This window comes from Culex pipiens, chromosome 2, assembly GCF_016801865.2.
Source record: "Culex pipiens pallens isolate TS chromosome 2, TS_CPP_V2, whole genome shotgun sequence".
Lineage (NCBI taxonomy): Eukaryota > Metazoa > Arthropoda > Insecta > Diptera > Culicidae > Culex > Culex pipiens.
In genome coordinates, this window is record NC_068938.1 from 16,899,359 (window position 1) to 16,961,451 (window position 62,093).

Sequence of the window (62,093 nt, forward strand, 5' to 3'; positions counted from 1 at the left end):
TTTTTCAAGGTCGTTCGCGAAACTATCGAGTATCGAGAGCGCAACAATGTGCAGCGAAACGACTTCATGAACCTGTTGATTCAGCTCAAAGATAACGGCGAGCTGGACGGGTCGGATGAGAGTGTTGGTAGTTTGAGCTTCAATGAAGTGGTGGCGCAGGCGTTCGTGTTTTTCCTCGGGGGTTTCGAGACTTCGAGTACGACGATGTCGTACTGTTTGTACGAGCTGTCGCTGAACACGGAGATTCAGGAAAGGGCAAGACAGTGCGTGAGGGATGCTGTGAAGAAGCATGGAGGGTTGAACTACGAAGCAGCTATAGACATGGACTACATCGAGCAGTGTATCAACGGTAAGATCTGCTTCAAGTTTCAAAACAAAATTCAACGCCTAATTCACTCTCCGTAGAATCACTCCGCAAGTACCCCCCAGGGGCCAACCTGATCCGCAGCGTCACCAAGGACTACGCCGTCCCCGACTCCGACCTCGTCTTCCACAAGGGCATGAACGTGATGATCCCGGTCTACGCCATCCACCACGATCCGGAGTACTGGCCCGACCCGGAACAGTTCAACCCGGACCGGTTCGCCCCGGAGGAAACGGCCAAACGCAGACCGTTCACGTTCATGCCGTTCGGAGAGGGGCCGAGGATCTGCATCGCGGCGCGGTTCGGAATTCTCGAGACGAAGATTGGCCTGGCGACCCTGCTGATGAACTTTAGGTTTTCACGGTGCTCCAAGTCGGTGGTGCCGCTGGTGATTTCGCCGCGGCATGCGGTGCTGACGCCGGAGGGTGGGCTTTGGTTGAAGGTCGAGAAGTTGGGGGAATGATGTGATAAATCAGTGATTTTATTAGGAGAAATTGTAACCTTATTTTAAACTTAAATGGAATAAAACACCGAAGTTTTTATTTTTTCTAAATTCGAAAACAACATGATTTCAAAATTTATTTTTGGAGTTTTCATTTGTAATTTTCATTTCATCTAAATTGAAAGATTTTAACCTTTTTAATGAAATAAATAAATAAATTAGGAAATAAGTAATTATTCTGTGGATGCAAGTGTAGACAAGCTCGACTTCATTGGAATATTTCGACGCCGTCGTGCTACCTTGTCGTATGTCGATTTTTGACGTTCCGAGATAAACGCATTTCCAAAGATTTTTTTGAAATGGTCCTATAAACTATTGTCTTCATATGTTTATAGGACCTATTCAAAAAAAACTCTAGATTTAAATGTTTGGCATGAAATAAACAAAAACGAGAGCATGCAATGTAAACAATAACAAACACGTTTTGTTTGGTTGACCATTCTGTGCATTGTTCCGAAGTTTGGTTGAATTTGGTTACCGGAGTCCCGAAATAAAATTGAAAATGTTTACGGTAGTCAAGCTCGTATCTATGTCAAACGCGTTCTGACCTGAAATCCCTTTGGCCAATTGTCGCACTTACATCAATTTTTAGGCTGTGTCAAGATAGCACGACAAGATTGAAACTTCTTCTATATGAAAGGTGACAAAAATGCACGGAGTTTTTTCGGTTTTTATTGAATATCTCAGGGTTGAAATCGAATTTTGGGTATCTGTGAAAGTCAAAAGGTGAGGCATTGTGAGCTGCACAAAATGGCGTTCTTAACTATTTTTTTCCAAAATGCACGTACGATAAGTTAGCACGACAGCGACGATTTGAAAATATTGTGATCTGTTGAATGGGATGTTTTGAGAAGTCCGAAAGCGAATTGAACTCACTCCAGCTCACTCTCTTTTCAAATTTCTCTCGTGAGGGACTTTATCTGAGAAAAGTTAGAGTAAGCAAGAATGAATATTAATATTCGCGTTATTTACAAACCAACCACCATTCAGTTGTCGAACGTGCGACTGTGAACATTCCTTCGAGTGATTTGAAATTGCCGGCTTCGACTGGGACGCAAGGTGAGATAAGTGAGTTGTTATTTTTCCAATTCGAGCAATATGTATTGTGTATTGATACCAAAAACCCTGATAAGGGGAAAATTGAATGTCATCCAAAAAAATGCACAAACGAGAAAAAATTTAAAAGTCATTGAATAAGATTCTAATCTCAGATGACACATCTCAGCTAAAAATAACTCAAGACACAATTGATTGATGCCTCGAATTTGCGTTCCAGACTATGATCTACCTCGCCCTCATAGCGGTAGCGACGCTGCTGGTGCTGTTCGTCCGCCAGCGCTACAACTACTGGAAGGTGCGTGGCGTGCCGTACCTGGATCCAGTGTTCCCAGCTGGGAACGTGTGGGGACTCGGAACGCGTCTTCACCTGTCCGAGGTGCTTCAAAAGTGCTACGAAAAACTCAAGGGAAAGGGTCCCTTCGGTGGGGTGTTCTTCTTCTTAGGACCAACAGTGCTTGCCACCGATTTGGACTTTATCAAAACGATTCTGGTGAAGGATTTCCAGTACTTTCACGATCGATCGTTTTACTATAACGAAAAGGACGACCCGTTGACGGGACATCTGTTCACGATCGAGGGGCAGCGGTGGAAGAATTTGCGCGCCAAGTTGACTCCAACGTTCACCTCTGGAAAGATGAAGCTGATGTTTCCGATCGTGGCGGATGTCGCAGCGGAGTTGAAAAAGTGTCTGGTTACGGAAAAAGATGAAGGTGGTGAGGTTGAGCTGAAGGATGTTCTCGCCCGATACACGACGGACGTCATTGGAAAGTGTGCCTTTGGGTTGGACTGCAACAGTTTGGAAAATCCTAACGCAGAGTTTCGAGAAATGGGTCGAAAGATCTTCACGACTACACCGCTTTCCATTATTAAGCTGTTTTTCGTCCAGCAGATAAAGCCCTTGGCTAGGAAACTTGGAGTTACCGTGTTAAACCAAGAAGTTACCAAATACTTCCTGAAGGCCGTGAAGGATACCGTTGAGTATCGTGAAAGCAACAATGTCGAACGAAATGACTTTATGAACTTGCTGATCAAGCTGAAGAATGCAGAACCCGTTGATGAAGGATCGTCACGATCCATGGAGAAACTATCCCTCAATGAGATATCAGCTCAAGCGTTTGTATTTTTCTTCGCTGGATTCGAGACGTCCTCAACCCTTATGTCATTCTGCTTGTACGAGCTAGCGATGAACCAAGAACTTCAAGATCGCGCCAGACAAAACGTACGTTATGCTCTGAACCAGCACGGATCGTTGACGTACGAAGCGATTCATGACATGAAATACCTGGAAAATTGCATCTTCGGTACGACTTAAATCAACACTCCATTTCAACTCCTAAACCACCCTCCCTTTCAGAAACCCTCCGAATCTACCCACCGGCATCAATTCTCTTCCGCATCGCCACCCAAGACTACCGCGTCCCGGACACCGACTTCACAATCGAAAAGGGAACCGCCACCAACATTACAGTGCTAGCGATCCACCGTGATCCGGAGATCTACCCGGACCCGATGAAATTCGACCCGGAGCGGTTCAACCCGGACCAGGTGGCCAAACGGCACCCGTTTGCGTTTCTCCCGTTCGGGGAGGGTCCACGTGTTTGCATTGGGATGCGCTTTGCGCTGATGCAAACCCGAGTGGGGCTGGCAACACTGCTGCAGAACTTCCGCTTTACGGTGTCGCCGCGGACGAGGATTCCGGCGAAAATTAATCCCGCCAGTGGGATTATTATGGCTGAGGGAGGGTTGTACTTGCAGGTGGATCGAATTGGTAATTGATCAAATGAGATTAAATGATGAAAATCGGATTGATTTTTCCGCTGATTTTTGTCTGTCAAAAGCAAACTTAATTGGCATGATATATTCAGTTATACTTTATAAATGAAAACTTAATAGATTTCCTTTGTTTATATTCTAAAAATAAGAAAAAAAAACCTTGGAGGAAATGAGTTAATATAGCTTTGGCTGAAATCAGCAAAGAGAAACGAAAATTTTTCATTTAGAATGTGCATTTTTTAAGGGGTTACATACATGTTAGAAATCACAAAATTACATATTACAGAAAATTTATCGAATCCACTGAAAAAATGATTATCAATCACTCCTGGAAGTTTCATGAAGATATTTCATGATTAACTGAGTAAGAGATGATTTTAGCTCAAAGTTTTGCCACGCGCAAAGCGGACTGTTTAACTTTTTGAGCGCTTTTCTCTAAACTCCGAGTTGATTTACGGGTGCCACGATATCTCAAGATTTGATCGACAAAATTGGCTGAAATTTGGGGCGAAGACACTCAAGACATATCCCGTGTGCATGACGAAACTCGACTTTGAAGTTTTGTTTTAAAAAACAAAAATCAAAAACTGTCAATTTTTGTATGAAAAACATAAAAATATATTTATCTTTTTAAAAAAATAAACTTTTTGAAAATCGGCATTCGTCATGCACACGGGACCTGTTAAACAAGTCTCCACTAAAATTTTGAGCCGATTTGGCCATAGCATTGAGATATCGTGGCAACCGTTTTTTGAAACTTCTAACCTCAAATAGCTATATCTCGGCAATCATACAACCAAATGTTATCAAATATGTTTTGTTAACAGATGAAAATGTTTTTTTTAATACACTGTGAACAGATTTAAAAAAAAATAATGTGTGCTCATACCAACCTCTGATTTTTTTGCCGATTCACATGTATGTTTCCCCTTTATGCATTTTTTATATGTGTCCAGAATTATTTCTTCTTAATTTTCATTTTTTCTGGTATTCTCTATGCAAAGTCAAGCCATTGTGCATCAGTTGTTTTTGTTCAAATACAAAATTCAAAAATCTGTATCTTGAGAAGGGATTTCTGATCGATTTAGTGTTTTTGACAAAGTTAAAGAATATGGGTCATTCCTTCCCAAGTGACCACGCGTCCAACATCGACCTTCACCAAATCTGCTCATATTTGGCATGGGGGTTGTTTTTGCTCCAAAAACAAAGAATCCCAAGTTTGGTGACATTTGGTCCAACCCCGCGCCCGTGGCACCCCCCTCTTTTTCTGTGATTTTTGAAAAACCTCATTTTTGAAATGCATTTTTCTAAGAGAAAAGTTTACAAAAAGTCAACTTTTGGGTATGTAAATTTGAAGATTTTTTGACGTAGAATCGAATGGCGTACTCAAAATTTACGTACAGTGTTGCCAGATATGAAAATTTTGCGATTTAAGTTTTAAAATGCATTTTTAACCCTTTGTACGAGCACTTACGGGAAAACTGACAATTGCAATCGATTGCTGAGAATTTTTTACATTAAATTCAATCAAAAACTCAGGGTAAATTGGATATTTCTTGAGATATCACATTTTTAAGTTGGAAAGCCCTGTATTGCACAGCAAATGTTTTACTTAACCATCAATTTTCAACAGTACATTGCGTTAGAGCATAGTAGGCCTTGAAATTTGAAGATTTTTTAAAATTTCGTAGCGGAAGTAAGTGAATGTGAAATTAAATGAAATTGAATTCATGTATGTAGCTAACCTGTAAATATGACCTCAATTGGTTAAGGTTTAGCGGGTCCTTTTTTTTGTAACTTCAATCTATTTAGTATGAGGAATTTTCACTTTTTACATCTTCTTCGACAAAGTTTCCCAAAACGCTATCAAAGTTTCTTAAAGATTTTCCGGGGAATAACTTTGTATAGAACATCGCAAAGCGCTAGGAATGGATCCCTGAAAGATACAGGTTAATTTTTTGGGCATGTTTTTAAATTTTGCCAAAAATTCTCCAAAAATTCATCAGGTCAAAATTTGACTCACTAATTCAGGTTTAAAACCTTAACCAAATGACCTCATATTTACAGGATAGCTTCTGAGGCCATAATACTTGGCAATTCCGGTTGATGCGCTCAAAATTAAATCTTTTGTCATTTTCATTTATCCGTGAACCACGCCAAGTCTTGCCAAGACGGGGGTTCAAATACATACATACAATACATACATACATACAGACATGAATTCAATTTCATTTAATTTCACATTCACTTACTTCCGCTACGAAATTTTAAAAAATCTTCAAATTTCAAGGCCTACTATGCTCTAACGCAATGTACTGTTGAAAATTGATGGTTAAGTAAAACATTTGCTGTGCAATACAGGGCTTTCCAACTTAAAAATGTGATATCTCAAGAAATATCCAATTTACCCTGAGTTTTTGATTGAATTTAATGTAAAAAATTCTCAGCAATCGATTGCAATTGTCAGTTTTCCCGTAAGTGCTCGTCCAAAGGGTTAAAAATGCATTTTAAAACTTAAATCGCAAAATTTTCATATCTGGCAACACTGTACGTAAATTTTGAGTACGCCAACCGATTCTACGTCAAAAAATCTTCAAATTTGCATACCCAAAAGTTGACTTTTTGAAAACTTTTCTCTTAGAAAAATGCATTTCAAAAATGAGGTTTTTCAAAAATCACAGAAAAAGAGGGGGGTGCCACGGGCGCGGGGGTGGACCAAATGTCACCAAACTTGGGATTCTTTGTTTTTGGGGCAAAAACAACCCCCATGCCAAATATGAGCAGATTTGGTGAAGGTCGATGTTGGACGCGTGGTCACTTGGGAAGGAATGACCCATAAACATATGAAAGACAATGGCTTATAGGATCTTTTCTTCTTTTTGTCTGCCTGTGTGGATTTGTTTTTGCCCACCTTGACTAGAGCTGAGGGACAAAAACTTAAAGAAAATTACCGGCCTTAAAATCGCCAAAATATTTATAATTTCATGCCATTCAATCATATTTAAAAAAAATTGCGGGATTTATTTGAATCAAATTTTAAAATTATTATATTTCAATGTTTACAAATGGTTTGAAAGCACTTTTTTCTTAAAATGCACTTTTCTTTCCTTTTTTTAAATAAATAAAATAACTCAAAACATAAGCCAAATAAAATAAATTAAAGAATAACAAAGAACCACCTTTTTGGTGTGTTATTCTAGTTCTACAAGAAATTTAAAGTAAATATCATGAAAAAAGGTTTACACCTTCCAAAAAATAAAAAAATTAAACTTTGTTGGACAAAAAATATTTAAAAAACTGCAATTGCTTAAGTTTAAAAGAATGCTAAATTTCTCTTAAAATTGATGACCATATTGTTACGTAATTTTTCAAAAGAACTGTTTACGTTTGGAAGGATGTAATAACCAAATTAAATTATTGTTTCATGCGCCATTCTTAAATCAGTAAATTGCCAGTTTTGGAATAAATGCAAAAAACTTAAAACTAACTCTAAACAGGATTTTGCAAGGTTGGTTCACAGTTCTTTTTACAGAATTGTCATTGAAATACTCTTTTTTTTCTACTCATTTTCATCAAGTTGTTTTTTTATATCTGCACAGTGTGATTTCCAAAAACGTACCATGGGATTTAAACACTTTGTTCGTGGTTCCCATTTTCATGAACGCTTGTTCACGATTTTGGGAGCTCTTTTTTCTCCGTGTGTATTTTACAAAACGGCCTGCGTAAAACTACTTTTGGTGCAATATTCCCATAAAGAAACATGTGCACTGCATAAAAAAGTTGCTAATAAATACTTAAAATAAGTGTCAGTACACAGCAGAGACCGGTCCGTGGCTTAATGGCTACGGCTCCCGCCTCATAAGCGGAAGGTTCCAGGTTCGATTCCCGACCGGTCTCCTTGAAATTATTCGACTATAATTGAACATTAAATATGAACAAAAAACGCATGGAATCAGGTGGGATTCGAACTCACACCTTTGGATTGGTAGTCAGATGCTCTAGCCACTCGGCCACCGGGGGGTTGACACCCCTTGAGTGAATTAATCCGTAGTGGTGAAATAATGTCACAAGGTCATTTTACTATATAATACAACAATCCCTTTCCCAACGATTCCCCTACACACACTACACACCATATTCTATAAATAACTCGAAGTGGTTGGTACGGTATGTCCTCACTTCTTCTTCTTCCCCTGATGATTCCATGAAATGTGGGTTCCGTTCATACCCAAGTAGCATTTAGCAACATGATAAATTTGACTAAGTCCAGTTTTTGTTTTGTTTTGCTGTAGACACATAAAAATGACATTTTGGCAACAATACGTTGTAATGTTGCAAACGTTTCGAATTGAAAACAACTTTGCAACAATCCATTTCGTTTTGTAATCGAAACATATTGAAAACTTATTGGTTTCATTGTTGCAACATGTGACTTAGCCCGATTTGTGTGCTTAGAATAATATTGAAATCAAAAATCCTTAGATACAGTTCAGCCCAACCATTAGCCCTTTCATCAATTCATCCGTGGCTCAGTGGTAGAAGCAAGGTGTGAAGATCTGAAGGTACCAGTCCAGAATCCCGACAGGGGTACTTTAGTTTTTTTGTTCAAATAGATTTTTTTTTGTTTCGCGCAAATTACACGACAACATAATGGCAACATCATGACAACACAACAAACTACTTTACCGACATATTTAGACAAACAAATTGTTTCTGAAACTTCGTCGTAACAAAGTTGAAACAAACGGGTAAATGTTGCCAACACAAAATTTTCGTGCGCTTTTTAGGGCACCACGAGTGTTCTAACTATGTTGTGATAGCACATTTTGGGAGTTACGAAATAGTTGCATTTAAGGATCCGCAACAAAAAATGTTACTTGGGTAGAATCTGTCTCTTGCGGTTAATGCAACGCAGTAGGCCGGGCCGCTTTAGTGAGTGTAATACATTTCGGGGGTTCTCGAAAGTACTGCAATCATTAATAATGACAAGAAAGAACTTGAGGCGTAATCTAACCATAAGTTCTTCCCGGATGCTTTCTTCGGACTGGCTGCGCTTGTGTTAGATTAGATTAGATTATATTAGATTAGAAAATAAGTGTCAGTACACAGCAAAAAAACCGATGGTAAAATCGCATGCAAAAGCATGCACATCACCTTCGTCAAAATAAACATTTAATATTACACTCGGCCATCAGACCGATGAAAAACTGTAAGGATAAACGCATATATGAGCTTGACATTTCGGACAAGTAGGTTTCCCATACTGATGGGTTACATATTTCAGAGTGTAAAATCACATAAAATTGCATAAAATATACAATATTTATTTTACACCCAGGCCTTTTACACGCAGCTGGATTACTACTTTTTTAGCTGTGTACAAGACATCTTCAAATCACATGCTGAATATCGGAAAATATCTGAAAAAAGTTTCAGTTGAAAAAAATAACATAATAATATTACGCTATAATTGGTTATGTGAGAAGTTACACGAATGTATTTCGCTCTCAAAGTGTCCAATACAACGCTTTCGACATCCCTAATTTGAGCAATCAACACAAATATTAACACTTCTGTCATTCAGATCTCATACATACTTGCACCTTCTAAGTTCATGATGCTAAGCTGTAAAGATAAGCTTATCTTCAATACGGCTGGCTTTAGATATTGGATAGCAAACCAGTTTGGAATCAGCGTTTGAAGTAGTCGGACCTAGCTTCGCAACGAATGTTGCCTTTTTTCAATCAAAATGTTGTATATAATCTTCCTGCTGGTCATCACCCTAGCGATCCTCTTCATCAAGCAACGCTACAACTACTGGAAGGTGCGTGGAGTGCCCTACCTGAACCCAGCGTTCCCAACCGGTAACGCCCGCGGTCTCGGCACCCGGCTGAACCTCGCCGAGGTCTTGCACAGCTGCTACGAACAACTCAAGAGTCGAGGCGGCGGCCCCTTTGGCGGAATCTTCTTCTTCCTTGGACCACAGATCGTGGCAACGGATTTGGACTTTGTGAAAACGATTCTGGTGCGGGATTTTTCGTACTTTCACGACCGCTCGCTGTACTACAACGAGCGGGATGATCCGCTAGCGGCGCATCTGTTCACGATCGAAGGATCCAGATGGCGGGCGCTGAGGGCTAAGCTAACGCCGACTTTTACCTCCGGGAAGATGAAGATGATGTTTCCGATCGTTCGGGATGTGGCGGGGGAGTTGGAGAAGTGTTTGGGTCAAGAGTTGGCTATGGATTCGAACGTTGAGATGAAGGACATTTTGGCGAGGTTTACAACGGATGTGATTGGGAATTGTGCGTTTGGGTTGGAGTGTAACAGCTTGAAGAATCCGGGCGCGGAGTTTCGTGAAATGGGTCGGAGGGTGTCTACGCTGCCACCTTTCATGATGATCAAGTTTTTCCTGGCACAGCAAATCAAGCCGGTGGCACGTGCCCTCGGGGTGACCATTATGGAGCGAGATGTGACCGACTTCTTTATGAGCACCGTGAAGGAAGTGGTTGAATACCGCGAGAAGAGCAAAGTTCAGCGAGATGATTTCATGAACTTGTTGATTGAGCTGAAGAATTCGGCGAAGGATAGCGAGAGATTGACGTTGAACGAAATAGCCGCACAGGTTTTCTTGTTTTTCTTTGCGGGGTTTGATACGTCTTCGACGTTGATGTTGTTCTGCCTCTACGAATTGGCGTTAAATCAGGATGTTCAAGATAAGGCAAGACAAAATGTAATGGGAGTCTTAAAGCAGCATGGCACGTTATCCTATGAAGCAGTTTTCGACATGAAGTATTTGGACAAATGTATATCTGGTAGGTTGATCGACTCTCAAGAAGAGAACATTATTATGAAAATGTGAATCTTTTAGAAACCCTTCGGATGTACCCTCCGGCAGCTGTAATTTTCCGAACCGCTACCAAGGACTATCCCGTCCCAGGAACTGACTTCACCATCGAGAAGGGAACTCCGGTGAACATTTCCGTGCTAGGGATTCACCGTGATCCTGAACTCTACCCGGACCCCATGAAGTTCGATCCGGAGCGATTCAACCCGGACCAGGTGGCCAAACGGCACCCCTTTGCCTACCTTCCCTTCGGTGAAGGTCCCCGGCTGTGTATTGGAATGAGATTCGCCCAGATGCAAACCCGGGTGGGGCTGGCAACACTTCTACAGAACTTTCGGTTTACCGTTTCTCCCAAGACACCGATCCCACCGAAGATCGTTCCTTCAAGCGGATTGTTCGTCCCACAGGACAATTTTTGGTTGAATATTGAAAGAAACGAATAAAGTGGCAAGTCTTAAGATTTTTTTTTTATTTCTCGACCTTCTCCACCTTCAATCTCGTTAAACGTCAACGGTCCCAAATTTTCACTACCTTCCTCCAACGGTTCAGTGTTCTTCAGCTTGATCAAAAGATCCATAAAGTCGTTCCTGTTGACCTTGTTAAATACTAAAAATTTCAGTTTTTACAATATGGGTATCAAACGATAGGGATTTTGTCATACATTTCGAATGTGATAACAACATATTTTGAAAACACTCCAAATTTTCACAAAACTACGAATTTTTGAAAAAAATACTCAAAATTTCTGTTTTTACAATATGGGTATCAAACGATTGGGATTTTTTCATACATTTCGAATGTAATAACAATATTTTTTGAAAATACTCAAAATTTTCACAAAGCTACGAATTTTCGAAAAAATACTCAAAATTCCCGTTTTAACAATATGGGTATCAAACAATCGAGATTTCATACATTTCGAATAATATAACAATATATTTTGAAAATACTTTTAAAAAATTTGAGTATTTTTTTCAAAAATACGTAGTATAGTGAAAATTTGGAGTATTTTCTTAAATTTGCGTTATAGCTTTTGAAATGTGTAAAAAAATCCCGATAATTTGAAACTTTTTTTTGAAAATTTTCCGAAAATACGTAGTTTTGTGAAAATTCTAAATATTTTCAAAAAATGTTGTTATTACATTCGAAATGTATGAAAAAAATCCTGATCGTTTGATACCCATATTGTAAAAACTGAAATTTTGAGTATTTTTTCGAAAAACGTAGTTTTGTGAGAATTTTGAGTGTTTTCAAAATATGTTGTTATTACATTCGAAATGTATGAAAAATCCTGATCGTGTGATACCCATATTGTAAAAACAGAAATTTTGATATTTTTTTCAAAAAATCGTAGTTTTGTGAAAATTTTGAATGTTTTCAAAATATTTTGTTACTACATTCAAAATGTATGAAAAAATCTCGATCGTTTGGTACCCATATTGTAAAAACGGAAATTTTGAGTATTTTTTCAAAAATACGTTGTTTTTTGAAAATTTTGAGTATTTTCAAAAATGTTGTTATTATATTCGAAATGTTAAAAAAATCCCAATCGTTTGATACCCATATTGTAAAAACTGAAATTTTGAGTATTTTTTTTCGAAAATACGCAGTTTTGTAAAAATTTTGAGCATTTTCAAAAAAATGATTTTACATTCGAAATGTATTTGATGCCCATATTGCAATAACAATATACTTTTTTTGGTTTCTTTAGAGAAAAAAAATGCATTTTCAAAATACAGGAAAATACGTTTTTTTGTGAAAATTTTCATGAAATTATAATTTTAATGGATTGCTGACATCATTCCGATTCCAAAACACAATATTTTTTTGATTTTTGCATGATTTTTCATACCATTAAAGCCAATGTCTCCCATATAGCCAAAATCCCATAAGCTCTGTGCCTCGGTTATGCACGCCTCGGTTTTGCATCCCCCATATGCGGTGCTAAACCGAGGCACGACTGTACATTAGGGTGCCCAGAATATGAGCAAATGTTTCAAAACCTCGCTCCACAAGCCGAAAACTGATCCCTAGGGTATTCTAAGCCTCTGTGCAAAATTTGAGCGAAATCGGTCAACATTAACCCATTGATACTCGGGCATGAAGTTTGTATGGGAAAAATCGTCAAAATGTATGGAGAAACGGCACAGTTTCGTAATTCTCCCTGTAGGTGGCGTTGCGAGTGTCCAAAATTTGCCAAACGTGATATTCTTATGTGAAATTTAATGCCCAACAACTTTGTAGAAGAGTGCAAGACGATCCGAGTTAACCCCAAAAAGTTATTAGCATTTTAGTGAAGTGGTCTCCAACCGACATGGCCAAAGGGCCTAATCCGGTATTGCCACTAAGGAAAGCAAGCATAAAATTGTTATTTTGGGATATTTTTTGTCAAACAAAGAAAACAAAATCAACAAAGTATGAATTAGACTAAATCGATCCAGCTGAATCCGAATTTAAAGGATAATAGGCGGAATTTTCAAAGAGACGCAAGACATTCAAGATGGCGGCCAAGATGGCGGCTGTATAGAAAACCCTAAACACAAAGGGTATTATGCGACCTGCAATCGACTACTCAAATTTAACTAATCTTGGGGCTCTAAACACGATTTAGACCACTACAGACTTCCAAACAGACAATGTTATTCAAACTAAGATGGTGGCCAAGATGGCGGCTGTATAGAAAATCCTATAGATAATGAAATACGAAAATACTAAAATACTAAAATACTAAAATACTAAAATACTAAAATACTAAAATACTAAAATACTAAAATACTAAAATACTAAAATACTAAAATACTAAAATACTAAAATACTAAAATACTAAAATACTAAAATACTAAAATACTAAAATACTAAAATACTAAAATACTAAAATACTAAAATACTAAAATACTAAAATACTAAAATACTAAAATACTAAAATACTAAAATACTAAAATACTAAAATACTAAAATACTAAAATACTAAAATACTAAAATACTAAAATACTAAAATACTAAAATACTAAAATACTAAAATACTAAAATACTAAAATACTAAAATACTAAAATACTAAAATACTAAAATACTAAAATACTAAAATACTAAAATACTAAAATACTAAAATAGCATAGCATAGCATAGCATTGGTGTCTACCCGTAGCTGCTACTTCGTTATTGACCAGGACCCCCAAACATTGCTCCGTGGACCACAGATGAAAAGTAGGAACCAATCATCACCCCTTCGCAATTTTCAAAGGTCCCTATCATGCTGATCAATACCGACGCCGGCCACGACCAGAGGTAAGACACGGGGAAGTGGATGGGAATGTTAGTCCGATACTTGAGTGATGGGACCGCCAAATCGACTGTGTCTCCGACAAAGTATCACATGAGTTTTGAGGGGTTAGTAAGATGGGTATGAGGTCAGGATTCACTGTGATAGGTGATGCGACCATAAGCAATTTGTTTATCGGTTGAAATTTTAAAAAATCTTAGGCAGCCGGCTGCGGAAAGATAGCTATCTAGGGATTTAAATATAGTATTAATTCGACCGCGATTCTCCAGAAATTCTCCGTCGGCGTGCCTTCCGATCAACGGTGATGTAGGAAGGGCTTCATTTATTGAAATGATTTTCTATCATAAGCCTTAAAAAATATTCGACGGCGTGCCTTCCAATCTTCAATGATATAGAAAGGGCTTAATCCAGCAATACGACTTGCTAGTCTCAAAAAAATAGGTACGTTTTTATAGAAAACTATAAATAGAGAAAAACACAAAAAAAACTCATCGGCCAACGAACGCGAGTGGAAAAAAACAATGAAAAAAAATGAAGGTAAAAACCAGAACTGCGCGTCCCGAAAAGCACCACACTACTGATGCCATTATTTAATTATAATAGCCAATCACCCCATGCACTCGAACAGCGACCCAAAAGAGACGGAAAATAACACGAAAAAAACAGGACTGCGCGTCCACACAGGCACCGCACTACTGATGCCATTATTTAATTATAATAGCCAATCACCCCATGCACTCGAACAGCGACACAAAAGAGACGGAAAATAACACGAAAAAACAGGACTGCGCGTCCACACAGGCACCGCACTACTCAAATACGCCCTCAAGAAAATACTAAAATACTAAATTACTAAAATTCTAAAATACTAAAATACTAAAATACGAAAATACTATAACACACTGAAATCCCGATGATTTGAAACCAACTGTTGTCAAACGAAAGGGGTCACTTTTTAGTTTGTCACGCTCTTCACACAGTGCTTACAATTACTACCATTTTGTTTGATAGTATGTGTGAGTCCCGTGAAAAAAGTGACCGTTCGTCACTTTTTAGTTCGACTTTGTCAAACCAACGGGGTAAAAACTAAAAAAGTGTCAATCGAAAAAGTAACCAACCACCGGGGATTGAGTGTACTAAAATATTTAAATACTTAAATACTGAAATACTAAAACATTAAAATATTAAAATACCAAATTAGTAAAAAAAACTAAAAACAATTCATTTCAAATAATTTCATCAATATTTGTGAAGCCAAATTAGAATTTTCTATCATTTTGAGCAACTTTTGTTCTACGAAAAACATCACTTCTCTTGTTTTATCTTTTTCTTGTTTCGTTTTAAGTATTTTAATTTAAAATTTTTTTTGTTAAGTTTATGTTTGTTTTAGGTAGTATTTCGCCTTTTCTACCACCTCCTATCATTACATTTTGCCTATTTATTTTTTTCATGTTTTTACAGTAACTTTTTTTTATTTATTTTTTGCATGTTTTCAACATTTTCTGCTTTGTAATGTGTGTGTGTGTGTGTGGTCCAATCCAATACCCGCTAACCGGTAGCGATATTATGGGAAAGTATAGTTTGTATCAGACTTTGTATATGCCGAATGCTGATACAACTTATCTCAGTCCCGGGTATTAGGTGGTGATAGCCCTCGCGCTGCTTCCTTGCGGTCCAATTCCGAGGGCGTTGGGCATTGTTCGGCCCCGCCTTAACATAGAAGCAAGCATCTGAAGGAAACTCGATCTATATTTAAACTTCCAATCCCCTCAGATAAATCAGGGATCAGCGCGTATTTAATATGAGAAGATAACATGTTTCAACACTACGGATCATTTCACTGCTAGAGTGTAAACCTTGTGATGGCCGAATGCTTAGCGTCCCAGACCACCAATCCAAAGGCGTGAGTTCGAATCCCACCTGATTCATTTTCGTTTTTTTGTTCATATTCAAAGTTCAAATTCTGATTCCAAATTTCAAAGGTACCGACCGGGATTTGATCCCTGGACCTTCTGCTTGTGAGGCAGAAGCCATAACCATTAAGCCACGGAGCCGGTTAACATTTTCTGCTTTGTAATGGCACCATAATCATTTAAATTGTAAATAAATGTTAAGAGGCATAGTCTGGGGCACTAGAAAAAATACTGCATTCTTCTTTTTACTTAAAGTCTAGGAAATGTTAGTAAAAAACACAGCCAAAGCTGACCCCTAAAAAATACATTTTTAAAAACATTGACGAAGTCACTCACAGTAATCAAGTACTTCCAACCCACACAGTATTTAAAATTTAAGGGCTCTTCTTTCCAATGCTTTTTAAAGATCAAAAATTTGTTGAACAATGGATTTTTGGCGATTTTTTAAATCGAAGCCCGTCTAAAGGCGGGGTTGGGTTGTAGAGGGATAACCTTGTCTGTCTGGAAGTGTGTGGTCTTAATCGTGTTCAGAGCCCCAAGATTAGTTAAATTTGAGTAGTCGTTTGCAGGTCGCATAATACCCTTTGTGTTTAGGGTTTTCTATACAGCCGCCATCTTGGTTTGAATAACATTGTCTGTTTGGAAGTCTGTAGTGGTCTTAATCGTGTACAGAGCCCCAAGATTAGTTAAATTTGAGTAGCCGTTTGCAGGTCACATAATACCCTTTGTGTTTAGCATTTTCTATACAGCCGCCATCTTGGCCGCCATCTTAGTTTGAATAACATTGTCTGTTTAGAAGTCTGTAGTGGTCTTAATCGTGTACAGAGCCCCAAGATTAGTTAAATTTGAGTAGTCGTTTGCAGGTCACATAATACCCTTTGTGTTTAGGGTTTTCTGTACAGCCGCCATCTTGGTTTGAATAACCTTGTCTGTTTGGAAGTCTGTAGTGGTCTTAATCGTGTTCAGAGCCCCAAGATTAGTTAAATTTGTGTAGTCGTTTGCAGGTCGCATAATACCCTTTGTGTTTAGGGTTTTCTATACAGCCGCCATCTTGGTTTGAATAACATTGTCTGTTTGGAAGTCTGTAGTGGTCTTAATCGTGTTCAGAGCCCCAAGATTAGTTAAATTTGAGTAGTCGTTCGCAGGTCGCATAATACCCTTTGTGTTTAGGGTTTTCTATACAGCCGCCATCTTGGCCGCCATCTTGAATGTCTTGCGTCTCTTTGAAAATTCCGCCTATCAACCTTTAAATTCGGATTCAACTGGATCGATTTAGTCTTATTCATACTTTGTTGATTTTGTTTTCTTTGTTTGACAAAAAATATCCCAAAATAACAATTTTATGCTTGCTTTCCTTAGTGGCAATACCGGATTAGGCCCTTTGGCCATGTCGGTTGGAGACCACTTCACTAAAATGCTAATAACTTTTTGGGGTTAACTCGGATCGTCTTGCACTCTTCTACAAAGTTGTTGGGCATTAAATTTCACATAAGAATCTCACGTTTGGCAAATTTTGGATACTCGCAACGCCACCTACAGGGAGAATTACGAAACTGTGCCGTTTCTCCATACATTTTGACGATTTTTCCCATACAAACTTCATGCCCGAGTATCAATGGGTTAATGTTGACCGATTTCGCTCAAATTTTGCACAGAGGCTTAGAATACCCTAGGGATCAGTTTTCGGCTTGTGGAGCTGTGGGTCATTTTTTCTGGGCACCCTACTGTACATACATGTAAATATCTGAAGCTTATTTAAATAAATTTTGACTTTCATCAAATCGATAGTAAACAAATGCAATGTTGCACGATTTTGTTTTCGAATAATTTCCATTTTTTATACAAAAATATATCATCAAAAAGAAAAACTATTATTTAGTAAAATTCTTGTGAGCTCAGTTTTTATTATTACGATGTCGCATCGTTAAAAAAGATGGTTTTTGACTTTCTTAAAAGGAAATTGCTTTGAAATTTTTGTGCAATAGTGGAAAGAGTAACTGGCAGAGTTAATTTAAAAGTCATGTATTTATTTAGTTTGTCATCTTTACAATACAAAAAAATCGGTTCAAAATTATTCTTCAAGTTACGATAATTTTTACTTTTCAAAGCATTGCAATTGTTACCAAACAACGAGCTTTTCTCTTCAAACTAACGTACTAGATTGACAGTTAGCTTTCTCACAGTACCTACATTCTAGTACTTCCAAAAGCTTACTTTCCTCTCTCGCATTCATTCACTCATTTGTTCACCCCAAAAATTCACTCTCAACAACCCCCCATTCCCTCACAACTTCTCAATGTGCAGCCACAGCCCCCCCTGGGTCGCCAGCACTGTACTGCTAGCCAAAATCTTCAACGGAACCGATGTTTTCTCCGACAACCGGAAGCGGAAGTTCTTCAGCAGATAGGCCAACCCAACGCGAGCCTGCATCATCCCGAACCGCTGACCGATGCAAACCCTCGGTCCTTCCCCGAACGGCACAAACGCCATCTGGTGACGGGCGGCGACCGCCGCCGGCTTGAACCGTTCCGGGTCGTACTGGTCTGGGACGGGGTAGTACTCCGGATCGTGGTGGATCGCGTAGATGGGGAGCATGACACGGTGTCCTTTGGGGAGCGTGACGTTCATGTCCGGCACGTGGTAGTCTTTGGTGACCTCGCGGAGAATGTTGGCGATTGGAGGGTACTTGCGGAGGGATTCTGGAATGGATTGAAGGTTAGTTTGAGGTTTGGTATTAAGAAGTTGAAGAGGTTACTTACCATTGATACACATCTCGATGTACTTCATGTCGTGAACAGCTTCGTAGCTGATTGATCCATGCTCTTTGAGAACATCTAGCACGTTATTTCTAGCCTTGTCCTGCAGCTCTTGATTCTGAGCCAGCTCGTACAGGCAGAACGTCATAGCTGTTGAGGAAGTCTCGAATCCAGCCAAGAAGAACACAAACGATTGTGCTGCGATTTCTTCGATGGTCAACTGTCCGACTTGATTCGGATCACCACCCTCAATCGGCTCAACGTTTTTCATGCGGATCAGCAGGTCCATGAAGTCATTTCTCTGGATCTTATTCTTCTCACGATAATCCACGGTTTCCCGCACGGCATTCATGAAAAAGTTCGCCACATCTGGATTCGAAAGTCTAACGTTGAACTTCATGGCAACATCCTTGAACGTAACGGTCAGAATCCGGCGCAGAAAATCCATCGTCGAAAGCGTCAGCGCCTTCTTGCCCATCCTCCTGAACTCCGCATCCGGATCCTTCAAGCTGTTACACTCCAACCCAAAGGCACACGTCCCAATGACATCCGTAGTAAACCGCGCCAAAAACTCCTTCATCTCAACTTCACCTCCCGCCTCAGCCTCCACCAGCAATCCCTTCCGGAACTCCTCCGCCACTCCAACAATCGTCGGGAACATCATCTTCATCTTCCCCGATGTGAACGTCGGCGTCAGCTTCGTCCGCAGATTCTTCCACTTCGTGCCGGACATCGTCACCAAGTGTGCCGTAATGGGATCCGCCTTCTCGTTGCAGTACACCCCACGATCGTGGAAGTACTGAAAGTCCTTCACAAAAACGTCCTTTGCAAAGTCCAGATCCAATATCAACGCCGTCGGACTCACAAAGAAGAACGCCCCGCCAAACTTCTTCCCAGTACTCTTCAGCTTCACGTACAAATCCTGCGCGATATACCCCAGATGACGCTTGTTCATCCCCTTCAGATTTCCGAACGGAAAGCTAGCTTCCACGTACGGAACTCCGAGCTGCTTCCAGTACGAGAACCGCCGACCGACCCAGAAGAAGGTCAGCGAGACGGCCACCAACGCCAGGTAGAATAACATCTTGTCCAAACACTGCGAGCACTTGCAAACGACTGATAGTTGGAGGCCACGGTGAATGCTATTTGAATGATTTTTGTGGTTTATCTTGCCGACCTGATAACAGTTCCACGAGGGATACCCTGCGCTGATAAGAAATGTTCTCGCGGTGTTGCCCAAGAATGAGTCAATTTTGTGCGTTTTTGAACAATCATTGAATGGCTGTAAATTTTCGTCACCTTTTTTTTTGAATGCGAGGGTGGTTGACTGAACGAAACCGGTTTTTGGTGCTCGGAAGTTTGCTTTATCGAATTTGAATGTGCGAACTCATTGCGAACTGATTTGGAGCATGGGATCATATGACATTTGATAACATGATGTACTTGAAATTTGATTTGACTTATAATTTAAACTTTAATTTAAAAGTTCAACCAGTTATTTTCTAAAACAAAATAGAGTTAATCGCAAATGATTGAAAAATGTTTAGATATGCTCTCAAACAAGGATGTCTTATTCTAAAGTCATGTTAACTAAATCTTGACCAAATATTAGCAAAATGGATCATATTGGAACTAACGGCAATATTTGTATGGGAAACTCGGAAAAAGTTGCCATCCAAAAAAAAAAAAAAATAGATTCTCTAGAAAATTCTATGTACCGTAAAACGGGGTGACTTTGAAAGGTTTGAGATTTTTCCGCAAAATGAAGAGTACAAATTAAATACGTACGGAATCATACTGACCGTGGTAGAGAAGTATTCAAAGTACCTCAAGATGAACTTTTCATAACAAATTGAAAAGTTTAAAAAGTTAGTTTACTATTGATATGAAAATTTTGATGAAAGGCATTATTCCAAATTTCTCAAAGTGTCATGATTTTCTCAATGAACATGATTTTAAATCGGAAAATGGTTTGTATTTTCGGATTTGTTGGACAAGTTTCCACTAGGAGAAGGTAAAATAATTTTGTAAATATTAAATGATATCTGTTTTTGAAACATAATTCAAAAAATCTCCAAATAAATAGACAATTTCTGTTGAAAAAATTTCAGATAAAATGTGAAAACATGGGATTGGTGCTTTGAATTCAGTTAAAACAGCAACATAAATCGATAATTTGATGCAAAATACTAGATTTAACAAATTTCAAGCAAAATTTCGACTTTTTAACAATTTTACTTAAAATATATATGAATTTTGCTAGAAAGCTTAGAAAAATTAATTAACTAAACATAAACATCGATTTTTTTTTCTTGTGTGGTAATTTTCATGATTTAAAGAAAAAAAAAACAAACTTTTTGAATAATTTTTGCATCGATAGAATAGAACTCAAACTTAAATGGTTGAATGATAAATTCTTTTGAAAAATCATTTTTTTCATTTCGCATCAGTATCTTTTTTGTCCTTGAATAGCAGCAATTGATTTTTTAGTTTAATTTCATTGAATGTTTTCATTAAATGTGAACATTTTTTAAAATTAATATCAATTTTCCATTTTTTAGATTTTCATGCTGTTGAATAATTTTTAATTTGTGCTTTCTTGATGAAAACATATTAATATATATTTTGCAATGGATGGGAAGTGGTTAAAAACGTTTCAAAAGTCTTGAAAAAATAAATTAAAATTTGATGCTGATTAGATTCTGAAGCTGGTTTCAACATTTCAAACCATTCTTATCTCATTTATACACCCAAAACTGGCGGCGCTAGTCCGAGAGAATGATGGTCTCGAGTCGAGAGAATAGTGGTACCATTCACGGACGCAGAGAACACAGCTCGAGATGGGCGATAGAACTATTCTCTCGAGGTTCATTTGCAAAAAAGTTCATCCGTCAAACAAAAAACCAAAAGTGTCGACAACGGGAATCGAACCGGAGACCTTTGATAAACCAATCCAATGACTTAGCTGCCTCGGCCACCACAGCTTGGTGACCAAGGAGAAGTCAGAAGTCGATGTATGACACTTGTTGGAGATTTATTGATTCAACTAACGAATGAACTCATTCGTTATGATGGTGTGAGTTGGTACCATTATTCTATCGATTTTGACACTGAGCCCTCAGTAAATTTTGAGAGAACGATTATCTCGACTCTGAATTTTGGGTGTAGTTCAAATTCATGTATTCTGATCATTTTTCTTCAAATTCTTCATATAGATTTTGTTTAAAATTTTCCAAAAGGTTGAAAAAATATTAAAATTTGCTTCAATGTTCAAAAATATTCGAAATAAAATAAACAGTGAACATTATAAATTAAGCGGTACAAGTGGTCCAAATAGCATAGCATAGCATAGCATTGGTGTCTACCCGTAGCTGCTACTTCGTTATTGACCAGGACCCCCAAACATTGCTCCGTGGACCACAGATGAAAAGTAGGAACCAATCATCACCCCTTCGCAATTTTCAAAGGTCCCTATCGTGCTGATCAATACCGACGCCGGCCACGACCAGTGGTAAGACACGGGGAAGTGGATGGGAATGTTAGCCGATACTTGAGTGATGGGACCGCCAAATCGACTGCGTCTCCGACAAAGTATCGCATGAGTTTTGAGGGGTTAGTAAGATGGGTATGAGGTCAGGATTCACTGTGGTAGGTGATGCGACCATGAGCAATTTGTTTATCGGTTGAAATTTTAAAAATCTTAGGCAGCCGGCTGCGGAAAGATACCTATCTAGGGATTTAAATATAGTATTAATTCGACCGCGATACTCCAGAAATTCTCCGTCGGCGTGCCTTCCGATCAACGGTGATGTAGGAAGGGCTTCATTCATTAAAATTATTTTATATCATAAGCCTTAAAACATATCCGTCGACGTGCCTTCCGATCCTCGATGATATGGAAAGGACTTAATCCAGGAATACGACTTGCTTGTCTCAAAAAACAAAAATCGGATCGTTTCTATCGAAAACTATATAAAGAGAACAAAAATTAAATTCATCGGCCAACGAACGCGCGAACAAAAAATAAATGAAAAAAGAAGAAGAAGAAATCCAATCACCCCATGTACACAAATAGCGACACAAAAGAGACGGAAAATAACACGAAAAAAAACAGTACTGCGTGTCCACACAGGCACCGCACTACTGATGCCCTAAGCGGTACAAGTGGTCCAAATATTGTTGAAACTAAAATCATAGACTAATAATTAGTCTATGCTAAAATTATTGTGCTTCCTTTCGCATTTTTGTAGCCATTAAAAAAAATGTTAGTATTTATCATAAAATTCGAAATGATGATTTGTGATTGATGAATTTTCAAATATTTTTATAATTGATTTTTATATAAAATATTTTTTGCTTATTTTAATTTAAACTAAACTAACTCTTTCAATTTTTGAAAAAATGGGTAATATCTAATCTTATAGACTGAATGATTATCAATCAACTTGGATTTATTTTGATGTTTCATTTGAATAAAAAAATACAAAAAATGTTTGTTTATCTCAGTTTGTAAACTTTTTATTGATACATTTAAAGTTTTGTGAAATGTTCCAATTTGATCTCAATTAATTATAAACTTTTTTTCATTAAAATATGCATTTTTGATTCCACTTAAAGGTGCACATCAGCCAAGGAAGTTGTTGTCTTCTTATTCTAAAATTGTTAAACTTAAGGACTCAATACTGCAGAAATCCGATTGTTAAAATTGACAAGCTGAAGATACCAAAATTAGTGTAGCAAAAATATTGGTGCAAAGCAAATGTTCTGGTTGATGTGCTCTGTTAAACAAATATTGAAGCATAATTCAAACATTTTCCATACATTTCAACTTTTTTCAATTTTTCTACAAAAAGTTTCTGTAAATCTGGCGATATGTTTGATTCTCAAACTTATTTAAACTGATGTCCAAGTAATCCAATAATGCAGTCCGTTTCTCGGTTCGAAATAATTTTTGTTGAGAAAATTGAACATTTTAAGAGTGTTTAAAAAATCCTGTTTATCGTTTTTTAAATATTGAAGTTAATTTACTTTTAAAAATTTGTTGAAAACTTCAAACTGAGTAACATTGCACACTACAAAGCTCATTATTATTTAATAAAAAAATGATTTGTATATTGCCCGGCTATCAATGTCCGTAGAAAATAGAGGAAGAAATTGTTCAGAAACATTTTCAAAATTTTAATTTGGTTTGATTATTTCATAGCATTTATCAAGTTATTCAAGTTCTATAATTATTAGGGTGGGTACGGATTTTCAAAAGTTCTCAGATCAAGTTCTGGTGTGGTTCCCCTTGTAGGGCATACCCATAGGGACTCTCAGGCCAAATTTCAGCTCATTTGGTTGAAAACTGGCCTGTCTCAAGCGAGTTCAAGTTTACATAGGATTTACTATGGGAAATTTTGAATTTTCGTTCATTCGCTCCTACAGGCCTGGGGGAAACATGTAGATACTTCTAGGATGGCCAGAAATGAGCGGAATCGTCTGGAGAACAACTTTCCCTAAGAGACCAGGTCGATTCGTTCAACCCCCATCGAGCTCAACGGCAATACATCCGGGGTTTTCGGAACCAACGGTTTCCCCAGAAAAGCAACAAATTTTCCTTAGCATGCTATGAATGCTTGATGAACACCGCGACGCCACATGTCAAACAGCTACCACGTGATTGTAAAATTTGCACCATAACATTTTTTTTCTTATTTGGAGGTTTAGAATACAGCTAAATAGCATCAGGATCACCATAAATTTTAATTCTATGGTTCAAAAAGTAATAAAAAGTAATTTTTTATAGGCGATGCTAGTCCACGTGGTAGCTGTTTGACATGTGGCGTCGCGGTGTTCATCAAGCATTCATAGCATGCTAAGGAAAATTTGATACTTTTCTGGGGAAAACCGTTGGTTCCGAAAACCCCGGATGTATTGCCGTTGAGCTCGATGGGGGTTGAACGAATCGACCTGGTCTCTTAGAGAAAGTTGTTCTCCAGACGATTCCGCTCATTTCTGGCCATCCTAGAAGTTTCTACATGTTTTCCCCAGGCCTGTAGGAGCGAATGAACGAAAATTCAAAATTTCCCATAGTAAATCCCATGTAAACTTGAACTCGCTTGAGACAAGCCAGTTTTCAACCAAATGAGCTGAAATTTGGCCTGAGAGTCCCTATGGGTATGCCCTACAAGGGGAACCACACCAGAACTTGATCTGAGAACTTTTGAAAATCCGTACCCACCCTAATAATTATCTTTAAACATCTTTTCAAATTTCATTTCCAATATATTTAATAAAAACTTCAAATCTTTTTTTTTAATTGTCATAAACATTTAATTTTTTACTGTAATTTTCTCAGTTTTACAAAAAAAATGAAAATTTTAAACCTGTGGTTTGACTTTTAATCTACCTGAGACTATGTTTGATTATGGGATGCTTTCACTTATCAACTAAGAGCAAACACTTCGATCTAATTTTAGGGAAATTATGCAACAAACTGTTCATTGAACAACCAAATAAAGAATGCAAAGCGTCTCGCACTTCACACAACCTTATCTCACGCACGGCCGAATCTAATGAAACCAATGAATTGTATTCGCAGTGCAGATTTCATCTACTACGTACGACATACCCGTTAACTTCACAGTCACAAGTACCAAAGATAAGCCAAGTATTGGTGCCTCAACAGAGACCGCATGCAAGTAATCGCCACCAGTTTGCTACAACTCGTTGATGCGTTAAGATCGTCATCGCCGCGTTCAAGAATGTGGCTTGTACTACTAACCTGGTTGGCGATCGCGCTCCCCCTGGGAGCCTTTGCTTGGTTCAAGAAGCGGTTCCGCTTTTGGTCCGACCGTGGCGTCGAGTTCATCGAGCCGGAGCTGCCGTACGGGAACTTCAAGACGCTCGGGAAGGTCGAGCACATTGCCCCGATCACGAAGCGACACTACGAGTACTTCAAGACGAAGGGCGTTCCGTACGGGGGTGTGTTCATGTTGAGTTCGCCGTTGCTGTACATTTTGGACGTGAAGCTGATTAAGACGTTGCTGGTGAAGGATTTTGGGTACTTTCCGAACCGGGGGGTGTACTTTAATGAGCGGGACGATCCGCTTTCGGCGCACATGTTCGCGATCGAGGGTCAGAAGTGGAAAACGCTGAGGAACAAGCTATCGCCGACGTTTACCAGTGGGCGGATCAAGATGACCTTCCCGTTGGTGGTGGAGGTGTGCAAGCAGTTTTGCGACCATTTGGAGGAGGTCGTGCAAGGTGTGAATGAGGTGGAGATGCACGATCTGCTGTCGAGGTACACGATCGATGTAATTGGGACGTGTGCGTTTGGGATCGAGTGTAACAGCTTCCGTGATCCGGACAATGAGTTCAGAAGGTACGGGAAGATCGCGTTCGATAAGCTGCCGCACTCTCCGTTGGTGGTTTACTTGATGAAGGCGTTTAGGAAGTACGCAAATGCGCTGGGGATGAAGATGCTGCACGAGGATGTGAGTAGCTTCTTCTCGAACGTGGTGCGTGATACGATCGATTACCGGGAGAAGAACAACGTAGTCCGTAATGACTTTATGGATCTTCTGTTGAAGCTGAAGAACACCGGAAGGTTGGAAGAAGCTGGAGAGGAGATCGGTAAACTCTCATTTGATGAGATCGCCGCTCAAGCATTCATCTTCTTCAACGCTGGCTTTGACACTTCTTCAACCGCGATGACCTACACGCTGTACGAACTCGCCATGAAGCGGGAAGCTCAGGAGAAGGCTCGCAAGTGTGTGCTGGACATCTTCGCCGTCAACGGCGGTCAGCTGACGTACGAGTCCGTCGCCAATATGGGCTATCTCGACCAGTGTATCAGCGGTACCTCACCAACGAATTTGTGTTCGCAGACTCTCAATCTTATCAGCTGCTTTCTTTATTTTTAGAAACCCTCCGCAAACATCCGCCGGTGGCCATCTTGGAGCGCAACGCCGACAAGGACTACCGGATTCCGGACACCGACCTGGTCATCGCGAAGGGACGCAAGATCATGGTGCCGATCTTTGCGATGCACCACGACGCGGAGCACTTCCCGGATCCCGAGGCGTACAAACCGGAGCGATTCTCGCCGGAAGAGGTCGCACAGCGGGATCCGTACTGCTACTTGCCGTTTGGGGAGGGACCAAGAATTTGTATTGGGATGCGGTTTGGACAGATTCAGGCTCGGGTTGGGTTGGCGAACTTGTTGAGACGGTTCCGGTTTTCGGTGTGCGATCGAACGCAGATTCCGGTGAAGTACTCGAGGACGAACTTTATTTTGGGGCCGGCTAACGGAGTTTGGTTGAAGGTTGAGAAGCTGTAATGTTGCATTTTGTATCGAGAGATTATTAGGTTTAAGCGAATAAAAACAAGTTGATGTACTAGCATAAACAGGTCTTTATCTTGAACCGGCCAGACTCCACCCATACAAACAGTACTGGTTTCTGATAAGACATTGTACTCATACAAAGACAAGTTCATTCACTCTCACTGCCCTCAATCAGCGCAACAGTTTCACTCAAGCAGTCAACTTCGATGTCGCCCCTTCAGCTGATTGTGAACGGTTTGTTGGTAATCCTCTTCATCGCACTCGGTGCCCTAATCTTCATCAAGCATCGATATGGCTACTGGCGACGCCAAGGAGTCTCCTACCTCGAGCCCGAGTTCCCCTTCGGAAACTTCAAAGAAATGGGCAAAAGCATCCATCCAGCGCATTTAACCCAGCAAATCTACACCCAGTTCAAAGGTCGATCCTCGTTCGTCGGTCTGTACATCTTCCTCAATCCGGTCCTGCTCGTGACGGATCTCTCCCTTATCAAGCGAATCCTAATCAAGGACTTCAACCACTTCCCGAATCGCGGCGTTTACTTCAACGAGCGGGATGATCCCCTCTCAGCGCACCTCTTCTCGCTGGAGGGTCGCAAGTGGCGCGATCTGCGGGCCAAGATCAGTCCGACCTTCTCCAGTGGGCGCATCCGAATGACGTTCCCCGCGGTTCTGGAGGTCGCCCAGCGATTCTGCACTTATCTAGAGCAGTCTTGCGTTGGGAAGGAGGTCGCGGAGATTCGGGACGCAATGGCACGGTTCACGACGGATGTGATTGGGAGTTGTGCGTTCGGGATCGAGTGCAATAGCTTCGAGGAACCGGATAATGAGTTCCGACGAGTTGGGAGGAAGCACTTTGATACGCCTAGGAATCATCCGCTGAAGGTGTTTGTGATGAAGACATTTCGGGGTTTGGCGAATGGTTTGGGGATGAAGTTGATTCACGACGACGTCGCGGAGTTCTTCTTGGATGTGGTTTGGAGGACGATTTCGCATCGGGAGGAGCATAATGTCTCCAGGAATGACTTTTTGGACCTGTTGATCAAGTTGAAGAACACTGGACGGTTGGAGGCTGACGGTGGAGACATCGGACAGCTGAGCTTCAGTGAAATTGCAGCGCAGGCGTTTATATTCTTCACTGCTGGATTCGAGACTTCGTCGTCAGCGTTGACGTACACCTTATACGAGCTTGCGCTGAATCCGGTGGTTCAAGAAGCGGCGAGAGCGAGTGTTTTCGAGACGCTTGACAAGTTCAACGGAGAGTTTAGCTACGAATGCTGTCAAGCGATGACCTATCTAGATCAGTGCATCAACGGTTAGTATGATTTGATAAACAACAAGCCCCCTCTTACGATTCCCTCTTCCAGAGACCCTTCGCAAGTACCCTCCGGTAGTAAATCTCGAGCGGACCGTCGACAAGGACTATCTGATAGAAGAATCTAACCTAATACTACCGAAGGGTCTGAAGATCATGATTCCGGCGTTCGCCATCCAGCATGATCCGGACTTTTACCCAAATCCGGAACGCTACGACCCCACGCGATTCTCACCGGATCAACAAGCCGCCAGAGATCAGTGCACGTTTCTCCCATTCGGAGAAGGACCAAGAATTTGCATCGGACTTCGCTTCGGGATGCTGCAAGCACGAGTTGGTCTCGCTATGATCTTGAAGAATTTCCGCATTTTGCGCTGTGAAAAGACGGAGGATCCCGTTGTTTACTCGACGCGTGCCTTCGTACTGACCCCGATCAACGGAATGTGGCTCAAGCTAGAAAAACTATCGAAATAAAGAAACTCAATCGCTTTTATTCAAACCTTATCGACCTTCAACCACAGTCCCTCTTCCGGTGACAAAATGAAACTCTTCGCCGTAAAGTCCAGCGGAACGGTCGACTTTTGCCCGGTGGAGAACCGGAAGCTCTTCAGCAGCAGCGCCAGTCCGATGCGGGCCTGCATCATGCCGAATCGCATTCCGATGCAGATTCGAGGACCCTCGCCGAACGGCGTCCACGCGTACGGATGACGTTTGGCGATCTCCTCCGGCGTGAAACGATCCGGATCGAACCGTTCTGGCTCGGGGAAGATCTCCGGATCGTGGTGAACGGCGTACACTGGGATCATGAGGGATGTTCCGGCGGGCAGGATGGTGTTGGTGTCTGGGACTTGGTAGTCTTTGCTGACCACGCGGAAGTGAACCGGGACGGGGGGGTATTTGCGGAGGGTTTCTGCAAAGAGACAATAGTTTCAGTTCATACGGTTGGAATAAGATTGACAATAAGCCAACCCTGCAAGATCTGATCGATGTACGCCATATCCATAACCGCATCGTAGCTCATCTCTCCGTTGTGCTTCTGCAAAACGTCCTGAACGCACTTCCTCGCGCGCTCCTGAACCTCTTGATTCACCGACAGCTCATAAAGCGCCCAAGTCATCGTGGTAGAGGACGTCTCAAAGCCAGCAATGAAGAACACAAACGCCTGCGCCGCAATCTCGTTGAACGTCAGCGGTCCCAACTCGCTGTTCTCACCCTGCATCATCGCAATCAACAGATCCATAAAGTCGTTCCTCCTTACATTGTTCTTCACCCGGTAGTCGATCGTTTCCCGTACGATCCCGATGAAGAAATCCGACAGCTCCGGCACGATCTGGCGCATTCCCAAGAACCTCGCCAACTTGGGAGCAACCGCACACAGCGAATCCCTCCACCGCACCCTAGGCGTATCAAAGTGCTTCCTGCCCATAACCCTAAACTGCGCATCCGGATCCTTCATCGAGTTGCACTCAATCCCAAACGCGCACATCCCAATCACATCCGTCGTGAACCTCGCCAGCAAATCCTTCAGCTCGAACTCATTCTCCTGGCTGACCTTCTCGTCCATGTACTCACTGAACTGCTTCCCAGCGGCTATCATCGTCGGGTACATCATTTTCATCTTCCCCGAGGTAAAAGTCGGCGAAATCTTCGTCCTCAGGTTTTTCCACTTTGTCCCCTCCAGGTTGAACAAATGCGCCGACAACGGGTCATCCCGCTCGTTGTAGTACGTGCCACGATCGTGAAAGTACTGAAAATCCTTCACAAAGATGCACTTCAGCAGCTCCAGATCGATCGCCAGCGCCACCGGCTTCGTGAAGAAGTAAATCCCGCAGAACGGATACTGGTCCTTAAATTGCTGGTAGTAGCCTTGAAACCGACGGGCCATGTGCATCGGAGCCGGATCCAGATTCCTTCGGAAGTTGGCCGGAACGTGTGGAACTCCTCGGTCAGCCCAGAAGGAACGCTGCTTGCGGTACCGGTAGTACACGTACAGCAGCAAACCGGCTACGATGAACAGCAGTGCAGGAAGGACCATCTTGGTTGAGGGTGGGACGATAACTGAGCACGAAACCTGCCTCTGTGATATTTATTTGCTTTACTTTATCTCACTTAGTTTAAAGATAAGAAGACGGTGCTTTCCAGGCGCACAATAATGAAATTTTGAACCAATTCTTCACGTCCAAAAGTTACAATTCATTCTCGTAGCTCAATCGGTTGTGACTGGCGCTGGCAGTGAGATGTTAGAAACTGCAGTCATGTAGTATGGTTGAGAATGAGTCACATGTAAACAAACAAAATGAAGAGAAGACACAAGAGAATGAAAATGAATCATGGCACCAATACAGCTGTACGAGGTGATGGCGCACTTTCATTCTGATTATCTGATTGGAATTGTATGGATCATGTGTTCGGGAATGAATGAGAATACGGTGTAGAAAAACATTAAATACAATTGAATCAACGAAAGCTATGTGTTTTATGTCCTTTTAAAATGTTAGTCGTTATTTTGAAAAAAAAAACTGAAAACAAGAGATAAGTATTTGAAAGTTTCCAAGATATCGTCGATTGAAAAATGATATATCTTTCTAAGTTATCATTTCTTGAAAAGCCGTAATTCAGTAACCAAAGATCGTTAAAAAAAAGAAAATTGTATGAAATTCTCAAATAGGGTATTTTAACCATTAGTGGACCCCCTAGTAGAGCCGAAGGACATTTTTCACAATTTTTTCAATATTTCAAGCACTTTTTCATAACCCTTCGTACAAAACAATGAAATCTGAAGTTTTTTTTAAACAATTTTGACAATTTGTTTCATCAGTCGTTTGTTTTTGAGCAGAAAAATAGCCATTTGAAAAAAAAAGTTTTTTTTTGCCTGTTACGGAACCTCTTTTCCCACAGTGGACTCGGGTCCATAATTCGATTGTGGACCCGGGTCCACTTTTGGCAAAATATTATTTTTATTATCAGAGAAAATGTTTCAAAAACCACTGTAAACATAAAAATAATAAAAAAAAGTAATTTTGATGCATTTTTTTCATATTTATAACATAACTGGTTGACCGAAACTAAACAATAGATTTGTTTACAGTTGCTGATAAAACCACGCATGTTAACTTAAAAAAAAATGTTTTGTTATTGATTTAGGCCGTTGCAAATATTTTTCAAAGTTTAAATATACATTAAAGTTTAATCAACTGAAAACCATTAAAAAGGCATTTTCCCGCGTTTATAATCATATTTAGCATGTTTGAACTCCTTTGAAAACATTTTAAATTTTCATGAAATAACAATGTACAGTCCCACGAAAAGTATTTTTTAATCTTCATTTTTCGATGTAAAATCAAATTTACATTCAAAAAGTAATGTAATGAAATTTTGATAAACTGCATAGTTTTCAAGTTAAATCCATTTTTAGGTGACTTTTTTGAAAATAGTCGAAGTTTTTAATTTTTTTTAAATTAGTGCACATGTTTGCCCACTTTAAAAAAAATATTTTTGAAAAGCTGAGAAAATTCTTTATATCTTGCACTTTTGAACTTTGTTGATACGACCCTTAGTTGCTGAGCAGAACAGAAAAATTGATGTTTTCTAAGTCTCACCCAAACAACACACCATTTTCTAATGCCGATATCTCAGCAACTAATGGTCCGATTTTTAATGTTAAAATATGAAACATTCGTGAAATTTTCCGATATTTTCGAAAAAAACATTTTCAAAATTTTTTAATCAAGACTAAAAAACAAAAAGGCGTGATATTGAAAGTTTGGCCCTTTTGAAATGTTAATCTTGGTTTAAAAATTTTGAAAATATTTTGCTTGAAATTGTGATTTTATTGAATTTTTCATCAAAAACCCTTCAGAGGGTCTACTATAGGAAAGGGGTCCATTAATGGATAACGTACCCTATTTGAAAATATTTTTTTCTGCAAATCAATCCACTTTAACGACACTGGGTCTTTTGTGATCTCTGTTGCAAGTTTTGCTCATTTTTGGCATCCGAAGGTTATGTTTGGTGAGTCACCTAAAACCTCTTTTACGCAAATGGACCGACGTTTTACTTCCCCATCCGCTAGAAGGTGTAATCAGGCAAATTTCGTCTCGAAAAATGCCACCGTGTGGAATTGAACCCAGGTCTGCTGGGGTAAGAAGCTACCGCTCTAACCATTAATCGACCGGACCAGGCACGAAGAAAGTTTTTTTTTTAATTAAAAAAAGTCACTTTTTTGGGAAAATTTTACACCAAAATTATTTATAAACTTGAAAACTGTTAACAAAATTTCATAATGTACTTTTATTACAAATTCAAATCAACATCTGAAAATGTTTTTTGTCCTTTTTTTAAGTTTAAAAATTATACTGTTTTTTAACCCTCTAACGCCCATGGTTACACCAGAGCACCACTATTTCACTCATCGACATTCCTCGAGAAGTATTGAATGGAAATCAAATCATTCTTCATGCATAGTGTTATTTAGAATGTCCAATGAATCCAATTTAAATTTTATCGAATTTGGTTAAGTATGTAAAGAATGGCAAGGAAAACGTAAAAAATCCCCTCCTCTGAGGTTGACATTACAAATTGGCTCATAAATTGGCACTCTTAGTCCACTAAAAATTATAAATAATTGAAAAAATCAACAAGTAAAAAATAGAAAAAAAAAGATAAAAATGTTGTTGCTATAACATACCAAATCAATTCATCAAAATAAAAAGAATCCATGTGAAAATTTAAGTCGATAATTCAATCAGAATTTGAATTATTTTTTAGCAATTCAAAATTAACCCACCAGCAATCGCATATGTGTACTTTGTACACACTTGGTAAAGGAACTTGTAAGAAAGACAAAAACATGCGACATCCCAAAGGTTAAAGTTATTTTAAAAATTATTCATCGCTGCTCACTTAAAAAAAGAAAAAAAATCAGAAACTGTTCATTTCCATTTTTTTACAAGGTTGTTGACAGCAACAAAGCTTTAATAATTGAAATTTTGTCTATTAAAATAACAAATCTTCAAAAACGACTTACATAATTTTTATATATTAAGGTTCAAATAATTTTTAGATTGTAGCCATTTCAAAGTAAAAGTATTCAACAAAATTGTCATTTATTATTTAAAAATTAGTGTTCATCAGGTTTTTTTTTATCAAATTCGGTAAAGTTTACTAAATTTTCAACTGTTGAACAGTTTGGTAAACTGAAAATTACCGAAAGCGGCAAAAACTTACCGAAATTCGGTTATGAAATTTATAATCGTGCAACTGAAATTCGGTGATGTTTTGTTAATGGTGGGTAACCGATCTAAACTTTATCATTTTTTCAGCTACTTATTATAAATTCGTTGAAAAAAAAAACTAAGTTTGTGTCCATCAGATTAGACTTAGTTAGTATTTGGTAATGCTGTGAATAATGTTTCATTTGTTATGGACTACATAAAGTTTTTCAGCAGAAAAGAACATAATTTTTCGAAAAAATCTAGATTTTAAATATTTTTTGCACTTTTAATTTTTTTTTTAAATTGCACTTTGTTCATCAACTCCTTTTATCCAAATAAGGCATTTTTCATATATAATTTCTTCATACAATTGTTTATAAGGGTGATCGAAATCTGCGCTTCCTTGGGGCTACCCTCTGAAATTAAAGAAAGAACCATTACTACTGACCAAGGAAATTCATCCCTCCAATCCATTGTATTTTATATGAGGAATTCAAAATTGAAAAGGTGCATCGTTTTTTGAGGTTATTCCAGGCATATTTCTTTTATTTATATTTTCAGATAAATTCACTTGCATCAATGTACTGCAGTTTAAGTTTCATTCAGTCCATTTTCGAAAAATAACAAGCAATCACTATTAAAAAACATACCGTTTCACATTCCAACCAAAAAGGCTGGTGTTTTCTTTTTTTTTTGTTATGATACTTAATTGCATTTCATCACTTGCGCGTCGCCTCGTTTGGATAATATTTTCATTTTCATGGAAAACCACTCCACTCGTTAAATGGAACACTTTCCGTCGCTTCCACCATTCTGGATAACAGTAGAGTCTAGCATATAAGTGCATCGCATCGCAATTCGGAAAAATAGTTGATGAATTTTTTGGTTGAGGTGGAAATTTACACGTTTGTTTATTTATAAATCTTTTAGCAGAAATTTATAGTTCGAATTAAGTAAGGTGCATTCTAGCAACCAGTTACAACACGGAGAAAAAATATTTCCCAAAATCGTGAACAAGCGTTCATGAAAATGGGAACCACGAACAAAGTGTTCAAATTTCATGGTACGTTTTTCAAAGTCGTCCCTTGGAATTTGAACACTTTGTTCAAATAGTTTTGGGAACTCTTTTTTCTCCGTGAATCAATTAGATCCTTTTATATGAACTCCTTTTCTTTGTAAATCTATCGAACCTAAAATACATTCTATTGCGACTCGCCCATCCCACAGGTGTTTACACAATGTGTGTGTGTGTTCCCAGCACAGCGGCTTGCTCGGACAACCTCCGTATGCTGTGCAACGAAGCTTCAAACTCCAACAGAAACTTAAAACGCTCTTCGTAACTGCCAGCAAACCCGTGCACATGGCTGTTCAGCATATAAATTCGGTTCGTCCTTTTCTTTTTTTTTTTTTTTTTTTGCTGATGGTGTGTTGTCCTTTTACACACACACGACCAAACCCCAGCAACTTGCCAGCACTTGCCAGGAATAAATTGTGAACCAACAAACAGCTTTTTGCCAATGCCTGGGCGAGGACATGGTTGGACCGGTGCCAAAACAGTGTCTGCGCCGTACATACAATGAGGAAGGAGTGTTGCGAAGAATTTTAAAACAAATTGTTGAGGGGTTTGGGTTTGGACCAGTCGACAAACGAGCCGGAAAGTGGGTCATCTGGGCCGTGCGTGCCGCATCGATTACTGGTTTACTTGGTGTAGGACATGGGATTAAAAGAGGGGGAAGGGGGTAGATAAGATTGGTTTGATTTTATTGCTTATCGTTACAGTTTCTCAACTTTAAGCCAGAGTCCACCTTCAGGCGCTAGGATGAAGCTCTTTTTGTTCAGTTCTAGGGGAACCTTGCACTTTTCTCCGATCGAAAACCTAAAGTTGGTCAACAGATAGGCCAGTCCGATGCGGGCCTGCATCATTCCGAATCTCAGTCCGATACAGATTCGAGGGCCCTCGCCGAACGGCGTCCACGCGTACGGATTGCGATTGGCTTCCTGCTCCGGTGAGAACCGCTCGGGATCGAACTTTTCAGGATCGGGGAAGACCTCCGGATCGTGATGGATTCCGTATACCGGGATGAATACCTGGGTGCCGGCTTCCAGGACGGATTTGGTGTTGGGGACTTGGTAGTCCTTGGCCACCTCGCGGAAATGGATTGGAACCGGGGGATACTTGCGAAGGGATTCTGCAATAACTCGGATTAGAATATTATTCAATATGGGATTTGGTAAAACTTACCATTCAAGATCTGATCCAGATACTTCATCGCGGTAACGGATTCGTAAGACATTTCCCCGTTGTACTTAGGTAGAACCTCCTTCACGTGTTGCCGACCCTTCTCCTGGATGTCCTGATTCAGAGCCAGCTCGTACAGTGTCCACGTTAGCAGCGTAGAGCTGGTCTCGAATCCAGCCAAGTAGAACACAAACGCTTGCGCTGCGATCTCGTTGAAGGACAGCAATCCATCGTCACTCTTGCTCTCATCCGGATTCCTCATCTGGATCAACAGATCCATAAAGTCGTTCCTCTTGACGTTGTTCTTCACCCGGTAGTCAATCGTCTCCCGGACAACTCGCAAAAAGAACTGTTCAACCTCTGGGACAGACAGCTTTACACCGATAAATCTAGCAAAGTTTGGTGTTGCATTTGTCAACATTGACTTGATTCTGCCTCTCGGAGTTTCGAAGATCTTCCTTCCCATAACTCTGAACTGCGCATCCGGATCCTTCAGCGAGTTGCACTCAATCCCAAACGCACACATGCCAATCACATCGGTTGTGTACCTCGCCAACAAGTCCTTCAGCTCAAACTCACTCTCGTGGCTGACCTTCTCATGCAGAAAGTCATTAAACTGCTTCCCCGCAGCCACAATCGTCGGAAACATCATCTTCATCTTCCCGGAGGTGAACGTCGGTGACAGCTTGTGTCGCAGATTCTTCCACTTGGATCCGGGCAGGTTGAACATGTGCGCCGACAGCGGATCGTCCTTCTCGTTGTAGTACGTCCCACGATCGTGGAAGTACTGAAAATCCTTCGCAAAGACGCACTTCAGCAGTTCAAGATCCGTAATCAGCGCGACCGGCTTTGTAAACATGTAGATTCCACCGAACGGATGCTTTCCCTTGAGTTCGTTGTACAATCGCTTGAACAGGGGTCCGGCCTGTTCCGTTCTTCCCATGGGCTTGGCATTGCCGTACAGGAAGACCGGTTTAGAGAACGGAACGTTCCTATCAGCCCAGTACGAGTGCTGCTTCTTGATGTAGTACAACACTCCCAAACAGATCACCAATACAGCGGTAAAAACATCCCAAAAATCCAACATACTGATTAAGACTAATTAACGACCTGCCTAGACTCTCTCGCGATGCGGCCTCTTCCAAATCTTGTTCGTGACTGACCAATACCAAAGAGCCGAGGTCGTAGATATAGTGTAAACAGCTTGAAGTACCAAGTGATTATTATCTCGCTGATTGCGTGCCGTCTGCCTACTCTGCAAGTCATTCTTCGCGATACTTTGAGTCACCTGCTATCTTACATTTGTTTGCAAAGATATCTTCCAGAAAAGAAAATTTTAGTTTGTTATAAGATCTTTATTCAACTAGATTCGTTCCACCTTCAACCAGAGATTTTTCGGAGTCAGAACAAAGCTCGTTACATCGACTTGCAACGGCATGCTACACTTCTTACCGATTGAAAATCGAAAGTTTATCAAAAGATAAGCCAGAACAATTTTAACTTGCACAATACTAAGTTGCTTCCCTAAACAAGCTCGCGGTCCTTCACCGAACGGAATCCACGTGTACGGTTCTCGCTTGGAGTTCATTGAGAATCGCTCTGGGTTGAACTTTTCCGGAGTAGGATACAGCTCCGGATCGTGGTGGATCGCGTACACTGGGATATAGATGGGAGTTCCAGTTTCCAAGGTTGTGGTGGTATTTGGAATCTGATAGTTCTAGGTCGTCTCCCGGATCAACACCGGAATCGGTGGGTATTTCCGAAGGGATTCTGCAAAAGATAACGTCAGTCTGCCATCGGAAATCATATCAAAAATCTTACCTTTTACGATCTGATCCAAGTAGGTCATCGCCGAAATCGAATCAAAGCAAATCTCTCCGTTGAACTTTGCCAGAGCAGTCTTCACGTGTTGTCGCGCCTTCTTTTGCATTACCTGAGCATTGGACAGCTCGAACAGAGTCCACGTCAACAGCGCAGGGTAGGTCTCGAGCCCAGCATAGTAGGATCCGAACGCTTGCGCTGCAAGCTCGTTGAAGGCCAGCTGTCCTTCCTTGGATTCGTTGGGATCCCACTGTTGAATCAGCATGTCCAGGAGGTCATCTTTTCTGATGTTGTTCTTTGATCGCGATTCTGTTTCAGCGCTTATCAATTTCAAAAAATGTTTGGAAACTTCGGGCTTGAACTCACTTATTCTTAAAATCCTAGCTAATTTTGACATGTAATTCATCAGAAATCCCTTAAACTTTTCTTGTCTCGATATTGTTTTCAACTGTATATCAACTCCTAGGTAACTCTTTGCCATTAAATCCGGTATGTACTGTTTCAACCAATTCTTGATTTCAATCTCTTTTCCTACTTCGACCTTATCACCAAGCTGATCACTCAAATGGTTTCCTGAAGTCAACAGCATTGAAAACATAGTCTTCAAGTTATTTTCACCAAACAATGGCGCAATTATGTTGTGAATCTTATTCCATCTATCTCCACTCAAATTGAACAGCCTTCCCGATAATGGATCAACCTTCTCGTCACAGTAACTCCCTCGCCCTTGAAAACACTGAAAATCCTCCTCCAAAACCCGCCTCACCAGCCCCAAATCGGTCATCAACGCAATCGGCCTCAAGTAGTGGTACATCCCAACCAGCGGGTTCAACCCCTTTAAATCCGTATAAAAACTCTGGAAAAACTTCCCAACCTGCTCAGTTCTTCCCATGGCTTTAGTATTTCCATACAAAAAACCGGGCTGCCTAAACGGCACGTTCCGCGAGGTCCAATAGGCGTGCTTGCGAAACAGGTACAGATTCAGCGCGAGGAACGCCAAGGTGCCGACTATGTCCCAATATTGGAACATGGTGCACCAGGTGCTAATTTAATTAAATTAAACGCTGCGAGTCGATCGTTACGATACGACGTGAATAGGTGGAGCACTTTTTTACAACTGGTCCACACAATCGATGCGAGTTTGCATCTCGAATTGGAGTGAGATTATCGTTTTGTTTGTTGTGTGTTTAGATAATTTGGTATTTAGGCAATGGATTTGTTTGGTTCAGTCGAAAAATCAATTGGGAAGTTTGATACAAAAACAAAAACAAAAACAAAAACAAAAACAAAAACAAAAACAAAAACAAAAACAAAAACAAAAACAAAAACAAAAACAAAAACAAAAACAAAAACAAAAACAAAAACAAAAACAAAAACAAAAACAAAAACAAAAACAAAAACAAAAACAAAAACAAAAACAAAAACAAAAACAAAAACAAAAACAAAAACAAAAACAAAAACAAAAACAAAAACAAAAACAAAAACAAAAACAAAAACAAAAACAAAAACAAAAACAAAAACAAAAACAAAAACAAAAACAAAAACAAAAACAAAAACAAAAACAAAAGCTTCTCACCTTAAATCTGATTTTAAACATGTAGGAATATTCCGTTACGAATTGTTCTTTCCGCTGGAGTGTTGTTTACTAATCTAATCTAATCTAATCTAACACAAACGTAGCCAGTCCGATGAAAGCATGCTGGAAAGTCTTGTGATTAGATTACGCCGCAAGCACTTTTCTTGTCAATATTAATAATTGAAGTACATCCGAGAACACCCGAAAATGTATTACAAAAATTAAAGCGGCCAGCCCTACTACGTTGTGTTTACCGCAGAGAGGATTCTGAGAACGGATCACATTTCAGAGAATCTACAGGGGAGGAAGGATGCGTGGACATACCGTACCAAACGCTCCGATTTATGATTGCATGTTTTGTATGGTGTGTCTAGTGTGCGGTTATACAATAATATATAATACAATTATAATATAAAATAGAATATAATGTAATTGGAAAGTCCTCACCAAGTTCCTCGATGATGCTGCTTTTCCTATTTGAGTCGTTCCTCTCTCGACTCAAAGATAAGATGAAGCGACGTTTCCAGTGCTATCTTGCGTCACCGGAAAATTAGCGCAACAGCTACACCCTTCGATCACGCTAATTTCGCTATTTTTCACGTTTTTCAACCCGTTTCGTATACACCGTCGTCAAATCAACCAAACCAAATTTCCAAGACTGTTATTACACTCATCTCCCCTAAACAGCAGAAGTCTGCCACGAATACAAAAAAGTCTGCAAATCGACGGTAAACACACTGGTCAAAGTGACGCTTGTGACGTTCGTTCGTTTTGACATTTTGGCTCTTTTTTCCGCACACGTTCCCAGAATCAAGATGGGACGGGAAAATTACGAAACCGAATGATCGGTGCAGTACAAAAACCAAGAACATATTTGGACACATTCTAAACAACAACGAAACGCCTTATTTTAACTCATGCAAATTTCCAGCCTGCGGTGTCATCGTCCAACCAAATATGCACTCAATGAGTGCCATTCTCAGCTCTTCGTTCTTGCCAAGAGACACCAACACACTCCAACGCTCTCACTCTCACTCTCTTCTTTAATTTCTTCGAAACGTCAAACACCACGAGCATGATCGAAAACAATTTTATCGAAAATCACTATAAAACACTTTTTTTAACTAAACTTTATCATCTCTGCATAGATGCCAACGTCATGAATCGAATGACACTAGTTTGGCTTGGCTGAAACTTAATTTTCAACCAAATAAATGCGATTTTTTCCTGAACAACGCGACGACGTGTAGTGCACGTTCGACTTCTCTCGTCCCCCGCTGCTGTCTCTTTCCGCTGGAGTGTTGTTTACACTTTAAAAGCCTTTGAAGTAGACCTTGAACATCGCCACGAAATATATCGTGATATTTGCTCTGTAGGAGTTGTTTGTATGTTCACCACCCGCCCCACGTGCTTGGTCCAAAGTTTACCCGAGCATAACTGAGTCATTTCTTCCCAGTAACTCAGTTTACCCCCAGATGACTTGCAAAACGTTCACCTGTCCACTCTCCGTTATCGAAAGCGGGCGCGTTCAAATGATTCACTAAGCTCGCGGCATAACTCCATCAACCGTGTTGTAGTACCACACTATTGCTGATAAAATTCCAGTATATGGCACAAGCAAGCGCACCGTTATGATTGTAGTGACAGAATTACGCCCGCTGAGGGTGCGCTGTCTAGCTCGACGAGTTTGAGATCAACCGGCGCACGCGGCGCCGAGATATCAACGAGATAATAAGCGCGAGCTGTGTTACAGCTGGGCTGGGAGTCAATAAAAACCCAGATCCCGTGGTCGGCAGCAAGCCATTCGTGAAAAAGTGTTTGAACAGCTAGCATCGTTCAAGCGAGGGGTTTGAGTGGTGCTGTAACTAACTCGAACTTCCGGTCAATTAACGGAATCATCATGCTGGAACCGCTAGATGCGATCATCACCGTGGCGATGATCTGCTTGGGTCTGTACTTTTACATGGACAAAAAGTACTCGTACTGGAAGGACAGAGATGTGCCGTACTTGAAGCCGGAGTTCTTCTATGGGAACTCGAGGACGATGACCCGGACGGAGCAAACGGGTCAGATGTTCGCGCGGTTCTACGAGGAGTTGAAAGGGGAAGACCATCCGTTTGGTGGGGCGTTTGTCTTTACGAGGCCGATCGCGATCGTGACCGATCTGGAGCTGGCCAAGTGCGTGTTTGCGAAGGACTTCCAGTACTTCCACGATCGTGGGACGTATTACAACGAGAAGTACGACCCGCTTTCGGCGCACATGTTCAACCTGTCCGGACCCAAGTGGAAGAATCTGAGGCATAAGTTGTCACTGACGTTTACGTCGGGCAAGATGAAGATGATGTTCTCGACGATCATTGCGGCGGGGAAGCAGTTCCGGGACTTTTTGGACGAGAAAGTTAGTCATGAGAGTGAGTTTGAGCTGAAGGACTTGTTGGCGAGGTACACGACCGATGTGATTGGGATTTGTGCGTTTGGGCTTGAGTGTAACTCGATGCGGGATCCGGATGCGCAGTTCAGGGCTATTGGAAGGAAGATCTTCGGGAATCCTCGAGGAATGGTCAAGGGATTCTTGATTGCGACGATGCCACGGTTTGCACAGTTCATTGGGGTAAAGGAGATTCTGCCGGAAGTGTCCGAGTTCTTTTTCAAAGTGGTGCGTGAAACGGTGGACTACAGGGTGAAGAATAATGTTAAGAGGAACGACTTTATGGATTTGCTGATCCAGATGAGGAATCCGGATGAGAGCAAGAGTGACGATGGATTGCTGTCCTTCAACGAGATCGCAGCGCAAGCGTTTGTGTTCTACTTGGCTGGGTTCGAGACTAGCTCTACGCTGCTAACGTGGACTCTGTACGAGCTGGCTCTGAATCAGGACATCCAGGAGAAGGGACGTCAACACGTGAGGGAAGTCTTGTCCAAGTACAACCGAGAGATTACCTACGAATCCGTTACCGCCATGAAGTACCTGGATCAAATCTTGCAAGGTAAGCTGTAATGATCAAAATCAAGTATCATATTCTAATCCAAGTTATTGCAGAATCTCTCCGCAAATATCCCCCAGTCCCTATCCATTTCCGCGAGGTGGCCAAGGACTACCAGGTTCCGGAAACTAAGACGGTCCTCACAGCCGGTACCCGCGTGTTCATCCCGGTGCTCGGAATCCACCACGATCCGGACATCTTCCCCGACCCGGAACGCTTCGATCCAGACCGATTCTCGCCGGAGCAGGAAGCCAAACGCAATCCGTACGCGTGGACTCCGTTCGGCGAGGGACCTCGAATCTGTATTGGGATGAGATTCGGAATGATGCAGGCCCGCATTGCACTGGGTTATCTGCTGCACAGTTTTAAGTTTTCAATCGGGAAAAAGTGCCAGGTGCCGCTGCAGATGGACGAGAAGAGCTTTGTGTTGTCGCCGAAGGGGGGACTTTGGTTGAAGGTTGAGAAGATTTAATGTTTTCTTATGTTTTGCCATATTGAGACTTTTTTACAATACAAGAATTGTCTAATTTATTTGATATTTGATGATAGTTTTGAATAAGCTAAATATAAATTTTAATATACATTACAAGCTGAAATCTTTAGATAAATCTGGTATTTTTGTATACATCTTCTGTTATATTTAATTCTGTAGTAAAAAAAAAAAGTTGAAGTGTATTCAGATACTTTCTATAAATAGCTGACCTTCAAGTAGTCTCGATCCAATTAACCCGAGCGCGCAGCTATGTGATTTAACTACACCCTCGTGGGTTATAATTACTGTTGATAGTGATTATATCTTGAAAGCGGCATTACTCGACTGAATTCCATTCAAAACTCACGTTGTTGATTGAAACGTTTGTGTTTCACGTGTTTCAGAAACACATTTTTGAAAGGGAAAAGTGGCGTTTCTTAAAAATTGACAAATGAGTCTAATTCAATGAGTTCTTTGAATTTTTCTCCTGAGTCCATAAAGCGAAGAACCTGCTGATTTAAGCAAAAAAAAAACTGCCGCTCTGCCGGAGCTTTTATTCCCGGGAAACCAATCAATTACCCAGCACGCACGGATCATTTTCCTTTTCTGACTCGTGGCCATCATATGACTCACTTGGAGTAGGTAGAATCTTCAGCTATCAGATGACCAAGAAGGCACCCAGCAGGAAGTCAGAGCCCAGGGCGAAATGGCTGCCCCAGAATATGTGCGGGATTGTTCAAGTAATTGATGGCTATTGATTTGTTTGCGATTCTTTTATTCACCGTATCACGACCCACCACCCACAAACCCCACTAGCCTCTAGTTATTTGCCATAAATCTGGTTGGCGTACAGCATCATCAGTTCGCCTCGAGGGCTTCTCTCGGTCAGTTGCGCTCGGGAGTGGTCATTCGTCCTCCTCGTCCGCGTCGTTGTGATTTAGCTTTAGACGCTTTTCGTTTTCGGCCAGCACCAGCAAGCCACTGATCCAGCGGCGGCCTCGTCTCCGGTGGCCTCCACCCTCGTGGCTGGCACTGGTGCCGTTGGTCGAGGAGCACAGAGTCTTTTGAAAGAGAGTTGTATTATTTCCTGATTTTTACACATTTGAAGTACGTTCTGATCTATATTTCACTTTTTACAGCAAGTTTACAAAATACAATATATTTTTTTAATCATATCTCCCCAAACCTTTAAATTTCTCTTAAAGATCATATGATCATTCATATGATTTTTAACTAACATTTTTACAAAAAAATAAATTTCCCAAAATCTGTTTTTTCAATTTTTATTTTTTTTGCATTTTTAAGGGGACAAAACCCAGCATCTTTTAAGCCATTAGGAAGTATGGACCAAAATTTTACCGAACAGTTGTGAATTTTCAAAAATATAATGATTTTTGTGATAATATTGTATAATATTTAAATCTTGTGCTTAAAATTTTAGGACTTTATTTTTCATCTAAACCTGAATCTGCAATTGAAAATTACTTTACATTTTTTTGTTTGAGTCCACCGTTTTCAAAATAAATCCATTCAAAGATAAATTTTGTCCAACAAATTCTGTTTTTTTTAACTCGTCGGCAAAATATTGGTCCATACTTTTGAATGGCCTCAAACATGCTCGATATTGACCCCTTAAACAAATAAAAAAAATTAAAAATTATAAATCTATTATAAAAACTTTTTTTATTGTTAATTGAAAAAATACCAAATTTCTTTACCGTGTACCTATTTTTCTGAATAGATCTGATCAATACTTACAACTTTGGCGAAAACACAAAATCAATCAAAAAATTCCTTGAAAAATTACAGATTTTCGAATATTCAATTGCCAATTTTGTATGAACAGCTGCCAAAATCGTAAGGAGACTTTTATGGTTCAACCTATGACACAAAATTGCTTCTATCGTCATAGGGAAGGCCCCAACAAAGTTTGAGCCAAATCAAAAAATATAAGGGTAATTCTTTACCAACTCACACGAAATCGGGAAAAGTTGCCCCGACCCCTCTTCGATTTGCGTGAAACTTTGTCCTAAGGGATAACTTTTGTCCCTGATCACGAATCCGAGGTCCGTTTTTTGATATCTCGTGACGGAGGGGCAGTACGACCCCTTCCATTTTTGAACATGCGAAAAAAGAGGTGTTTTTCAATAATTTGCAGCCTGAAACGGTGATGAGATAGAAATTTGGTGTCAAAGGGACTTTTATGTAAAATTAGACGCCTGATTTGATGGCGTGCTCAGAATTCCGAAAAAACGTATTTTTCATCGTAAAAAACACTAAAAAAGTTTAAAAAAATCTCCCATTTTCCAATACTCGACTGTAAAAATTTTTGAAACATGTCATTTTATGGGAAATTTAATGTTCTTTTCGAATCTACATTGACCCAGAAGGGTCATTTTCTCATTTAGAACAAAATTTTTCATTTTAAAATTTCGTGATTTTTCTTACTTTGCAGGGTTATTATTTAGAGTGTAACAATATTGTACAAAGTTGTAGAGCAGACAATTACAAAAATTTTAATATATAGACATAAGGGGGTTGCTAATAAACATCACGAGTTATCGCGATTTTACGAAAAAAAGTTTTGAAAAAGTTACTTTTTGCGTTTCTCTTTGTTTGTCGTCCGTGTCTGTCGCGAGTGACCATGAACGGCCATGATCAACGACGACCAACATTTTTAAAACTTTTTTTTCGTAATTACTCGTGATGTTTATAAGCAAACCCCTTATGTCTATAAATTAAATTTTTTGTAATTGTCTGCTCTACAACTTTGTAGAACATTGTTACACTCTAAATAATAACCCTGCAAAGTTAGAAACAACACAAAATTTTAAAATGAAAATTTTTGTTCTTAATGACAAAATGACCGTTTTGGGTCAATGTAGATTCGAAAAGAACATTAAATTTCCCATAAAATGAAATATTCCAAAAAAAATTACAGTCGAATAACGGAAAATGGGAGAATTTTTTTTAAAAAATTCAGTGTTTATTTCGATGAAAAATACGTTTTTTTTCGGAATTCCGCGTACGCCATCAAATCGGGCGTCTAATTTTATATGAAAGTCCCTTTGACACCAAATTTCTATCTCATCACCGTTTCAGGCTGCAAATTAACACCTCTTTCTTCGCATGTTCAAAAATGGAAGGGGTCGTACTGCCCCTCCGTCACGAGATATCAAAAAACGGACCTTGGATTCGTGATCAGGGACAAAAGTTATCCCTTAGGACAAAGTTTCACGCAAATCGAAGAGGGGTCGGGGCAACTGCTGTGTGAGTTGGCGGAGAATTACCCATAAGTAAAATCAATAACCGTCGAGAATTGCTCTATTTTATTCTCATATCTGAAATTATGCTTTAAAAGCATTCTGTCTATCTTTCGATTCAAAACTATAGAAACAACTCTTAGAAATTGTAAAATTTAGCTTTTTAATGATAGTTTTTTTTAAACTACACTTATACATTCACACACACGCCTTCATTATTATAATTGAAATAAACACATAGCATATGGAGTAACATTTTGTTAAATCCTAATGCAGTATTTTTTTCTCTCCCTATTTTTAACCCTCAGTGAACAACCGGCTTATAATTTTATTTTCAAACTCGGCAAGCTTAATTTTGACATTAAAATAATAAAAATGGCATACACCACGTTGGTGGTTTAACTTAGCTTAACAAACTCATATTATTCAGGTTGCTAAGGAAAAACATAAAGAATACTTAATTGTTTCGAATTAATGTGAAAATAATTCAAAATAAAAATATTGTGATATTATCAAACAAAATAGTTTCATAAAATGTGTATTGTATGCACTGCACTTTACTTTTATTTTATTTTTTGCTATTCCGTCGTGAAACTACTTACTACCTGTCATTCTTGAACGACGAAACAGCCTACTTTTCTGTGCCAAAAATAACAGAATCAAATAGTAACCCTTTTCAAAACAAATGCTTAAAAGTTCTACTTTTCAGCACTGAAATGGATGCTGAAAAGTTGAACTTTTCAGCACTTGTTAGGAAAAGTTATACTTTTCAACATTTTTTTGATTTTAACGATTCATTGACTCAATGCATGGACATTTGTTCTATAATTCTGTCCAAAGGGTGTTTTTCGGAATTGCAAAAAACGTTGTATGGAACTCGTTGCAAAACTTGATTTTTCATCACTCGTCGTATTTATCTAACTCGGTGAACCTCGTTAGATAAATGTACGACTCGTGCTGAAAAAAGCCTCTTTTTGCAACTTGTTGCATAAACTACTATTTTAAATCCAAAGCCTTAAAAAGTACTGTAGAAACAATTATGTCTTCTGCTGTAATTTTTTTGACAAAATCATTAGTCAAATTTTTGAATAAATAAAGAAACAATTTGTATAACCCCAAAAAAGTGGGCATTAATTTTTATAAAAATATTTCAAAGTTGTTATGAAAATGGAATTTCAATGTACTGTAAACAGTTTAAAACAGTTTACTTGCGATATTATATTTCAAAGATTAAAAAAAAACAATTTTCAAGATTGTGCTATTTTCCATTTTTGAAAAGGAAATCATTAAAAAAAATTAACTAAATTGATAAAAAAAACAATATTATTGCATAACTTTTTGTTTAATTTTTAAAGGAATATTCAACATGCTTATGATGGAGTTACAAGTTATTTTCAAATTATGGATAGTAAAGCTTATACATAGTACAAAGGCTTACATGACAATACGACTTTGAAAAATATTTCATAACACAGAAACAACGATAGAAATACTACATCTGGATATGGTGACAGATTTTGAGTCACAAAAAATGTGTAATTGGGAATTCGCGAAATTCTCGACAGTTTATGTTTAACTGCACATTTTTAAAACATTTTTAGATTTTTCTTTTCATTTACTTCTGGCAGCTTAATCTTTGTTGGTCATTCGCTGTCCTAATTTGAAGTAAAATTGCAAAAAGAGGTAATATTAAAAAAAACCTTTTTTCTGTGCTGAGTAGGAATTGTCCTGATTGGTTGAGTTATGCTCGAGAACCATCGAAATGAAGTTAACGTTTCAACTTTTTAAAGGAGTTGGGAGTTGGAATTTGAATATATAAATTGAAATCTTACTTTAATAACTTTTCAAAAATAAAAAAAAACAAATCTTCCATTTCAAATCAACTTACCGTTGTTGAATTGTAGGCCGTGCAATTTCTGTGTCCAGACGTAACGGCCACGCATAGTGCGGCCACCAACAGCACCACAAACGTGAACCACTTCCTGGAACTCATCGTTCTGCTCACTAGCGTCCAAAAACTAACTTCCGCGCCAAAATTTCGCCAACGCCGACCAATTCAGAAAATAACCAAAAAACAAGAGAGAAAAACAGAAAATTTCCAACCACAACATAGCTTGTTTCCAACGTGCTATCCTCACCTCACGAGATTGCTCTGATAATCCGAGGTAAAACTGACCACCGTGGAGCACCTGCCTGCAGTTTGCGCAAATAGTCCAAATTTTGAAATCACACACCGGGTCGTTCCGTACCGGGAGCCAATGCCAAGCCACGCAAGAGTAAACACGCAAATATTGAACCCAACTCGGAATGGTGCAAACCTCGGTGGGTGGGTTTGTTTATATAGGGGCGGATGAGTCGCGGATATCATTCGGTCCAGGTGATAATGCTACTGGACAAAAACTAGTTTAAATCAGTTTGAAGTGTGGAGAAGTCTTTCTTATTTTGTCATTGTCCCATTTCGAAAATATGATTTTTTTTAAACTTTTTTCAAATTCATCTTTGTTTTCAATGAGTTTTGATTTATTTTTATGTTTTATTTATTTATTAACACAACATTTCATCTATTTATTTGTAGCCGGCGTAATGTAGAATTTTATTTGACAAATGAAAAAAAAAAACAAAAAAAAAACTGACAAAAGACTATAAAAACACCCAAATAACCAAACCCCAATAAGCCAGGTAAATCTCATGTACCAACCACGACTCGGTCGCTGCATTTGAGTAAGTGTGTGCGTGGACCAAGTTTTTCGGGGGTTGTTTTTTTGCTCCCGACCCGTTTTCCTGAGCTCTGGGCGTTCCGGTTGCGGGCTAGTAGTTTTCGGCCAGAAGCCCTGTGTCTGGTGCCCCTCGGCGAGAGTTGCGTTTCCCGTTAAAAAGTGGTGCCTAGTGCGGATATAAGTTACAGTCGCGGGAAAATTCGCACCCAGTGCAAAAGCTCTCCGTTTTCGCTTTTTTTTCGGGAAATGGAATGCCGATGAGAATTGTTTGGAGATGAGAGCATGGGGGTAGAATAGAAAGGTGGTCTGCAATTTTGGTATTTGGTAAAAAGAAATATTTTACGGTTCACACAACATTATTTTAATAAACTTTAAATTTAGACAAGTTGGACGAAATTCATTATTATTCTTAATAAAAAATAAACAAATTAAGGTTTTTGAAATTTAAAGTCACATGTAAACAATCCCCTCTGCCACTAAAAGTTTACTTTTTTCTTAGTCAGAATTTCGCTTGACAAGACAAAAAAAAATATATTTGAATATATTTTTCTCATTATCGTCTTACAGCAAAAAAATATGGCCACAACAATTGTCATGAAAATATTTATTTTTGACTCTTCATTCTTTACCCAATTAAAGTACCATGGAAATCATATAACTAATTTAAATTTAATATACATACATTCAATTAATGGATTCCCAGCAAACTTCAAAAAGAATTTTTTAATCATAATAGTTTAGTATTACCTTCGAACATTTTGCGCATCAAAATTGTTGCAGTTATGCTTTTGAATATTACATCATAAAAGTATTGAAATTCAATACAATTAATGTTTCTTTACGTTTTGCATTCTTCTGGATTAACAAAAACATAGAGCAATTTATTTTCATCATCATAAAAAAACTTTTCTTGATCCCGGCGATAAAAAAATATTGAATGACCGGAATAGTAATGGAGATGTTTTCAGGTTTGAAATTATATGTTTTCAAAAACTAATTCAAATATTCATTCCAACAACTAAAAACAGAAATTCAGCTATTTTTCAGAAAACCTTTTTTGAATATTTTCCTCTTCTTATTTTTTTTCGTTCATTTGTTAAATTTTTCTCTTAGCTTTGCTCAAATACAAAACTAGGGCTAGTGATTTTTCACGGCAAAAAATTTGAAATTACGCGGCATGCTAATTACAAATCATTCAACATTCACGGCGATTTCACGGTACCCTTGAAACTGCTCAATATAAACGTAACAATGTGTTCTTTTGGTAAAACTTTAAAGAGTGAAAGGGATACACTCAACGTTAACATACGTTTTTTGGACCAAATAAAAAATTTAAGAATGTATGATACAGCTGTTTTAATATTTTTGAGATTTTATAAAATTAATTTGATCAAATACCTCCAAAACGAAGCACGTCCTGAACCTCTAACTCCTCATAACTAGAATCATTAAAATAAGTACAAGAAAGGGTTTGTTTGCTTTCTTGAATTTCGAGAATAGAAATTTCTTTTTTTTTTAATAAAGTTCAAGCAAATCTTCATTAAAAGAAGTTTTTACATTTATTGATAATTTCAAAATGGTTAACAAATATATATATGGGTCATTCCACCTGAAGTGTGCAAGAAAAAATGCAAATTTGAAAATTACCATCTCCGATTCTGCTCAAATTTGGCAGGGCTGTTGAGACTATCAAAACATGCAAAAATCCCGAATTTCATCCAAATCGGACCACCCCTCCATTTTTGTACCCTCCCAAAAAATCGACTTTTTGGCGATTTTTGAGCAAAACCCCTATCTTCAAACGACGATAACTCAGGAACCGCAAATCATAGAGGGTCGGTCTTAGACTCAATTTTGAAGGAAATTGGACGTAAAATCCATTTCCGTGATCAAAATTTAGATTAAAATATGTTTTCTACCTGTATTGTGCAATTGAAAACTTTAAATGGTCGTATCTCAAAACAGCCCTATTTATTTTTTAAATTTGACCTCACCATCGTATTTCCCGGCCAATTTTAAATAAGAATCACTTATCGACAGAAAGGAATATGTTTCGTTCCAGAGATATCGAATTTTAAAGTTTTGAGTATTTGTGATTACCTAAATTAACTACACTCGCCGCATATGCTAGAAGCACTCGGGCGCGTTGATCAATAACTGCTACCTGTTTATTTATTGAAATAAGATTTCATCCCAAATAATCATTAGTTAATTAGTAGGAAACTGCTGTATAATCTTAAATTAAAAAAAAGTATACGGTGCATTTATGTGCTAGCCCACAGGACAGAGCAAGAATGACACGCAATACAGGGCAGAATGGAATTCACACAGAGCTAGCAGGAAATTGCAATTGATTTTGTAAGTAACACTTCTTAAGAAAAAGTGTACGATACATTATCGTGTTAAAAATTATGAATTAACATGAATTAAACTCTCGTGAAGCATGATTAAGGAGGAGGATTTCTGGAAAAAAAAGAAAGGCTTCATCCATAAAGTACGTCACGCTAAAATCAGCCAAAATTTACCCCCCTCCCCCCCTTTGTCACACTTTTCCTATACTTACAACACTCAATGTCACACTTGCTCAGACCCTCCCTCCCCCCCTAGAGCGTGATATACTTTATGGATGACGCCAAGGTATAAAACTGAAAAATGTGAGAAAATCACAAAGATTAATTTGATTTATGATCTGATTAAGATCAATTTTTTTAGTTTCTTGTTTTTGATTTTGTTTTATTTGTCAATCATTTCGAAATCTTGGAAGACGATGCAGCTGTGTCCACATGTATCAGAAAAATATGTTTTTGTTTTTGAAATTAAATGTATCAGAATTGAAAAAAAATATCAATTATTCAGATGAAACTGGCTCACAATATAAAAAATCGGTTTTATATGATCAATCTTTCAAACCGTATGGCAGATTTTGAAGTTTTTGCTGAATGGCACTATTTCGCTACCGCACATGGCAACCCATGAGAATTATTTCATCTACTACAGCCAGCTCTACATTTATTCTTGCTTTAAATAAAAGAAGAAATTAGGAATTAGGAAAAATATGAAATTATATTATTTTCATATTTTTCCTAATGATATGAAAATAATAAAATTATATTGTTAAAACGCTGTAGCATTTGCAAATAAATATTAAAAGTTCAAAATTTACTTAATATGGTTCAAAGACACTGAGATCAGCAAAAACAATGCATTTAAAATTACCCAATAAATAATTCTTAAACAAAAAAAAGATTGTTCAAGGGAATAATTATCTCAAAATCGTATAAAAAATTAAAAATAATTCATCATACAGAACACCAGGTAGTAATTATTGACCAACGCGCCCAAGTGCTTCTAGCAGATGCGGCGAGTGTAGCTAATTTAGGTAATCTCAAATACTCAAAACTTTAAAATTCGATATCTCTGGAACGAAACATATTCCTTTCTGTCGATAAGTGATTCTTATGTAAAATTGGCCGGGGAATACGATGGTGAGGTCAAATTTAAAAAATAAATAGGGCTGTTTTGAGATACGGCCATTTAAAGTTTTCAATTGCGCAATACAGGTAGAAAACATATTTTAATCTAAATTTTGACCACGGAAATGGATTCTACGTCCAATTTCCTTCAAAATTGAGTCTATGACCGACCCTCTAAGATTTGCGGTTCCTGAGTTATCGTCGTTTGAAGATAGGGGCTTTGCTCAAAAATCGCCAAAAAGTCGATTTTTTGGAGGGTACAAAAATGGAGGGGGTGGTCCGATTTGGATGAAATTCGGGATTTTTGCATGTTTTGATAGTCTCAACAGCTCTGCCAAATTTGAGCAGAATCGGAGATGGTAATTTTCAAGTGCTGTTCCGCTTCGGGTGGAATGACCCATATTACTAAACTAATCAATGGAATTAAAAGACATAGTTTATATTCAAAATATTTAAATGCATTTTGTTCATCGTTATTTAGTATCGTTGATTAATTAAAATAAATTTGACCAAAAAAAATGTATATATTTTTTGCGTTTTCTTTCAGAGAAGTTCTGATTAATGTTCTATTATAATCTGTTTGAAGATTTATGGAATAAAGAAACTTTTTGCATTTTTTTAACAGTATTTTCAAAAAATAGATGTAGATCTGATATGAAAAACTATTTTATTTGTAAACTGCTTTAAGAATGCTTGTTAGAAATCCTGTAAAATGCTTGAATTTCAATTGAGCTTAAATGCACTGAGTAGTGATTTATCAATTGAATATGTGATATTTCGTGGCATTTCACGGTATTTCCCAAATTTCCCAAAATCGCAAAAAAATCACTAGCCCTATACATAACCTTATCTTGACGATCTTAAACCAAAAAAACAGAACCATGATCAAGGCCTAAGAGGCCCTAATCGATTGAGCAAAAATTAACAAAAATACTTTTGTACCAGCAATTTTAATGGTAACGTGCCTATTTAAACCAATTCCAACTCAACTAAAAAAAACACATTTTGTGCTTCTTATAATTGTTCTTATAATGTCCATGAAAGTGTCAAATAAATGTAGGAAATTATTTTATGGTAGCCTTAAAAATAATTTTGAGAAAACAAATTTTAAGATTTATTTCTATTGCGTTTGAAAACATTGCCTAAATAAAGTTTTTTTTTCGATGTTAATTTAAAATGAATAAAACTTTTGGAAGTTGTGATGAAAAGTTTTAAGGATGGCGGTCGAGTTGGAAGCATGCCTTGTGGCACCGGTTTGTTTTTGAGATTTTTATAGTGTTAGGTTTACGAAACGGGTTGTTAAAGTGGTCGAGTCGTCGCGAGTGATCATTGCCTTACGGGTAAAGGTGAAATTTACTGAAAAAAGTTGTGAAAAATTGATTTTTCACTTGATTTGTTCCACAAGAAGAGCAGTCAAAAGCATCCTGCAGTGGCGTTCTGCCCTCCGGAAGGGGGTATAAATGTGTGTGTGACGGGTTTGGTCCGACTGGTGTGAGTGTGTAGTGAGTTTGGCATCTAGCGCCGACTGCATGAGAGAGAGAAAGATAGTAGAGAATGATGTTCGTGATGCCTTGGAAACATGTTTCTGTGTGTCCGAAAATTGGCGAAAAGTGGACTGATTTGTCGTGGAAGAGGATTCAACGCGGGAGTGCTCCAGACGGCTGGATCCAGGTCTTCGTTCCGCCCGGACGGCAGACTTGCGGCCGGGTCGACGATTGAAGCAGCAGCAGGCAGAAGCGGGTGAGCAAGTTCCAATAAGAACATTTTTTAAGGTGTGAATGAGTATGCGTGTATAGGTGAGCGAATGAAATTGAGCCGAAACAACTTATCTAGATGACTTTTGATTAGGGGAGCGGTGCCATGTTTTGGGTGCTGACAAATTTACGAACGGTTTTTCGTAGTATGTTGAAATTACCAATGTTTTAGAATGTTTCGGCTTAATTGGGAATGTTCGTGTGAGTGTATCCGTTTATTTTTGTTTTCATTTAAAAAAATGTTTTTTTAAGCTAACATGAATGAGTTTGGATTTAAACAGTTTTATAAATTTCGGTTTAATTCTAGCTTTCGGGTTTTTCGATTCGGTTCGCGATCGTTCAAATAAAACGTTTGCTCTAAAATTTCGTTCATTTTAACGGTGATTCAGGTTTTTCACAGCCGGCTGTCTAAGACTGAATCGAATCGATTACGGATAACCGGGCCAAGCGGTAGCTTTGCAGGATTGATCGTGAGTTTTGCGTCTTATTTCAGGCTTAGAGTGATAAAATCACGCCGCCGGTTGAGTTTGTCGATGTGGTTTTGTTTCAAATAACCTGTTAATTCCACTAAAAAGAGTCCGTTATGCGATGCCTGTCCGTCGGGTCGCATGTTTTTTTTCGCGTCGTTTGTCGTCTCGAAATTACCTTTAAGCTTTATAGCTCGTAAAGCACCGTGAAAAATATTGTTTCAACGCGTTCAAGTCCTTCAGATATCATCATAACTCATCAATAATTAATTGGTCGCTCATCTTATAATAATTTAAAAGTATAAATAGTCTCAGGTCAACTCTACGTAAATATGTTACGCTGAGTATAATATTTCACCTTTTAATTACACATAATTTTGATTCTATCTTTCCGCAGCCGGCTGTCTAAGATTGAATTATTTATGCTAAACTCAACACCAAATAACCGGGAATAGTCTCATCCGCATCATCCGATTGTTTGCCTTGAGAATACATAATACTTCACCCTATGAAATTAAATTCATTGATTATTGGGCCACATCATCATCCTCTATGATGAATCCTGGCCATTACCCTTTCCCACTAACAATATTCCAAGTAGAAGTAGTTTTCCGGCACACGCGGGGGTGTGGATATCGTATAGAACCCACCCTTGGTAGCAGCCTGTGCTAACTAACATTCCCGTCCCATCCCCTCGAGATCTACAAACTGACATGGCGGGCGCCGTTGGTGGCCAACGACTGTTTCCTATTCGAACCGGCTCTAGTTTTGATGATCGTGATGTTTTATCTTTTCAGCGCATTCATGCATGCTGTTGATAAGGGAAACATCATTTGATCGTTGAAGCGTATGACCGGATGTGTTGATAGGATATTACGGTCCTGTTCAGCAACGGAGAAGGACAACCATGGGTGGTCTCTCATGCTCATGCTCATGCTCATGCTCAATAAAACTTTTGGAAGTTGTGATTGTTTTAAAGCATTTAAAACAAAGTCATGGAATGTGATCAAAAATTAAAGTTTTGAGCTAACAAATACATAATACTAAACTACTCATAATAAAAAAATATTACTATAATATGACTTGGCTTTGCGTAAACATTAATTAAAAGTTCGGAAAGAAAAAATCCAAAAAAATTCCTACAATCTTCATGCATTAGTTTTTGTTCTTAAAATGATTGAATATTTTTTGACAAATAATTTTTGAAGCAAAAAATTTCTCAAAAATTTTCTTTTGTGAAGCATGGGATAACTCTAATATTATTAAGGTATATGTTTGGAAAAATTGTATTTATCATTCTAGTAGTAAGCACTAAGGTTCTGACGACTTTTTCCTTTTTTTAGGCTCCATAAAGATTAATTTTAATTTGAACCTTACAAAATGACCAAAATGCGATGTATTGGCACTTTGGCTAAATTTTGAGGCAGATTCAGATTCGACGAGCCTAATTACACGTATAAAACATAATAAGAAAATTTCAAAATTTCTTTAGAGGAAAACCGCACACTTGTCTCTTGGAAATAATTTTTTTTTCATTTATATTTAAATTTATTTAAATATTGATGTTTTTGATAATATAAATATAAGTTGAAAAAGGATAACATTTTCTTCTAAAAAGTGGCTTGGATTGGCAATCCAAAAAAAAATTCAGAATGCCCCCTAATCGTGATCCACCCAAATTTTCAACTAACACAAAAGTTTCACCTGTCCATTGGAAAAAAAAACTTTTCCAAAGACTCAAAAGTTATAACATTCATTCCCATTGCATGTCCAATTACAAAAAATCAATTAAATTGCAAAGGGGCTTGGCAATCAAAATTTAAAATAACTTTGAAAAAAGAAACTTAAAACTTTTTTTCAACAAAAGTTCACTTCATTTTTCTTCTTCCAAGCATCAGCACGCCCCTGGCGAAAACTTCCCTGTATAAAAACGATGACGAATGTTTTGAATCCCACTTGTGGCATCATTATTTTCGCGGGGGGCTCATTCACCATATTTGGCTCGGAAGTTTATTAACAAGCTTCACGTTTGAATTGTTCCGACTAGACAGCATTGTTGGTTTTTTTTAGTGTTTAACGTTTTTGTGGGAAATGCCTTTTCACAATTTTTCCCTTTCAGAAAACGGGTGATCCTTTTGACAAATAAGATTTTTTTTTTGCTGAATCGGACAAGGTAATTGAATAATTCATTCATTAATAGAAAAGCTTTTTTTCTTCTCTAGCCTCAATTTGGCTAAATTTCAATCTAGCTTGTGTTTCCATCAAATTTCTATCAATCTGCGTAAGAACCATTAAAAATACGTGTTCCGCACGCATTGTAACATCGACATTTTCTTCGAGAGGTTGTTGAAAATTTTACACGCCATTAAAAATTTACCGTCGCAATGTGTTTGCTCGGCTCTGCCGACAAAAATGTTCACGAGAATGTCGTCCCTCCATGGCAGTTTTGGAAGCTGTAATTTCCCTGTCCCAAGCCCGTTTGTCTTGTCTTTTTTGCAAAATTTAAGCTCTGACCTCCCGTTCAAGTTTTATAGGGCAATCTCTTTAATACATTGTCGTACATTTTGCGCAGAGCATTTCAACAGCCAAACATGTCTGATTTTTCTCCTTGTTTCTCGCAAAGCAAATTTTTCATCATTTTTTAACAATTTGAGTCAACGATTGCCTTAAAAGTCAACGAGAAACGCAAACAGAAATCAAAAGTAAACATTCAGGGTCGATTTCGTCGATTTTTCCTCGCTGGGGAAACAGCAATTCTTCCTCCTTCTTTTTGACGGGGTAATAACGTGACATCGACATGGGGTTTGAATGTTGGCAAAAAAAAGCCAAACATAACGGCTCATTTCTGCGAAAACCAGATGCGAGGAAAATTAAAGGAAAAGAACAGCTGCGCTACGACATGTGTGTGTGTGTGATTTGTGGAAAGAAAAGTCATGAAATTTCTGACATGATTGAACATTTTCAAGGTACAGTTAGGTTATCGGGAAAATGCTGAAATTTTTTTGGATTTTTCATAAAATTTAAACTTTTTTATCAATATGTTAAAATCATGACAATCAATTTTCAAAGTTGCCAAACAATCCGAAACCTGCCTGTAGTTCAAAAGTTCCTCGAACAAGTCTAAAGCCCAATCATCATCAGCAGTCATGGCGACCGTGATGAAAAAAGAAGAAGCTTTTCCACAATCACAAGCCATCGCACGCGCAGCCCAGCAGGAGGTGCTTCAAAGTCACAGAAAGTTTATTTTGCCGATGTTTGTTGGTGGCGGCGCCATTATTGGAAAAACGGTGTGAAATTTTGAGCTGTGTCATGTTAGTGAACTCGCGCGCACGCACTCGCATCGTTACCGGTCAATGACGGTTGGGATTTTTTTTCTGCACGTGTGATATTTATTTTTTGTTGTTGCTAAAAGCTGGAAGTTGTTGTTCACCTAGAAGAATAAAGATTAGTAATGAGTTTGGTTTTGGTTTTATTGCTTCCATAGTAATTTTTATCAAAACATCAATACATTTAATGAAAAATGCATGTTTTTTTGTGATTATTTAAATATGTTTTGTAAAATCAAGCTAAAAGCATTGCATTATTAGTACAATGAAGCATTTTTAATGATAAAAAAATCAATGTGGTAAATTTGGTCAAAATCAAGGTTTTGTAATAATGAGTAAAGTTAACAAATGGAGTTTTCCCGTATACTTTTGTTTCTTTAAAGTCCAAAACAAAATCTACAACTTTGTCGAACATTCCAAATCGATCAGAAAAACCCCTTCTCAAGTTTTGGGTTTTAAAGCGTTTACATAGCACTTTTGTATTAACTGCTTTTTGGAGACCTGTATGACTAACCCATTGGCGCAAAAATACTTATTTCATTTGTAAAGTTTCATCAACATAAAAAAATTCAAAATGAAAATCACGAAATTATTTTCGAAAAAGCTCATGACAGAGTTCTTATTTTAGTTTCTAGTTAAACTTTAACTCATATATTTCTAATAACTGACGTTTAAAACAGGTCAACAATTTGCCTGGAAATTGTAACCTTTAGTTGATTTTTTTGCTGATAATATAAAATATGATTTAATGGAAATTAGCAAACATTTTTTCCAGAATATTTATTGGATTATTTCATATTAATTTTTTTGAAAAGCAATTTGATAAATTGCTGAAATGAAAATAATAAAGCTAATTTTGCTAATTTTTTCCAAGGAAATTATATTAAAAAAAATGGTATTCGGTTTACAAGCTGAGCAACCAATTTCCCGGGGTTACAAAATTCGCGGGAAACGGGAAATTTTCAGCAAATTTCCCGGGAAATTTTAAATTTACCGAATATTATTCTGATCATGCTTCTGATTAAAATTTGGCAACATAATTGTATAGAACAGCAACTCTAATAGTCAAAATGAGTGTGAGGACTTTTATTTTAAATGCCGGCTCTCAAATCATACCGTTTCAAAAAAAAAATAACATTTGTTTTTTTTTTTGCTGACCATTATTTTTTTTTAAATCAAAGTATTTGGACAGTGACTATAATCCATCCTGCTCAACCACAAAATTGCTATTAAATTTTCTCTTTGACCAATTCGAGGGAAGATGTTCAAGAGTAACATTGACAGATAATGTTGAAATAAAAAAAAGGACATGCAGCAATGATGTTTTTCATGGCAAATAACTTTTTCCAGAACAAGTGTTACTGGTTTCAGTTTATGAGTAAAAAGAAGATCATTAAATTTATCTAAAAAATCTGGCTTCTCGAAAATTTCATCAAATCACAACTAAAAATAAACAAATATTTGAAGCGAATTTTTGAAATATGTTTGCATTCTTTGCTTAGCAAAAAGTGGTTACAATTAAAAGGTAAATGTTTTGACAATTAATCCCCATTTACCTTTTTATTTCTTGAATAGGAAGAAAGTTGTCAAAACGGTAGTTAACAGCATTTAGATTAAACATTGATAATTTTATTTAAAATGCGTTTCCTTATCTACAAATATGTCTTAATAGTCAAAAACCGTAAAAAATATAACCTATACCAAATAAAATTTACAAATTACGGGTGGCCGTCTTACCCCCGGAGGAGGTGGCCGTGTTGCCCCCAAATTAATTATTTTTTTTAAACATTTTTTGAATATAGCTCATCGCATTTTTTAAACTATTCCGAGGGACATAATCTAGGAAAATCTTCAATTTAACATGAAAAAATATTTGAAGACAGGAAAACATATTTTTATCTAACAAAAATGCCTAAGTTGTAATTCATGAAAATTACATCCAGTTTCAAGTTCAAAAATTATTTGTTTATTTTGAGCTATTTTTATACTATTTCAAACAATATTTTTGACAAAGGTGACTCCATATGCATTATTTAGCATGAGGAACAGTATTGCTAAACATTTTAGCAAAACATTTTCACAAAACATGCATGCATGAAAAAATCCCGATCGTTCGGTACCCATTTTGTTAAAACTGAAATTTTGAGTATTTTTTTCGAAAATACGTAGTTTTGTGAAAATTTTGAGTGTTTTCAAAAAATATTTTTATTGTATTCGAAATGTTTGAAAAAATCCGGATCGTTTGATACCCATATTGTTAAAACTGAAATTTTGAAGTATTTTCAAATAAAATGTTATTACATTTGAAATGTATAAGAAAATCCTGGTCGTTTGATAACCATATTGTAAAAACTGAAATTTTTAGTATTTTTGTTTCCGAAAATATGTTTTTATTACATTCAAAATGTATGAAAAAATCCCTATATTAAAAACTGAAATTTTAAGTATTTTTTCGAAAATACGTAGTTCTGTGAAAATTTTGAGTATTTTCAAATTAAATGTTATTACATTCAAAATGTATGAAAAATCCTGATCGTTTGATAACCATATTGTGAAAACTGAAATTTTTAGTATTTTTTTTCGAAAATATGTTTTTATTACATTCGAAATGTATGAAAAAATCCCTTTATTAAAAACTGAAATTTTAAGTATTTTTTTCGAAAATACGTAGTTTTGTGAAAATTTTGAGTATTTTCAAATCAAATGTTATTACATTCAAAATGTATGAAAAAATCCTGATCGTTTGATAACCATATTGTGAAAACTGAAATTTTTAGTATTTTTTTCGAAAATATGTTTTTATTACATTCGAAATGTATGAAAAAATCTCTATATTAAAAACTGAAATTTTAAGTATTTTTTCGAAAATACGTAGTTTTGTGAACATTTTGAGTATTTAAAAAAAATGTTTTTACATTCAAAATGTACGAAAAAATCCTGATCATTTGATACCCATACACAGAAAAAAAAATCATGGTAATATTACATCTGGGAAGGGGTACATCTTTTATGTCAGAAAAAAAGGTGTAATTTTACCTCTGGAAATGTGTAATTTTACCACTTTTCTGGTGTAATGTCACTTTTTCAGTATAAATTGAGGTAAAATTACATTATAATAGATTCAACCTTCCAAAATTACAGCTTCCAAATTTACATTATTTTTTTCTGTGTATAGCATAAACAATATATTGGGTTCTTTAGAGAAAAAAATGCATTTTCAAACTACAGGAAAATACGTATTTTGGTGAAAATTTTCATGAAATTATAATTTTTATGGATAACTGACATCATCCCGATTCCAAAACACTATAATATTTTTTAGTTTGCATGATTTTTCATACGATTATAGCCATTGTCTCCCATATAGTCAAAATCCCATAAGCTATGTGCCTCGGTTATGCACGCCTCGGTTTTGCATCCCCCATATGTGGTGCTAAACCGAAGCATGTCTGTATATATGATTAAGAGTGACCAACTTTTCGAGAAAAAAGGTTCAATTTCCGTGAAATGTAATTTGTTCCAAACAAGGATGATCGAAAGGCACGTAGATTTTGTAGATTTTGACAAACCAAACTCTTCTAGAGATTGTTTTTGGACCAAAACGAAGGTCCTGAGATGCTGGAAGTCTAGAAAACCAATATCTGAAATTATTTTTTGGAAGGACAATTTCAAGTTTCTCCTGGGATCATAATTATGGAATTTGATTTGTTCATGTATTTTTAGATTGCAGGATTTAGTTTCAAGTATTGTTACTCTAATTTGAATCATAAAAATAGCAGTATTTGCTCCTGAAAGACTTGGCAAAAAATTACAGACTTATTGGTTCTAAAATTTGAAATCTTAAATTTGTTAATTTTTAATACTATTCCATAAATTTTCTTCAACAATCGTAAAAAAATTTCCAGCCGTAAAAGAAACCTTTAAAAGTGCCAAAAAAAAAAACAAGTCAACATCACACTCCCCCTCGCCTGCTCGCTCCTTAATTTAATAACAGCACAAACTTCGACGCGCGCGCATGATGAGATCAACAAATTCCACACCATTCTTCCAACGCTTCCCCACGAGGCTCTGCCCTGGGACCGATTTGGGTTCTGACCGTTCAATCGAAGAGCGGCTTTTGGCGTCAAAAATTTACCGCAAACACCACCACACATGGTGGGGTGGGGAGTGTAACCTCAGCCGAGCCCCAGGGCGGTTGGTTTGATGGATAGACGAGAACCTCAGAAGTCAATTTGTAATTTAGATTGGATTTTTATTTATTTTAGAAAGTTTTTTTTTGTGATTAATTAACTGATTTATTTACATTTACTTTAAAAAAGGATAAACTCACTGCTAGCCAGACAACGCATGGCTGTTATTATTTTTCTGCCCCAAGCCACAAATTCCACAACCACGAGGCTCAATGTCCCCGGGGGGAGCTGCCAGGGATCCGATATTTATGTAAAGTGATATAACCACCGATAATGACAAAATCCTTCCCAGCATCCCAGCGATTTCCCTTCTCCCCAAAGGGTCGTAGAATCGGATTGGCACACTTACAGCAAACCACAAACACTCACACACACACACACACGCAAACCCCATAGAAATTCGATGATACTCGGTCCGGTGGGAAATTGAAGCCAACAAAAAAGATGAAAAAAAGCGAATTCC

At 38.2% G+C, this 62,093-nt stretch overlaps 10 protein-coding genes across 12 annotated transcripts in view; 6 read left to right on the forward strand and 4 right to left on the reverse strand.

Annotated features, from left to right (window-relative positions):
* Nucleotides 1–906, forward strand: part of LOC120417737 (cytochrome P450 6A1-like) — a 1,784-nt gene extending 878 nt beyond the window's left edge. Inside the window, exons 1-2 of the mRNA XM_039579895.2 lie at nt 1–349; nt 406–906. The exon at nt 1–349 is cut by the window's left edge and continues 878 nt beyond it. Of these exons, the coding sequence (XP_039435829.1) occupies nt 1–349; nt 406–827 (771 nt within the window). The 3' untranslated portion in view covers nt 828–906. The remainder of the gene's footprint in view (nt 350–405) is intronic.
* A 116-nt stretch (nt 907–1,022) lies between these two features.
* On the forward strand, nt 1,023–3,819 carry LOC120417719 (probable cytochrome P450 6a14). Of its 3 annotated transcripts, none has more exons than XM_052707531.1 (4): nt 1,023–1,592; nt 1,857–1,934; nt 2,143–3,226; nt 3,280–3,819. In XM_052707531.1, exons 3-4 carry the CDS (start codon nt 2,146–2,148, stop codon nt 3,699–3,701), a joined length of 1,503 nt encoding a protein of 500 aa, XP_052563491.1. In that variant the 5' UTR covers nt 1,023–1,592; nt 1,857–1,934; nt 2,143–2,145; the 3' UTR covers nt 3,702–3,819. The 3 variants fall into 3 exon arrangements, with proteins under 3 accessions (XP_052563491.1, XP_052563492.1, XP_039435803.2); XM_052707532.1 differs by having other exon boundaries at nt 1,857–1,925; XM_039579869.2 differs by lacking the exon at nt 1,023–1,592 and having other exon boundaries at nt 1,783–1,934.
* A 5,501-nt stretch (nt 3,820–9,320) lies between these two features.
* On the forward strand, nt 9,321–11,003 carry LOC128093058 (cytochrome P450 6A1-like). Its single transcript, XM_052708571.1, has 2 exons — nt 9,321–10,513; nt 10,570–11,003. Exons 1-2 carry the CDS (start codon nt 9,448–9,450, stop codon nt 10,986–10,988), a joined length of 1,485 nt encoding a protein of 494 aa, XP_052564531.1. The 5' UTR covers nt 9,321–9,447; the 3' UTR covers nt 10,989–11,003.
* A 6,742-nt stretch (nt 11,004–17,745) lies between these two features.
* Nucleotides 17,746–19,832, reverse strand: LOC120417750 (probable cytochrome P450 6a17). The gene is made up of 2 exons (XM_039579908.2): nt 18,499–19,832; nt 17,746–18,438 (listed from the first exon to the last, which is right to left on the reverse strand). Exons 1-2 carry the CDS (start codon nt 19,577–19,579, stop codon nt 18,023–18,025), a joined length of 1,497 nt encoding a protein of 498 aa, XP_039435842.1. The 5' UTR covers nt 19,580–19,832; the 3' UTR covers nt 17,746–18,022.
* A 5,098-nt stretch (nt 19,833–24,930) lies between these two features.
* Nucleotides 24,931–26,886, forward strand: LOC120417745 (cytochrome P450 6a2-like). The gene is made up of 2 exons (XM_039579903.2): nt 24,931–26,337; nt 26,403–26,886. The coding sequence occupies exons 1-2, from the start codon at nt 25,173–25,175 to the stop codon at nt 26,816–26,818; spliced, it is 1,581 nt and encodes a 526-aa protein (XP_039435837.1). The 5' UTR covers nt 24,931–25,172; the 3' UTR covers nt 26,819–26,886.
* A 7-nt stretch (nt 26,887–26,893) lies between these two features.
* LOC120417746 (cytochrome P450 6a8-like) lies at nt 26,894–28,628 on the forward strand. The gene is made up of 2 exons (XM_039579904.2): nt 26,894–28,135; nt 28,188–28,628. The coding sequence occupies exons 1-2, from the start codon at nt 27,031–27,033 to the stop codon at nt 28,607–28,609; spliced, it is 1,527 nt and encodes a 508-aa protein (XP_039435838.1). The 5' UTR covers nt 26,894–27,030; the 3' UTR covers nt 28,610–28,628.
* Nucleotides 28,607–30,387, reverse strand: LOC120417748 (probable cytochrome P450 6a23). The gene is made up of 2 exons (XM_039579906.2): nt 29,105–30,387; nt 28,607–29,045 (listed from the first exon to the last, which is right to left on the reverse strand). Exons 1-2 carry the CDS (start codon nt 30,168–30,170, stop codon nt 28,630–28,632), a joined length of 1,482 nt encoding a protein of 493 aa, XP_039435840.1. The 5' UTR covers nt 30,171–30,387; the 3' UTR covers nt 28,607–28,629.
* A 4,701-nt stretch (nt 30,388–35,088) lies between these two features.
* On the reverse strand, nt 35,089–36,760 carry LOC120417747 (probable cytochrome P450 6a14). The gene is made up of 2 exons (XM_039579905.2): nt 35,591–36,760; nt 35,089–35,537 (listed from the first exon to the last, which is right to left on the reverse strand). The coding sequence occupies exons 1-2, from the start codon at nt 36,672–36,674 to the stop codon at nt 35,122–35,124; spliced, it is 1,500 nt and encodes a 499-aa protein (XP_039435839.1). The 5' UTR covers nt 36,675–36,760; the 3' UTR covers nt 35,089–35,121.
* A 123-nt stretch (nt 36,761–36,883) lies between these two features.
* Nucleotides 36,884–38,511, reverse strand: LOC120417749 (probable cytochrome P450 6a20). The gene is made up of 2 exons (XM_039579907.1): nt 37,409–38,511; nt 36,884–37,357 (listed from the first exon to the last, which is right to left on the reverse strand). The coding sequence occupies exons 1-2, from the start codon at nt 38,436–38,438 to the stop codon at nt 37,305–37,307; spliced, it is 1,083 nt and encodes a 360-aa protein (XP_039435841.1). The 5' UTR covers nt 38,439–38,511; the 3' UTR covers nt 36,884–37,304.
* A 2,223-nt stretch (nt 38,512–40,734) lies between these two features.
* LOC120417738 (cytochrome P450 6a8-like) lies at nt 40,735–42,557 on the forward strand. Its single transcript, XM_039579896.2, has 2 exons — nt 40,735–41,971; nt 42,025–42,557. The coding sequence occupies exons 1-2, from the start codon at nt 40,885–40,887 to the stop codon at nt 42,438–42,440; spliced, it is 1,503 nt and encodes a 500-aa protein (XP_039435830.1). The 5' UTR covers nt 40,735–40,884; the 3' UTR covers nt 42,441–42,557.
* Nucleotides 42,558–62,093: the final 19,536 nt, after the last annotated feature.

Bases quoted from the DNA above. Each gene is read 5' to 3' on its own strand.
- LOC120417719 (XM_052707531.1), top strand. From the start codon at position 2,146: ATGATCTACCTCGCCCTCATAGCGGTAGCGACGCTGCTGGTGCTGTTC. The intron at 3,227-3,279 runs GTACGACTTAAA...CCTCCCTTTCAG, and splicing joins CCTGGAAAATTGCATCTTCG to AAACCCTCCGAATCTACCCA.
- LOC120417748 (XM_039579906.2), bottom strand. From the start codon at position 30,170: ATGGTCCTTCCTGCACTGCTGTTCATCGTAGCCGGTTTGCTGCTGTAC. The intron at 29,046-29,104 runs GTTGGCTTATTG...GTCTCTTTGCAG, and splicing joins CATCGATCAGATCTTGCAGG to AAACCCTCCGCAAATACCCC.
- LOC128093058 (XM_052708571.1), top strand. From the start codon at position 9,448: ATGTTGTATATAATCTTCCTGCTGGTCATCACCCTAGCGATCCTCTTC. The intron at 10,514-10,569 runs GTAGGTTGATCG...TGAATCTTTTAG, and splicing joins TTTGGACAAATGTATATCTG to AAACCCTTCGGATGTACCCT.
- LOC120417746 (XM_039579904.2), top strand. From the start codon at position 27,031: ATGTCGCCCCTTCAGCTGATTGTGAACGGTTTGTTGGTAATCCTCTTC. The intron at 28,136-28,187 runs GTTAGTATGATT...TCCCTCTTCCAG, and splicing joins TCTAGATCAGTGCATCAACG to AGACCCTTCGCAAGTACCCT.
- LOC120417738 (XM_039579896.2), top strand. From the start codon at position 40,885: ATGCTGGAACCGCTAGATGCGATCATCACCGTGGCGATGATCTGCTTG. The intron at 41,972-42,024 runs GTAAGCTGTAAT...AAGTTATTGCAG, and splicing joins CCTGGATCAAATCTTGCAAG to AATCTCTCCGCAAATATCCC.
- LOC120417747 (XM_039579905.2), bottom strand. From the start codon at position 36,674: ATGTTGGATTTTTGGGATGTTTTTACCGCTGTATTGGTGATCTGTTTG. The intron at 35,538-35,590 runs GTAAGTTTTACC...GAGTTATTGCAG, and splicing joins TCTGGATCAGATCTTGAATG to AATCCCTTCGCAAGTATCCC.
- LOC120417750 (XM_039579908.2), bottom strand. From the start codon at position 19,579: ATGTTATTCTACCTGGCGTTGGTGGCCGTCTCGCTGACCTTCTTCTGG. The intron at 18,439-18,498 runs GTAAGTAACCTC...AATCCATTCCAG, and splicing joins CATCGAGATGTGTATCAATG to AATCCCTCCGCAAGTACCCT.
- LOC120417749 (XM_039579907.1), bottom strand. From the start codon at position 38,438: ATGTTCCAATATTGGGACATAGTCGGCACCTTGGCGTTCCTCGCGCTG. The intron at 37,358-37,408 runs GTAAGATTTTTG...TATCTTTTGCAG, and splicing joins CTTGGATCAGATCGTAAAAG to AATCCCTTCGGAAATACCCA.
- LOC120417745 (XM_039579903.2), top strand. From the start codon at position 25,173: ATGCAAGTAATCGCCACCAGTTTGCTACAACTCGTTGATGCGTTAAGA. The intron at 26,338-26,402 runs GTACCTCACCAA...CTTTATTTTTAG, and splicing joins TCTCGACCAGTGTATCAGCG to AAACCCTCCGCAAACATCCG.